Source organism: Arachis hypogaea, chromosome 14, assembly GCF_003086295.3.
Source record: "Arachis hypogaea cultivar Tifrunner chromosome 14, arahy.Tifrunner.gnm2.J5K5, whole genome shotgun sequence".
Classification (NCBI taxonomy): domain Eukaryota; kingdom Viridiplantae; phylum Streptophyta; class Magnoliopsida; order Fabales; family Fabaceae; genus Arachis; species Arachis hypogaea.
In genome coordinates this window covers 140,013,570-140,085,658 of record NC_092049.1, presented here as the reverse complement: position 1 = coordinate 140,085,658, position 72,089 = coordinate 140,013,570, and the positions used below count along the sequence as shown (strand labels likewise).

The 72,089-nt window shown below is 32.0% G+C and overlaps 4 protein-coding genes and 1 pseudogene across 4 annotated transcripts; 2 read left to right on the top strand and 3 right to left on the bottom strand.

Annotated features, from left to right (window-relative positions):
* Positions 1–808: 808 nt before the first annotated feature.
* Positions 809–3,144, bottom strand: LOC112743399 (glucan endo-1,3-beta-D-glucosidase-like; annotated as a pseudogene).
* A 19,889-nt stretch (positions 3,145–23,033) lies between these two features.
* LOC112743398 (glucan endo-1,3-beta-D-glucosidase-like) lies at positions 23,034–25,321 on the top strand. Its single transcript, XM_025792609.2, has one exon. It carries the CDS (start codon positions 23,037–23,039, stop codon positions 25,179–25,181), a length of 2,145 nt encoding a protein of 714 aa, XP_025648394.1. The 5' UTR covers positions 23,034–23,036; the 3' UTR covers positions 25,182–25,321.
* Positions 25,322–31,369: 6,048 nt separating this feature from the next.
* On the top strand, positions 31,370–32,621 carry LOC112743397 (glucan endo-1,3-beta-D-glucosidase-like). Its single transcript, XM_025792608.1, has 2 exons — positions 31,370–31,399; positions 31,521–32,621. The coding sequence occupies exons 1-2, from the start codon at positions 31,370–31,372 to the stop codon at positions 32,619–32,621; spliced, it is 1,131 nt and encodes a 376-aa protein (XP_025648393.1).
* Positions 32,622–48,535: 15,914 nt separating this feature from the next.
* On the bottom strand, positions 48,536–52,321 carry LOC112744702 (protein trichome birefringence-like 19). Its single transcript, XM_025794403.2, has 2 exons — positions 51,757–52,321; positions 48,536–49,526 (listed from the first exon to the last, which is right to left on the bottom strand). Exons 1-2 carry the CDS (start codon positions 52,231–52,233, stop codon positions 48,705–48,707), a joined length of 1,299 nt encoding a protein of 432 aa, XP_025650188.1. The 5' UTR covers positions 52,234–52,321; the 3' UTR covers positions 48,536–48,704.
* A 4,375-nt stretch (positions 52,322–56,696) lies between these two features.
* LOC112744701 (protein trichome birefringence-like 19) lies at positions 56,697–63,022 on the bottom strand. Its single transcript, XM_025794402.3, has 2 exons — positions 62,309–63,022; positions 56,697–57,631 (listed from the first exon to the last, which is right to left on the bottom strand). The coding sequence occupies exons 1-2, from the start codon at positions 62,819–62,821 to the stop codon at positions 56,828–56,830; spliced, it is 1,317 nt and encodes a 438-aa protein (XP_025650187.1). The 5' UTR covers positions 62,822–63,022; the 3' UTR covers positions 56,697–56,827.
* Positions 63,023–72,089: the final 9,067 nt, after the last annotated feature.

Genomic DNA, 72,089 nt, shown 5'->3' with positions numbered 1-72,089 from the left:
TTATGTTAGTATTAACTGAAATATTAACGTTTAAGTTTTTTTTTTAATTTAAAATAATAAAAATTTATTAAAAATCAAAGTGTCATATCAAAATTTTTTAGAAACAAATTTAAGTGTTTGCTCAATTCATTACTTTTGGGTAGAAGACTACTACATCAATCTTAAAAATTCAATTAGTAATATGATATTTAAATAAGAAAAAGTTTAGGGACAACAATTTTATTAAATTTTGGTCAGTATATAACTAGTAAAATAAAAATGAGTAATCCTATATTACTGAATAAAATCTCACACTATTAAAAATATTATTAATACACTATTAAAAATATTATTAATAATTATTTAATGACTACAAATTACAAAAGTTGCTAACTCTTACACTCCTCTTTAAATAACTCAAGCAGCTACTGGTACGTAATAAAGAGTTTGACGCACGATTATCATTTACTCAGCTTGATTATTACTAAAGAATTCTTACAAGTTACAATTATAATAGTTAAGAATAACTATATCATTGAAAATTATAAAAGAATAAGATTAGTAAAGACAACATTAAGTTTTTCTATATATTTTTTTTCTATTCTCAAGATCAAACCTATGAAGACTTATTTAAAAAGGAAAAATAATATTATTTTTACCTATTGCATATTAATTATTAAATATATTACATGTAACTTTGAAGTTTAGTGAAAGATTAGAAACTTGTGTGGGGCGTCTAGGGACTTAATTATAAGCATATAAGAGTTTTCCAAATTTTACTAGCACAAATGAAAGTATTAAGGGATGCAATTCAAGAAGTAATACCATATTATAACACGGTATTCAATATTAAAACATGGTTTCCATTACAAGAATCCTGATGATGATCTTCATGGCCTCTTCTGCTGTGCAGCCACCATAACAGATTGCTCAATGAGTTCCGTTCATCATCAAAACTTGTCAACTCCCTAATCTTCTTCAATGCAGCTTCATTATCATAAATTCCTTCCATTGCATAAACCAACCACTTCCATTTTTCTTCAACACCATCCCTGTTCAAATAAGGCATAATCCACTCCACAAACTCCTTCACAAAACAAACGTTGGAAAATAAGAACTCAGTAACAGGCAGCAATGGAAGAACATGAATGCCAAGTCCATTAACTTCCGAACCCGGACAATCAATCCAAAATCCTCTTGACCTCAGATTAGACCATAGAACCTCCATTAACTTATTCTCCTTTGTAAAATCATCAAACTTTTTATCATCCCTCTTTAACTGGCGCCACATTTGAGCAGCATGAATTTCCAATGATGCAAGAGTTGAACCAATAGCAACAAGATTTGAATCATTATATGCCAAACCCATCTACGCTGCTGAATAATATGCATTCACAGCTTCACCACTATTCATTTGATATCTTCCATCACGATCCTCTAGCCCTGAATCCCATGAGTGTAACATGAAGAGATCAAAACACCTTAAACGTGTATACTTAGATTTTGAATCTTTTCCTCCCAAGTTCATGAAATCTTCCATGACTGAATATGCTTCTGACCTATACTTCTTACCCCAATTCGGATCAATCTTCGTAAGAACAGCAATTCCATATACAAAATACCCCAGTTGAACATGATGACTGTCGTAAAATTTAAACCCAGATTCTGCTCCTGAACTATCAGCACCTAGTCTAGTAATAAGACCTCCCCATTGCTTTTCATACAGAAATCCATTCCCTTTAAAAGTGCCATCTAACCATGGCTGAATGGTTTCTTTCAAGAATTTCTTAACAAGTGAAATCAAGTCAAGAAAACCAACCTCTTCAGCTATCAATGCAAACCTTGCTGCCTTTGCAATCGATTTGCCATAATAGTAAGATGAAGTATTAGCTATTTTTGACGAACAAAGAGCACCAACATCTTTACAAAGAGCTTGTTTGATTTCATCGTAGGAGTCTTGATTGACACCTCTAGTAGAGTGCCAAGTTACAGGAACATGTTCTGCTTCCAACAACCATGAATCTCCAAGAACCCCAACAAGGTCCCCATCAATGCTTCTATACTTAAAATATTTAAGAACAGTCACATTACCCCCATCTTTAGACAGAAGTTGAAGGTGGAGAGGATGAGCCAACATCAACAAACTACCAAACCCTTTCTTCTCCCATTTGTATTCAACACAATATGGCTTAGTGAAGATAGCCTCTCCAGGAAACAGGGCAGCAAAAGCTGTACCTGTCAAGAACAACCTCGCTTTTTGAACTTGAATCTGGCATAACTGCTATCCGAACCATCACAGGAGCCTCATCAGAAGAAATATTGCAGAAAGTGAGTTTCATGTCAAGGCTGAAGCTAAATATGGTTGGTGAAGAAGTATAGATAAGCCATTTCTGACCATTGTCAAGCTGAAGAGTATACTTAATTGGTGAAGCTTTTGAAGAAAAAGAAGAGATTTTATGGATGGAGGTTATAGAAAAAGATGCATGTTGGGACAAAAAACCAGTAACATAGGGGCTTCCCCTAACAAGGAAGAAAGTGAGATTAGATGAAGGAAAATCGAGAGTGACACTGAGATCACTGAAGGAAGATATAACATGGTGGGAAGGAGTACTTGTTGAGGAAGAGATAGTGAGATCAGGTGTGAAGACTTGGTGCATGGAATGAGAGGAGACAGAGAGAGAAGGGTAGCAGAGAGAAACAGAGGAATCAGAGGGTTTGATGAGGTAAGGGTGAATGTACTCTTGAATATTGCCATCGCCGAGGACAAAGTTCTGGAAGAATGAGTTTGTAGGCAATGGAGAAGCGAGAAGGTTTTTAGAGAAGAACTTTGAAGGGTCAGGAAGCACTTTGGATTTTGTTAGTGGGAAGAGAAAAGGTTGTTCGTTATCTAACTCTATTGTGTTTGCCATTATCTGCATCTGCATGCATGCAGTGATAGGAACTGGTTTTATATATAATGTGAGATACTTATGATCATTTTTTGCCTCTCCCTCTTCTTCAACACAGAAAAAGATAAACTGATTTTAGATTAATTAGTATAGTTACTCTTTAAGTGAGCCTGTTGGATTTTCTATGTACCAGTACCTAATACAGTAATAATCGCATCTGGATAATTGGACTACATTTATAAGGGTTTGGTGACATGTTAAAAGTTATCTTTTATGTAAATATAAGGAAGAATGGTAAAAAATTTAATATATTTAATTAATTTTTTTAAATGATTTTTAATTATTATCGTTACATAAAATTATAAGGTTGAAACTTGAAAGTGATTGAGTAAGTTAAATATAAATTTGACTTTACTCATTAACAATAAAATTTATTCATAAAAGTAGAACTCATAGTTGAGATATAATTAAGAGGCACTTATTCAAACGAAAATATTAAAAATATCTTTTTATAAAGAGTTTTATATTAAAAATATATTTTATTTGTTTAGTCATATTTTTTTTAAAAAGATAATATTTTTATAGTATATGGACGAAGCCATCAACGAGACCGAGTCTTTGATGGACTTTGCCCATGCTAAGGGCAAACATAAAGAGGAAAGGGGCGAAAGCCACTTGACTTACAGGAGAGGGGCAGTCACGCCAAAGGTGGGGGAGACCAAGGCAGTGACAAGGAGACGCGACAAGAACGCGTCAAGGCTCGTGAGGACGGGAATGAGTCCGATGGTAAGCAGCAAAGGCTTTTGCTATTCTAGAGGGCTCTCCCTGTTGGCTCAATGTATGCTATAGCTCCAGAAAGTGTGAGTTTGACCCCAGGATAGAGAGAAAGGTAAAAGAAAGAGGAGAGTGATGTTTCGTTTCAAGTTCGAGATCTCGTGTAGGTATACATGAGAACAGAGAAGTGTCCTACGGATTCAGAATCGGAAGGTCAGAAAAAAGTTGGAATGCTAGAAAGAAGAAAGGCCGGCTATCAGAGGAGCTATTCTTAGATTATATTAATTCTCTGAGTGGATTTTCGGAGCAAGGAGAGGAATTTGGGACAAAGAGGATAGAAAATGGAGCTGCTCTGTAGATGAATTTCCGGTGCATGTGTTCTTGTTCTCGAAAGCACTCCACCTAATAATAAAAATATATTATTACATAATGATAATTATAAAATCTTCATGATAATATCCACCTAATACTACATTAGCATATATGCTGCACTTGAATCTCAATCTTAACCATGTATGTGATGTATGAAAATTCTTAAAAAAATGTTAGTTGTATAAGTGTGAAACGTGTAAATTTATGATGTGATGTCTAAAATTAGAAGTTATTTAATTTATCTAATAAAAAAATTAATATAATTTATAATTTTATATAAATAAATGATAACGTAATATATGAGAAAAATTATTAATTATATATATTATCTATCTACTCATTATAATTTATCTCATCTATTATAATTAATTTTATATAAAAATCATCTGTGTATATAAAATTATATATTATTGCTATAAATAATTATAATAAGTAATATATAATTGAATCGGTTAACAAGTTAATGAACTATGTTTATGATAAGTAGGAAGGTATTTATCCACCTATCAGAAATTTTGAGGCAAGCATTTGAGTGTGTACACTCTCTTAACTTTGAAGAAAATGTAAAGAGTAGTTAAGACTTTTGGCCTGCTTAATAACTCTAAATATTCGTTGTTATATATGGTATTTAGTTATTAATTTTATTTTTTTATATATTTTTTAATATACGTGATACGTAACGTATATTTCGGCCAAACAACGTAGATCTCGGCTAAATAACGCATATCTCAGCACAAAATAAAATAATAATAAACTGCATAAATCAGACGAGTTATGCACAGCTTGATATCTCAACTGACAAAGCTAACGTTAACAATAGGATAACTTCGGCAAAAGCAGAGAATCCTAAAATAGGCTATAACTGAACAAGCCTAAAAACGCCTATATAAGCAGATAAGTAACCTCGGAGTAAGACAGGTCACAGAACTCACTCTAATACATTTCTCTTATTTTCTCATAACTCATATTTTTACTTGAACGTCGAAGTGTTTTTTGCAAGTGCTCCCTGACAAACCCCATTTGTAGGGTTTATCTTGTATTGATTTTTGGGGATTTTATCACCTTTTACCCATATTTATTCAAGAAATAGCATGGTTTTGTATATTCTCCTTTAATTGTGCTTGAATGTGAAAACATGCTTTTTAGGACTCAAAATAGCTAAATTTAATTCACCTTGATTCTATTAGATGCCTTGATATGTTTGTTAAGTGATTTAAGGTTTAGGAGGCAAAGATTGGATCAAGGGAATGAAGAAAGAAAGCATGAAAAGTTGGAGAACTCATGAAGAAATGAAAGAACCGGAAAGCTGTCAAGCCGACCTCTTCGCACTTAATCGGCCATAACTTGAGCTACAGAGGTCCAAATGATGCGGTTCCTATTGGGTTGGAAAGCTAACATCCGGGGCTTCGAAACGATATAAGATTTGCCATAGTTGCATCGCGCATAGGGGCGCGCACACGCACATGACGCGGACGCGCCGATGGTGGCACATGACCCACTTAATGCAAACGTGGCCAGCGATTTTAGAAGCCTTGTAGGCCCAATCCAACTCATTTCTGATGCTATTTAAGCCAAGGATTGAAGGGGAATCAAGATACTTTTACATACTTTTCATACTTTACTTTTACTTTTAATCATTAGTCATAGTTTTAGTTTTAGAAGTAGTTAGAGTTAGAGAGAGAAGCTCTCTCTTCTCTCTAGAATTAGGATTAGGAATTAGGGTTAGATTAGGATCTCATAGTTCTAGGTTTAATTCAAGTCTTCTTCTACTTCTACCTTCAATTGATGATTGCCACACTTTGGTCCTTCTCTCTATCCCTATTCTCTTGTTGTAATTTCTCTTATTTTGTTTCTAGGTTTTGTAATCATGATACTCTTGTTCTCTTTATTTTCTTTCAATAATGCAATTTGAGGTAATTCATGATAATTGTGATTTCCTTGATTGTTGTTGTTAATTCTTTACATTCAATTGTAGTTAGAATTCATTCTTGTTGTGATTGACTATACTTTTCTTTTATGCCTTCCAAGTGTTTGATTAAATGCTTGGAAGAATTTTAGACTAGAATTTTATGTTCTTGGCTTGAGAAGGTAACTTAGGATTTCTTGAGTCACTAGTGTCCAATTGATTGATAGTTGATAGCCATTAACTCTAGCCTTCATTAATCCAATTAGTGGAAAGCTAGGACTTATGGACTAGGATTGATATAACTCACTTGACTTTCCTTTGTTAATCGATTTAAGGATGACTAAGTGGGATTAAGCCTTGCAACTACCATACTTGTGGCTAGTGATAATGATGAAGACCCTTGACAACCAAACCTTGCCAAGACCATTTTGTGAATAAAGTTTTCCTACCATTTACTATTCACATTCCTCATCCAAAACCCCAAAATAAACAAGTCCATAACCAATAACAAGAACACTACCCTGCAAGTCCTTTGAGAGACGACCCGAGGTCCAATACTTCGGTTTATAAATTTTAGGGGTTTGTACTAGTGACAAACAACTTTTTGTATGAAAGGGTTATTGCTTGGTTTAGAAACTATACTTTACAACGAGAATTCATTTGTGAAATTCTAAACCATCAAAAATCCATTCGTCAAAATGGCGCCGTTGCCGGGGAATTGCAATGGTGTTATGTTATTGGTTATTGTACATATGTGAATAGTGTGAATATCTTGCTTTTTGCTTTATTTGCTAGTTGTAGAATTTTATTTCTCTTATTTTCCATTATCTTTTGATTTTTGTTTTCTCTTTCCATTATGAATTCTCATTTTAGCTATGAGTGTGATTACAACTATGTTGTAGGTGATGAGGACTATAATGGAGATGTGTATCAAGGATGGGACAATCAAAGGTGGGAAGAGCCATATGCTTATGATCAATCATCATGGCAACAACCCCCACCAATGCACTATGAGGAAGAGACAATCTTTGATGCATATCAATCAAATGGCTATGGTGAATCTCCTTGTGACTTTCAAGAACCACCACCATATGCCTATGAGTCATATCCTCAACATGAACCTCAACCACACTCACAAGCCTATTTTCAACAAACACCTCCATATGACCATGATCCTTACCTACCATACCAACCTCCTTTTGAACCATATGAGCCATACATGGAACCACAATTCCAAGATTACTACTCCCAAGAACCACCTCAATACACACCACCACCTTACCAAGAAGAACCACCTTCCTATAATGAACTCTTTCTCCAAGACAATGAACCCTCTTATCCACCCCAATTCTCAATGGATGAAACCCTTAGCCTTATACTTCAAGGGCAAGGAGAAATGCAAAGGGAGACACTAGAATTTATGGCTACCTTGACCAAGGTAGTAAGCATTTTAGCCTCCCAATGCTTGAGCACTCAAAGCACTCCCATGGTCACATGTGGAGAACCAATTAAAGAGCATAGCATGAAGGAAAGATTGGAAACTCCGGTGGAAAAGGAGGAATGCTACTTTGTGTTAGAACAATTGGAGGAGCCTATGATTATTAAAGAAAAGGAAGAAGTGGTTGAAGACTTAGGAGATGCGGAACCTCCATGGGAAGCTAAAATCAAAGAAAATCCCTCCAAGAAGAGTAAATTTGATGTTGAGGAGGAATGTGCACAACCTCCGAGGCATATTCTATATGAAGACTTGGAGAGAATGAAGCAAGAATTGAGTTCCCTTGGTGATGAAGATCATGCACCCAATCTTCTTGGTGAAGAATCCTTTGAATTTAAAGAACCTTCTCCCAATGAATTTAAAAGTGATGTGGAGGTAGATTTTTCTCAACCTCCCATTTATGACTTGAGTGATGTTGAAGAGTTAGAGGAAGTTGATGAACAAAGGATTGAAAATGAAGAAGTTTATGAAGAGGTGGAGATTGACAAGGAAGCAAACAAGGGAGTAGAGCTTGCAAGCACATTGGAGATACCTCTCCCCAAGCCACCACCATCCATTCTCTCATTCAAGTGGGTAAATTCCTTATACTTAAGCTTTGTTATTCCCCTTGAATATGGTTTGCTAGAGACGGATGGTCAAATTAGACATATTTGTGGCTTTAAAAGCAAAAAGGAAATGGCTAGTGGTTGGAAACATTATTCTAGGCTCATTATGGTTGCATGTTCAAAGCTTAATTGCACGGTTTGGTATAGAGCTAGATTGTTTGGGTCTAGGAGAATGTTTGGTCACTTTATTGAGAATTCTAAGGTCATGCCACCCAAATGGAATAATGATAATCAACTTGAAGATGGGTGTGGAAATAAGATATGGGATCCGGGAATATATGAGGATCAATTTTGGGAGCCCATGGTTTGTGAAGAACTCCATCAAGGCTTGAAGATATTAAAATTGAAGAATGAAGCTTATTGGAGATTCAAGCATTGGTGGATGTTCAAGGATAGCTTCAAGCACAAGCCACCTTGAGAGGAGCTCCCCATAAGTCCAACTTAAGGACAATAAACAAAAGTGCTAGGTGGGAGACAACCCACCATGGTAAAATCCTTTCATTTTCTCTTTTGTATATATTGGTAGAATTAGCTTAATTTCATGTTTTGTTTAGTTAGTTGAGTATGTTTGGTAGTTTAAGTATGTTAAATAAGGTTTTATGGTGTTTTGGTAGCTGTTTGGAGGTTTGCAATGCTTGGATTGGTGCAAAAACATAGAAAAAATTTTTGAAAAACAGAGCACCATCCACGCGTACGCGCACTGTGTGCGTACGCGCGCATCTATGTTTTGGACCATCCACGCGCGCGCGCCGTGTGTGTGTACGCGTGGATTGAGAAGTTCTACATTCCATACATTTTCCAGAGAGTTATGCCCACGCCGCGCCAACGTTGTGCCTTTGGCACAAACCTATTTGCGCGCTCGCGCACATGACGCGTACGCGTCACTCTCGAAATAAGCCATCCGCGCGCGCGCGGCATGCGCGCGTACGCGCGGATTTCCTTCCTTCACCACATTTCTTTTCTTCTCCTCTTTCTATTTCTTTCCTTCTCCTCTCTCCTACCCCTCATCCAACACTTCCAAACACCATTGATAACCATTTATTTTAGTTAGTTAATTAGTTAGTTGGTTAGTTGATTAGCTAGTTTTAGTTTAGTTTTCATTTTATTTTCTCTCTTTTCATTATAAGTGTTGGAGTATTGACTTTGTTTACTATACATTGCTATATCCCTTATTGCCTAAATGCTATTTTAGCATGAATGTTTTTAGATAATCTTTGTTGGATTCTATGATTGAGGTTATATTTTGTTACTTGGTTTTGAGTTCTTCATGCTTACCTTTTGAAAAATACCAAGTGATGAGAATTATCTTCGAGCTTATAACTCTTTTGAATTGCATGTTGTAGCTAGCCATCATGTGATTTGAATCTTTTTCCTCGATTAGGCTACCTCTTGATGGATAATGTTGAGCATTTACCTTAATGCATCGTATTTCATGATTATATCCATCCATATGTTTGACTTGAATGCTTTCATGCTTCTCTAATGCTTGTCTTACCTTACAAGCTTACTTAAAGCATCTCAAGCACACTAGGATAAGTGAAGTGCATGCTTCTTTTGTGACATAGCTTTTATGCTAATGTGTATTCTAAACCGCGCAATTTAGAATTCACACACCTAATATTTCTTAATGTCACACTAATTCACTCACCTCATTCTAGTGATTTACCTCATTCCAACAATGTATGCTTCCTTGCTTTTATATCTTCTCATCTTATGGTGTTATATTTTTGTTTTTCATAATGAATGCACCACAAGCAACCATGGAAGCGGAAGAAAGAACACATAGCAATCCGGAGAGTCGCCGTACCCCCTTGCTCATCTTTGAGTGCACCGAGGACGGTGCAAACTTTTAAGTGTGGGGAGGTCGTCCGACCGGTCGGCGATTTTGGGTGACAAATTTCTAATCCCAACACTTTTGCATTTCATTTTAGGTTTTTTGGATTTTTGTTGCATTTTCTTATTTTTGCATATATATACACAATAAGCTTAGTCAAAATAATGAGAATTTTTCAAGATTTCGATCTATAGGGCATGTCAATTGATTTGAGTGAAAACTTTTCATAGAACTTGCTTGAATTATATATATATATATTGTGGAACATGATTTTTGAGCTAAGAACACAAGCAAGTGAGATTTGAGCCTAATGGTGTGGTTACATCTTATAACCACTTATTCTTCCTTCTTGTGTGCATTATTCTCTTTCTATGATTGTAATCTTTGATTTGTTTGATTCTTTATGTCCATTATTTTGTGTATTCATGCATTTATGTGATTGAGGCCATTATTTCATTAGCTCACTTACCCAAATAGCCTACCTTTTATCTTCCATTGTTAGCCAAATTTGAGCCTACGATTAACCCACTTGTTCTTAATTTAGCACATTACAAGCCTTAAAGCGGAAAACAATAAAAGTCCTTATTTGGATCTTTGATTAGCTTAGGCTAGTGAGTGTGAGTATCATTCAAGTGTGGGAACCTTGGACATTGGGTGAATAAAAGGGTAGTTTTGTATTTTTGTTGTAAATATTGGAAATTGGGTACATGCTCATGTATTGATTAAATGTATAGACCTTATGCATTGGTACTCTTGTATATAGTTTGAAAGAAAAAAAATGAGAAAAACAAAAAAAAATATATGAAAAGTATAGAAAAAATGGAAAAAGAAAGAAAAAGAAAAAGAAAGAAATAATAAGGGGACAAAATGCCCCAAAGTGAAGCTCAATAAGATCAATGCATATGAGTTGTGAAATGAAAAGAAAATGCATGAGTATGTGAAAAAGTGAAAAATGGGAAGCTAGATTAGAACTTAATTGTATAGGATGTCATAGGTTAGGTGGGAAGTTTAAGCTTATCAAAGATTCAAATTTCAAGCTCACTTGACCAAATATGCATCCTACCTTGACCCTAGCCCCATTACAACCAATGAGAAGACCTCATGATACTTGTATGCACTATGTTTATGATAAGTAGGAAGGTATTTATCCACCTATCAGAAATTTTGAGGCAAGCATTTGAGTGTGTACACTCTCTTAACTTTGAAGAGAATGTAAAGAGTAGTTAAGACTTTTGGCCTGCTTAATAACTCTAAATATTCGTTGTTATATATGGTATTTAGTTATTAATTTTATTTTTTTATATATTTTTTAATATACGTGATACGTAACGTATATTTCGGCCAAACAACGTAGATCTCGGCTAAATAACGCATATCTCAGCACAAAATAAAATAATAATAAACTGCATAAATCAGACGAGTTATGCACAGCTTGATATCTCAACTGACAAAGCTAACGTTAACAATAGGATAACTTCGGCAAAAGCAGAGAATCCTAAAATAGGCTATAACTGAACAAGCCTAAAAATGCCTATATAAGCAGATAAGTAACCTCGGAGTAAGACAGGTCACAGAACTCACTCTAATACATTTCTCTTATTTTCTCATAACTCATATTTTTACTTGAACGTCGAAGTGTTTTTTGCAAGTGCTCCCTGACAAACCCCATTTGTAGGGTTTATCTTGTATTGATTTTTGGGGATTTTATCACCTTTTACCCATATTTATTCAAGAAATAGCATGGTTTTGTATATTCTCCTTTAATTGTGCTTGAATGTGAAAACATGCTTTTTAGGACTCAAAATAGCTAAATTTAATTCACCTTGATTCTATTAGATGCCTTGATATGTTTGTTAAGTGATTTAAGGTTTAGGAGGCAAAGATTGGATCAAGGGAATGAAGAAAGAAAGCATGAAAAGTTGGAGAACTCATGAAGAAATGAAAGAACCGGAAAGCTGTCAAGCCGACCTCTTCGCACTTAATCGGCCATAACTTGAGCTACAGAGGTCCAAATGATGCGATTCTAGTTGGGTTGGAAAGCTAACATCCGGGGCTTCGAAACGATATAAGATTTGCCATATTTGCATCGCGCATAGGGGCGCGCACGCGCACATGACGCGGACGCGCCGATGGTGGCACATGACCCACTTAATGCAAACGTGGCCAGCGATTTTAGAAGCCTTGTAGGCCCAATCCAACTCATTTCTGATGTTATTTAAGCCAAGGATTGAAGGGGAATCAAGATACTTTTACATACTTTTCATACTTTACTTTTACTTTTAATCATTAGTCATAGTTTTAGTTTTAGAAGTAGTTAGAGTTAGAGAGAGAAGCTCTCTCTTCTCTCTAGAATTAGGATTAGGAATTAGGGTTAGATTAGGATCTCATAGTTCTAGGTTTAATTCAAGTCTTCTTCTACTTCTACCTTCAATTGATGATTGCCACACTTTGGTCCTTCTCTCTATCCCTATTCTCTTGTTGTAATTTCTCTTATTTTGTTTCTAGGTTTTGTAATCATGATACTCTTGTTCTCTTTATTTTCTTTCAATAATGCAATTTGAGGTAATTCATGATAATTGTGATTTCCTTGATTGTTGTTGTTAATTCTTTACATTCAATTGTAGTTAGAATTCATTCTTGTTGTGATTGACTATACTTTTCTTTTATGCCTTCCAAGTGTTTGATTAAATGCTTGGAAGAATTTTAGACTAGAATTTTATGTTCTTGGCTTGAGAAGGTAACTTAGGATTTCTTGAGTCACTAGTGTCCAATTGATTGATAGTTGATAGCCATTAACTCTAGCCTTCATTAATCCAATTAGTGGAAAGCTAGGACTTATGGACTAGGATTGATATAACTCACTTGACTTTCCTTTGTTAATCGATTTAAGGATGACTAAGTGGGATTAAGCCTTGCAACTACCATACTTGTGGCTAGTGATAATGATGAAGACCCTTGACAACCAAACCTTGCCAAGACCATTTTGTGAATAAAGTTTTCCTACCATTTACTATTCACATTCCTCATCCAAAACCCCAAAATAAACAAGTCCATAACCAATAACAAGAACACTACCCTGCAAGTCCTTTGAGAGACGACCCGAGGTCCAATACTTCGGTTTATAAATTTTAGGGGTTTGTACTAGTGACAAACAACTTTTTGTATGAAAGGGTTATTGCTTGGTTTAGAAACTATACTTTACAACGAGAATTCATTTGTGAAATTCTAAACCATCAAAAATCCATTCGTCACTCCCGCCGAGGTGTTCCAACTCAGCCGACGTATAACTCTTCCACCTGAACACGGTCACTGACGGAAGGAGTCGCTATACCTCGACTCCATACGCATGGAACATTTGGCGCCCACCGTGGGTCCTGAGTTAATCTAACCCCACTATTTCTCCTACATTGCTCTTTGCTATTTTCTTTTGTGTAGGGTTTTCGACCTTCCAGCATGGCCGATAATGGAGTTTATCAGCTCACTCAAGCCAAGCTTCTGGCCCAGATGGTAGAACTCCAGGCAGAAGTTCGAAGGCTTTCCGAGGTTTCCAACCAGAAGAACGACGGAAAGCACGAAGATAGAAACTCTAAAAGCTCGACCTTGGGCAACACAAACCCTCTAAGCATCACCCTATCAAAGGAGAAGCTGACGTTAGATAATCCCTTTCTGAAGAGATCACCAATTTTCAAATGCCGAAGAACTTTGTGCTGCCTACCTCCTTGGAGCCATATAAGGGGATTGGTGACCCCCGAGCTCACATAAAAAAATTCCAATCTACGATATTTTTTAATGGCGCTAACAATGAACCCATACTTTGCCGAGATTTTCCCACTTATCTTGATGGTGCTGCTTTGCTCTGGTTCTCTAAATTGTCTGCAGGTACAATCTCTTATTTTGAAGAACTGGCGAGGTCTTTTATCGACTATTTCGCCGCATCAAGGATACACGTGCACGGATCAAACTACCTCGACACAATCAAACAAGGACAACACGAAAGCCTAAAAGACTACTTAACTCGATTTGTCGAGGCCATTATGGAGATTTCATACTTAGACCCCAAAGTCCACTTACATGCACTCAAGACCGGCCTCCGACCTGGCAAATTCTGAGAAACAATCACAATTACCAAACCCAAGTCATTGGAGGAGTTCCGAGAAAGGGCCGCAGGCGAGATGGAGATCGAGGAGCTCCGAGAAGCCTAAAAAGTGGACAAGCAACCGACTAGAAGAGAGGAGGAAAAGACCTTCAAATCGCCGAGCAATAAAGAGCAAAAGAAACCCTTCAAGCTCACACCAAAGTTCGATACCTACACCAGATTCAACACTAAAAGGGAGAATATAATCAAGGAGATCCTCAACGCCAAAAATAGTGAAACCTCCTGCTCGGGCAGGAAGCTATCAAGATCAGCGATTCGTAGATAGAAGTAAATGTTGTGCTTTCCATCAGAAGTACGGACACACAATGGACGAATGCGTAATAGCCAAGGACGTGCTAGAAAGGTTAGCTCGGCAAGGACTCCTAGACAAGTACATCGAAGGTCGAAAAAGCAGAGAAACCAAAAAGGAGCAGGACGAACGATCGATAGAAAAAGGGAAATGGACAACCCCAGACCCTCCAAGAGGAATCATAAACTGCATATCGGGAGGATATGCGGGAGGAGGCAAATCAAGCTCGGCGCGAAAACTAAGTTACCAAGCAATGTTAGCAATAGAAGGAACAACACTTACAACAAAATATAACACGGCAGAGCTGGAGATAACCTTCAATCAATACGATCTTGCTCCAATAGGCCCAAACCTCGATGACCCAGTAGTAATCTCCATCCAAACAGGGGAATTATTGGTAAGAAAGGTCCTTTTTGACCCAGGTAGTAGTGCTGATGTATTATTTTATTCAACTTTCCTAAAAATGCAATTATCTGAGAAAGCTATGCAACCCTCATCAGGAGAACTGGTTGGGTTCTCTGGAGAAAGGGTCCCGATAAAAGGGCACATATGGCTAAAAACAACAATGGGCAACACCCCATTATCAAAAACTATTGATGTCCAATATCTCATAGTCAATTGTCCCAGTCCTTATAATATTATTCTAGGAAGGCCTGCCCTAAACAACTTTAGAGCGGTGGTATCCACTTTACACTTGTGTGTTAAGTTTCAGGTATAAAATAACAAAATCGCAACGGTACATTCGGATCGTCAACAAGCTCGGCAATGTTACAACGCTAGCCTAAAGAAAACCAGCATAACACAGAGGACTAACCAAGAGACGAAAGCAATTCATACCACATCTGAGGTATTATCTCTTGCGGAGCTAGACGCTAGGGAGGACTTTCAAGAAAGACCTCAGCCAACAGACGAACTCCAAAAGATTCCCCTGACAACAAAGGTCGAACAATTCACTTATATCGGCCGAGCACTAGAGGGAGAGGAGAGATCAAAGTTAATAAGGGTGCTCCAAGACAACACTGACCTATTCGCCTGGACACCAGCAGATATGCGGGAATAGATCCAAATGTAATCTGTCACAAGCTCGCCATAGACAAAACAAGTAGACCAATCGCCCAGAAGAAAAGAAACCTCGGAACTGAAAAAATGAAAGCAGCTCTCGAAGAGACAAAGAAGCTCATCAATGCCAGCTTCATCAAATAAATCCGCTTTACCACATAGCTCTCAAATGTGGTAATAGTAAGGAAAAACTCAGGTAAATGACGCATGTGCGTCGACTTTACAAATCTAAATAAGGCTTGTCCAAAAGATGTCTATCCTTTACCTTGCATTGATAAATTAGTAGACAATGCTTCTGGGTTTAAAAGCCTAAGCTTCATGGATGCATACTCTGGTTATAACCAGATCCTCATGCACCCAGAAGACCAAAGCAAAACGGCTTTTATAACAGAACATGGAAATTTTTGTTACAAAGTAATGCCGTTTGGCCTAAAGAATGCAGGAGCAACATATCAATGGTTGATGGACAAAGTCTTCCACTAACAAATAGGTCGGAACATGGAAATCTACGTAGATGATATGGTGGCGAAAACCTCAGCACAAGGCTCACATTGTGACGACCTACAAGACATCTTCAAACAAATCCGAACATCTAACATGAGGCTCAACCCAGAAAAGTGTGCATTTGGAGTTCAAGGAGGAAAATTTCTCGGATTTATGCTAACCTCACGGGGAATCGTAGCAAATCCAGAAAAATGTGAGGCTATCCTCAAAATGAACAGCCCGAAGACGATAAAGGAGGTACAATAACTGGCAGGAAGGGTTAGCCGCACTGTCACGATTCCTACCTACAGTAACAAACCGATCATATCACTTTTTCCAGACAATCTCCAAAAACAAAAAATTCAACTGGACAGATGATTGTGAGCGATCCTTCACCGAACTCAAACAAATCTTGCCATCTCCACCAATCCTCCAGAAGCCAGAACTCAGAAAACCATTATTCTTATATCTATCAATTTCTAACTATGCTATAAGCTCGGTATTAGTCTCTGAAACAGGGAAAATACAAAGACCGGTGTACTTTGTCAACAGAATACTGCAACCGGCAGAAACCAGATACCCGAAGATAGAACAGCTCGCGCTAGCACTAGTCACCACAGCAAGAAGGCTGAGGCAATACTTCAAAAGCCACACGATAGTGGTAAAAATAGATTAACCGCTGAGACAGATCCTAACGAAACCTGAGCTGGCTGGACGCTTAATAAAATGGTCTGTTGAGCTCTCGGAATACGACATACAATATCAACCAAGAAAAACACCAAGATTGCAAATACTAGCCGACTTCATCGCTGAGTTAACTACCACAGACAACCAAACAGAAAAAAGCTGGAAACTATATGTAGATAGCGCATCAAACAAAGAAGGAAGTGGAGCAGGAGTAACACTAAAAGAAGGAGAACAAGTCATAGCCGAGCAATCACTACAGTTCTCCTTTACAGCTAGCAACAACCAGGCAGAATATGAAGCTCTCTTGGCCGGACTAAAGCTCGCCCAGGACCTACAAATATCTAAACTCACTGTATACTGCGATTCATTGCTCGTCGTACAACAAATCAAGGGTGATTTCCAGGTAAAAGATCCTTTGTTAGAGAGATATTGGCTCATAACAAAGGATCTTATTTCAAAATTTCATAAATTTGAAATAGTACACATAAATAGAGAACAAAACATAAGAGCTGATGTATTATCTAAGCTAGCTACAACAAGACCCACATTACACACACCAACACTTTCACAATTAACACTCGAAAAGCCGAGCTTTGAACTAAATAATATATTGAGCATTACACAGGTAATAGACTGGAGGACACCTTTCCTCGAGTACATCAAAACAGGAGTTATTCCAAAGGAAGAACAAAGTCCACAACTCTTCCGAAGGAGAGCAAGCTTCTACACAATAATCGGAGACAATTTATACAGGCGAGGATTCTCGCAACCTCTCCTAAAGTGCATCAACAAAGACGATGCCGAGATACTAATGGCAGAGACACATGAAGGAGTGTGCGGAAATCACATCGGAGGCCGAGCATTGTCTGCCAAAATACTACGAACAGGGTATTTTTGGCCAACAATGAAGAGAGATTGCATAGCCAAAGTAAAAGCATGCGACAATTGCCAAAAGCATGCCACTATCTCAACAACACCCGCTGAGAAATCGCACACCCTGGAGGTAAGCTGGCCTTTCGATAGATGGGGATTAGATATCCTCGGCCCCTTCCCGAAAGCGCCAAGACAGGTAAAGTTTCTTTTAGTATCAATAGACTACTTTTCAAAATAGATTGAAGCACAACCACTAGTACGAATAGCCGAAAAGGTGAGGTCTTTCCTTTAGAAGAACATCATATGTCGTTATGGCATACCAAGAGAAATAATCTCTGACAATGAAAGATAATTCATAGATCATAACCTCGCCACCTTCTTACAAAACTTCAATATAAAACATCATTTTAGTTCGGTCAAACATCCACAAACGAATGGCCAGGTGGAATAAGCTAACCGAGTTATTTTGGAGGCCTTAAAAAAGAAGTTAGACGAAGTAAAAGGAGAGTGGGCCAAACTTATACCAGAAGTCCTATGGGTCTACAACATATCAATTCAGTCAGCAACAGGAGAGACCCTTTTCAAACTAGTATATGGAGCAGAAGCTCTTATACTCGTCGAAATCAGAACGCCAACCCTGAGAGCCGAGTTATATGATCAAAACAGAAACAACGAGACAAGATCGACAAACTTAGATCTCGTCGATGAGGAAAGAGAGATAGCAACAATAAAACAACAAGCGATGAAACAACTCTTGCAAAAGCGACACAACAAAAGAGTGATTCCTAGAACATTCGAAAGTGGAGAACTTGTCCTCAGGAAAACAGAGGAAGAAGGAAAGCCCCAAAGTCATGGAAATTTAGCAGCAAATTGGGAGGGCCATTCCGAATTAACAAGGTTCTTGGAAAAGGAGCATACCAGCTAGAGACACTATCAGGGGACCTAGTACCAGAAAACTGGAATGTATCCTCTTTGAGAAAATACCAATCATAATGTATGTCAAAGCGGATGAAGGTACTCTTTTTCCCATTTGAGATTTTATCCCAATAAAAACAGGGTTTTACTCAAAGGGTTTTAATGAGGCCGGACGCCATATCTTATTCTTTCAATAACACAACTACCTTAGCCAATCCTTTGCAACAAACATGTTCCATGAGGACTATAATGTCATTTATATAGAGGAAATCTAGTCAAAATGCATATATGTCAAAATGCATATATATATATATATATATATATATATATATATATATATATATATATATATATATATATATATATATATATATATTCAAAAAAAAAACTAAACCGAGCTTCATACTCGGAAAGAGTCATAACAACCAAACTACACAGTCGGCAATACCAGAATCTAACAAAGGCCAAAAAATTGGCAATATTAAAAAAAGAGCACCAACAAACCAAAATTATAAAAACAAAATAAAAAACTAATAGTCTTCATTCTATCTTATCCCCAATACTTGAGCTGTCACTTTGCTTGTCAGCTTCATCATCAATCAGCTCCCCATTAACAATGATCTTCGTCGCATCAAGCTTACTCACATCCACCTCGGGAAATAGAACTCGAACCTGAGAAGAAGCTCGCTCGAAACCTTGAGCAAAGGCCTCGTAAACTTCATTTTCTAACTCCTTCACTCGGGCCGCCAGTTGATCATTATCAGACTTCAAAACCTTATAGTCCTCGGCAACCGACGAGTGAAGCCACTTTTCCTTAGCAAGCTCAACTTCTTTTCCTTTTAGAGATGACGAGAGCTCAACAATCACCTTTTCCTTCTCTTGAATAGCAGAAGACAGCTCGGCAACATCCAAAGAGTCCTTCACCTCAGACTCAACAGCAAGTTCCTGTGCCCTCCCGATATCAACAATCTGAGCTCCAATAACCTGCAACAGAAAGCATCAGTCAACATGACCAAGAAAAATAAGGGCAAACATACATCAAAGAATAAAAATACCTAAAGAAAACGACTGATCCCAGCCCGGCCAACCTCCTCAATCATCTTGGAGTCATCAGGGAATCGACACAGCTCATCCGCAAGGGTTGCAAAAGGGAAAAACCTCGACCATAGAGACCTCATATTGTCGTCCTCACGATATGCGTGAAGCCTCTTCTAAGACTCGTACGCAGCTTCCACAATCGGCAGGGCAGGAGAGTTTTCTTCCTTACTCTCAACCGGCTCGGCACGAGCTTTCACCCTTTTCCTTTTTGGGCGAGGATTAACCTCGGGCTGTGCAGCAGCACCACCAACGCCCTTGCCCACATTCGTCATCGACCCTTCTTTCTTATTTTTCTTCCTCTGACTGAAAAATTATTTCAGCCCAGTAGTGGTAATTGTGGGAGCTTTTTCAGCTGCAAACAAAATTACTGAAAAAGCGATTATCAGTAACGAACATACCACCAAACCAAAAAACATTATCAAGGCCAATTACCTAAATAATTCAAAACCGCCTCCTTATCCGAATCCCATTTCAACAACTCCGCAACAGACAATAACCCTCCCGACTCCAACTTCTCTAACAAAAACTCCAAGACAACATTATCATCAGCTACCCTATCATCAACATCAAGCACCTGGACAAGCTCAGAGAACCAAGAAACAGGGAATCTTTACTCTAAAAACTCATTCAAATAAAATGGAAATTCATCCTCAACACTCCTCACTTTGACAAAAAAATTCTTAAAATCTTTATATGAAGATTTATATAGAGAGAAAACTGAAAGACGAGGATGGCTACTAAAATTCACCCACAAACCACGCCTAACCCCTTTGGTCTGAAACAAAGAAAAAAAAAACCCTAAGGGATGGAGGTTGTTCCGGAATGTTCATCAGGATCTCAAAAGCACGGACAAAACCCCACGAGTTAGGGTGTAACTAAAAAGGAGGACAAATTCAACCAGAACAGAATGCCACACTCAAAATCTGTAAACAGAAATCGGACACCTAAGTCAGTCAACAGACAAGAATAAATATAGAAGTAGCTCCAACCCTCAATCCTCTTACACACTCGATCATTCTCCTCACAAGGTAAAAACTCTATCCTGATGTTATGCCCTTCCCTAACCCATACATTTAGAACCCAAAACCTTCACAGACTTAAAATCATTGAACCTAGAAACACAACACTTAACCTGAGCACTAACCCAGCTACAAGGATCACCCTCAGCAATAGTAACCTTACCCTTTTCCATACCTTTAGTACAAGCAAAACAAAAAGGAAAAAGACAAGAGGAGGGGGAAACTAGAATCCTTCAAAACAAACATTTACTACTCATTTTCTTTTTCTCTAACAGAAGATGAAAAAATGAAAAATCAACAAATGTAACCAGGAAAAGTTACCCAAGATAAACCCAAGTAATAAAAAACATGGGGAAGAGAAACGGTTATAGCTCCTTAAAAGAAACCATCTCAATCCTAGCCATTCAAATATCAGCTCAAAAAATCAACGCCCAAGATATCACCAAAAAATGAACCGTGACTTCACATCAATCATTTCACTCAGCACGGGAAACGAAGTGGCCATTTAATGCGACACTTTCTCTTTCCCAAGAAAACCAAGACAAGCTCGGGGGGAGATAGCATCCCCGACAACATAACCACAGCCGAGGTACACGGGGAAGTTTAAAAGCTTGCCTCTGTTTTCTTACAAACACAAGGCAAACTTGGGGGCTATGATACGTAACATATACCTCGGCCAAACAACGTAGATCTCGGCCAAACAACGCATATCTCGGCACAAAATAAAATAATAACAAACCGCATAAATCGGACGAGCTATGCACAGCTTAATATCTCAAACTTACAAAGCTAACGTTAACAATAGGATAACCTCAGCAAAAGTGGAGAATTCCGAAATAGGCTATAACCGAATAAGCCTAAAAACGCCTATATAAGCAGATAAGTAATCTCGGAGTAAGACAGGTCACAGAACTCACTCTAATTCATTTTTCTTATTTTCTCATAACTCACATTCTTACTTGAGTGTCGGAGTACTTTTTGTAAGTGCTCCCGCCACGGTGTTCCAACTCAGCCGACGTATAATTCTTCCACCTGAACACGATCACTGACAGAAGGAGTCGCTATACCTCGACTCCATACGCACGGAACAATACGTATTCTGTTTTTTACTCAATTTATTCTCTCCAAAATCTCTTATTAAGATTCAATGTATTCACCTATTTTTGCATGTTTATGGAGAACCTAAATTTGCATTGTTTTTGAATCTTTACAAAGAAAAAACGAGCTCTTTTCATTTTTTGAAATTTTTTTAAAAATAGAAAACTAAAAAAAATTCATTAGATATGTATTACTTATATACTTGCTACAATTAATTACAACTATATATCAAATGACTAATAAGTTAAACTAATTTTTATTATAATTAATATATACTAAAATGACTAACTAATTAAAATTGAACTCACCAAAATTGTTAATAAAAAATAATTTAAATAACAAAAACAATCTCATCTCCAACCCCAATTTTGCAAAATATCACTTTGAACTCTCTCACACCCACCTATAGATGCGTTACCGATTAACGATTCATTTACCTCGATAAACCATCTCATCTGGCTGTACAAAAAAAAAAAAAATACAGATTATGAATTTTAAACTCAATTTAAATCAAATCATTTAAAAAAAATCAATTTTAAATAAAAAAATTAAACTAAATTACATCAATTTTATAGTTTAATTTTTTAATCCAAATATTTAACCAATTTAAATATTAAAACTGGATTTATATATAAAATTAAATTTAAATATTAAAATCGATTTGAAACTAGTTTTTCTTTTTTCAAATTAATTTTGAATTGTTTTTTTTTAATCTAATTCTAGTTTGATTTTATAAACCACAAACTTATCTCACAAGCTCATGAGTTCGGTATATTAAGGTGTTAACAAGTCAAATTTAAACTAATTGAACTTGATTTTTTTCAACTTACATATAGATAACTAATAGTTATCATTTAAGAATATCTTAAAAAAATTTATATTATTATACTACTAAAATATGTTTTTAAAATATAAAATAATTAAATTTTTAGTGAAATTTAAAGTACTTATGATGCCATGAATATTTTTTTGGTTAAAAATAAAATAAACATATGAAATTTTATAAGAATATTTTTTAATTTTAGTTTTTACTACTAAATTAAATTGAATATGCATCTATATTATACTATGTCAGAATTTATTATTTTTTATTATTAATTAGTTATTAATATTTAAAAATATAAAATAAAATATATTATTAAATTATTAGACTAAAAAATTTAAATTAAAAGAATTGAATTAATAACTAAGTAACGATAAAAATAACAAATTCTGATAGCGGCTAACATTTTTTATTATTAATTTTTGAGACATTCAAAAATAATTATAAAAAATTTAACTAATCAAACTCGAGGAGTCTAATAAAAAAAGCAAAAGTAGAGTTTAGAATTTGGAGTTATCTCAACAAACTCTTAATTTTTCTTTCAAAACTCAACTAAAACTTGAGATACACTCCACCATTTATAGTATTCCAATAGAATAGTATCTCTTAACTTCCATTATCAAAGAAACTATAAAACCATTTCAAATGGCATTACCATTGTCACAGCATCATAAGCGGCAACAATGTCTCTGCAACACCCACATAATGCATCTTCCTTCCTCTTCCCTCAAACTCATTCCACAGTCCTCCCTGATCCTTCCACCTTCTTCTCCTCAAACCTTACCTCTTCTCCATTGCCTACAAACTCTTTCTTCCAAAACTTTGCTCTCAAAAATGGCGACCAACCTGAATACATCCACCCTTACCTCATCAAATCATCATCCTCTTCTCTTTCTATCTCCTTCCCATCTCGCTTCTTCACCTCAGCTTTCATATACCAAGTCTTCATTGCTGATCTCACCATATCTACCTCTGAACATCACAATAATAACAACAATAACAAGCATGTTATCTCTTCCTACAGTGATCTCAGTGTAACTTTGGATATTCCTTCTAACAATCTTAGATTCTTTCTTGTTAGGGGAAGCCCTTATGTCACTGTTTCTGTAACTCATCATAAACTGCTTTCCATAAAAACCATCCATGCCATACTTTCGTTTTCTTCCAATGATTCTCTTACCAAGTATACCATTAAGCTTAACAATGGCCAAACTTGGCTTATATATGCATCTTCACCAATCAAATTTAGTCACACCCTCTCTGAGATTATTTCTGATGAGTTTTCTGGTGTAATTCGGATAGCAGTGTTGCCTGATGATTCAAGTTCTAATAAGTATGAGGAAATTCTTGACAGGTTCAGTTCTTGTTATCCGGTGTCTGGTGATGTTGCACTTAACACAAATTCATCTAGTGTTGAATATAATTGGGAGAAGAAAGGTGATGGTGATTTGTTAATGTTAGCACACCCTCTTCATCTTCTACTTTTGTCTAAGAGTGATGATGATTCTCACAATAATGTTACCATTCTTGATGATTTCAAGTATAGAAGCATTGATGGGGACCTTGTTGGTGTTATTGGAGATTCATGGTTATTGGAAACTGATCCTGTTTCTGTGAATTGGCATTCAAACAGAGGTGTCAAAGAAGAATCCTATGATGAAATCGAATCAGCTCTTTCTAAAGATGTTGAGGATCTAGATTCTTCTGCAATAGCAACAACTTCATCTTACTTTTATGGGAAATTGATAGCAAGGGCAGCAAGGTTGGCTTTGATAGCTGAAGAAGTTGATTTTCTTGATGTGATTCCTGTGGTTAAGAAGTTCTTGAATGAAACCATTACTCCATGGCTAGATGGAACTTTCAATGGGAATGGATTTCTATATGATGAGAAATGGGGTGGAATTATTACCAAACAAGGTTCTACTGATTCAGGTGCTGATTTTGGCTTTGGAGTTTACAATGATCACCATTATCATTTGGGATACTTTCTCTATGGAATTGCAGTGCTTGCAAAGATTGATCCAAAATGGGGTAAGAAGTACAAGCCTCAAGCCTATTCAATTATATCAGATTTTATGAACTTAGGAGGAGGAAAATCAGAACATTATCATTCAACTTTGAATCATCATTATCATTACACACGTCTAAGGTGTTTTGATCTTTATAAATTGCATTCTTGGGCCGGAGGACTAACTGAATTCGCGGACGGAAGGAATCAAGAGAGCACAAGTGAAGCTATAAACGCATACTATTCAGCAGCATTGTTGGGTTTGGCATATAATGATACAGAACTTGTTTCATTAGGATCAACTCTTACAGCATTGGAAATTCATGCAGCTAAAATGTGGTGGCATGTGAATGGAGAAGGAGATAGTAATATGTATGAAGAAGATTTTGTAAAAGAGAATAAGTTAATTGGGGTTCTATGGTCTAATAAGAGGGACAGTGGATTATGGTTTGCACCTCCTGCTTGGAAAGAGTGTAGGCTTGGGATTCAGCTTTTACCATTGATACCTGTTTCTGAATTCTTATTTTCTAATAAGAGTTTTGTGAAGGAGGTTGTGGAGTGGACAATGCCTGCTTTGGATAGAGATGGTGTTGGAGAAGGGTGGAAGGGGTTTGTGTATGCATTGGAAGGAGTTTATGATAATGAAAGTGCTTTGAAGAAGATTAGAAGCTTGAAGGGTTTTGATGATGGGAATTCATTTACTAATCTGCTATGGTGGATTCATAGCAGAGATAGTTATGATGATGATGATGATGACAGAATAATAGAGGAATTTTGTGATGAAAAACAGGTCTTATCATTTGGTCATTACAGCCATTAATTAATTAAGCTAAGTATTCTTAATAATGATTTCAATATCTTATTATCATAAAGTGATGAGACTATAAGTTTAATATATTGTAGCTCCTTTAATTTATACCATTGTTATATGAATAAGAACAAGTTATTATATTATGAAAATTTTGATGATTACAATTAGGACAACATTCTAGGAAGGAAACTGATATATCAGAACTTTTTGTTGTCACTTTGATTATCAAACACTCTACGGCTGATTAATTTTGACATGTATATATGTTTAATAAATCAAGGCGCACTTACGGCATGAATAGAAAAAGTAGTTAATTGAATCCAATTGAATATGCATGGTTCCATGAAACGTGATCAAGTGTCTGATCTTACATTTTCTAAATATTTCCGGCAATAATATAAGGTGAAATTTGACCACTAAGGAATATTAAAAATGTAAATAAAAACAAATGTACACAGGAAAATGGAATAATAAAATGATCATACATGCATGCAATAGAAAATAATATATATATAGTAACATATTCTCATATATAATTTTGACCAAGGAAATATTATTTATTTATACCTAGACATTTTTATTTCCTTCAAAGTCCCAAAAGCTGAATACTTTTACTTCATTCGTCCATAACAAGTGATTTTACGAGAGTCGCCGCCGACAGCGAAAGCCATAAGAACATAGTAACAACAATAACAATGGTGATAGAGGTGATCAACAAGCCTGTGGTTACAAACAAGAGAGCCATGGCAGTTGGAACCCATATAGGGCTGAATACAATTATGAGAGGCGAAAAAATGATGATAAGCATGATGGCTACGCCTATAAGAAAGAGAAGCACGCTGATTGCAAGCATGATTAAGGGACGAAGGAAGCTCAATAAGGGAGTGATTTTATTTATGAGTTCATTGATGAACTTTGCTGGGTTTGCAAGAATGTTTTGAAGATCTTGGAGAACGGATGCTGCAACTGATAGTAGAGTGGTTAGAGGGAGGAGAAGAGAGGGATCCAATAATAAGGAGCTTGAAACACCATCTACGGTGGTGGAAACGGTGCCTGTGACGGCTGTAAGAGTATCTGTGATGATGTTCTTGTTGCTCGAACCAGAAGAGTTGTTGATGGGGGCAGTTACAGTTTCTGTTACTGCCGTGGTGATACCATCTGTGATGTTGTTGACGGGCGCAGTTACAGTTTCTGTAACTTCCAAGGTGATACCATCTGTGATGTTGTTGACGGGGTTGACGGGGGCAGTTACAGTTTCTGTTACTGCCGTGGTGATACCAGCTGTGATGTTGTTGACGGGGAAAGTTACAGTTTCTGTAACTACCGAGGTGATACCATCTGTGATGTTGTTGACGGGGGCAGTTACAGTTTCTGTTACTGCCGCGGCGATACCATCTGTGATGTTGTTGACGGGGTTGACGGGGGCAGTTACAGTTTCTGTAACTGCCGTGGTGATACCATCTGTAATGTTGTTGATGGGGGCAGTTACAGAACTTACTGCTGTGGTGATACCTTTTGTGATGTTGTGTAACATTTTGTTTCTTTGATAAGATTTCAGGATTAGTTAATATATAGATATCAATCATATAGATAAGTTAAGGTTGGTCACTTGGTCCCATAATAATAATAATAATAATAATAATAATAATAATAAGGAGAATGTTAAGTAAACAATGACTATTTTAAACAATATAAATAACTACCAATCAAATAAAAATATACTATACCTTAATTTAATATTATTAATTAAATTTAATCTTTTAGCTCTCTTAATTCATATTATTCACACATTATTCAAAAAAATTGTTAACTACATATACTTTTCCTACTAATAATGGAGGCTTACAGTACCTAGTAGATCATATTATTGGAAAGCTTTCAACTGCTAATTTGGTTAAAAAAAAAATTTGTACATATAATTTTTTTAATCAGTGAAAACTCAGGTGAAATCGACTTCAGTAAAGTTGATATCTGAGAATCGTTAGATAAAAATTTAGTCAAATCAGTTAAATTATCTAACAGTTATCAGGTATCAATTTTACATGAAATCGACTGCACATGAGTTTTCACCTTCTTAATTTTTATTATTGTGAGATTCCAACAAGAATTATCTGATTATCTCATAAATCAGATATAGATTGATCTATGGGCTCATCCTTAAACGCTCCTTGTTAAGTATGGAGTGCTGCACACCTTGTGAATTCGTAAATCTGAACTCTCCATTTATTATATTTTATTTGAATGGTCTAAATTTAAAAAGGTAACCTGTTAATCAGGTTAATCATTTTTTGATAAGTTTTAGATTTTTTTTGTAAATCTCAGGTATTGGGCTGAAGTTCAAAATAAAAAAAATAGTATATAAATATTAAAAACAACATGTCTGAAAAAAAAATTATTGGACTTTAGAATTAAAATAAATAATATATAAAAAATAAGTTGAAAATTCATGTACTAAATCTAGAAAAAAAGATATATTAGAATCTTAAAAAAATTAATATTAAATATATATTATGTATATAATATTAAAATTTAAATAAATTTTGTTTTGTGTGAAATAAAATTATAATATTAAATATAAATACAATGCTAAAAAATTTTGTGTTATATATATATATAAAATATTAAAATTTAAATAAATTTTGTTTTATGTGAAATAAAATTATAATATTAAATATAAACACAATGATAAAAAATTTTGTGTTATATATATATAATTTTATTTTGTAAGAAACAAAATTAAAACATTAAATATGAACAGAATGATAAAAGATTTTGTATTATACTAATTTAATTAAAAAAACATATATACAACGTAAAAAGCAAACAAACATATAATAATTTTATTTTGTGCGAAACAAAAATTCATATAAGTTTTTATTAACAATTTTTTTATTGAAATATGTCATTTTACTATATTTATAATATATTATTTGGGATAATTATATTATTTTAGTTAATATATATTATTTAAAAAAATATTTAAAATTTATTATTTTGTATTAAGAATATTATTAAAAATATATTATTAGTTTTTCTTAAAATAATACTTTTTTTTCTTTGGTTCAAATACTATGACAATAAATTTTTTTTACGTAACTGCGTCTACTCAATAAATATTATATTCATTTACTTCTATATTGTATGTAAAATAAATAATTAATGTTTAAAAAAGTTAATAAAAAAAGTATTTTTTTTTTACCAACTCTTAGGTAAATATAGAGACTATGTCATTTGAACTATAACTCGTTGGCAAAGAAAGAAATACTCTTAATTATATATTAAATAAAATAATTATTTATTAGGCTCATTCTTATCTAAATAAAAATTTTTCTTAGTTTTATATATGTAATATTTTATACCAATTAGCTTCAAAATTTAATTATTTTTTGAATAAATTAATAAAAATAATAAAAATAATTATTTAAATATAATTGTATTTTAATTTTTCATTCTATTACGTACAGGATAATTTGAAATAAAAGATAATGGACTTGTTGTAACTGTCATGTATTTTGTGCTTTGATTGCATTGTCATCTGAAAATCATGGCGCCTTCATGGAGACCGGGTTCTTCTACAGAATCAGTTTTACGTTTGGAGTTAGCCAATCAGCAGCAGTGACGATAGACAGCGTCTTTCTTTTCTATGGCAGCAATTTTTCGGGCTTTGAAAGTCCATTTATGGTAGATGTGGAATGGGGTGGGTTCAAGAGCGTCAAAATCTGTGGCTAGACAGAACAATAATGGAAGCACCTGCTAGCAAACAAAACAGTGAAAATGCTTGAAGACATCACATCAACAATAACAGAATAACGGAGGAAGTCGATCAAATTTTTCTAAGTAATTTTCTGGTGTAAAGATAGTCCTGTGTTAAACGAGCGAACTAATTTTTTTTGTTAGTGCCGGTTTGTTTGTTCAGCCCATGACAAAAAAAATAACAATAATAAATAAATTTAATTTACCTAATTACTTTTGATAGCAGGTTAACTTTTAAAGAGTGCTGCACTCCCTACTTTGCCTAGAGTGCACTAGCTTTCGCCTTGATCTATGTGTCACTTTAATAAAACTCTTAAATATACATACTAAATGATTAAGTTTAGAAAACTATTTATAAAATAAATTAATCCATTTTAAAATAATGAAATAAATAATTTGTCTAACGAGAATAATTTTAAAAAGAATAATATTAGGAAACCAACACTATAACAGTTAAATTCAACCAATATTATAGCAGGTTATAAAATAAGTCTAATATAAAATTCACTACAGTACGTAGATGAATTTTTAATTGTTTTTAACTTTTTATTGGGTTTATATTTCTAATATTTTTTTAATTAAATTTTAGAAATTTTTTTAAAGAATTTCATTTTTTTCTTTATACTAGTATTAACTGAAATATTAACTTTTAAGTTTTTTTTAATTTAAAATAATAAAAATTTATTAAAAATCAAAGTCTCATATCTAAATTTTTTAGAAACAAATTTAAGTGTTTACTCAATTCATTACTTTTGGGTAGAAGACTTACTACATCAATCTTAAAAATTCAATTAGTAATATGATATTTAAATAACTCAAGCAGCTACTAGTAAGTAAGAAAGAGTTTGACGCACGATTATCATTTACTCAGCTTGATTATTACTAAAGAATTATTACAATTATAATAGTTAAGAATAACTAGATCTTGAAAATTATAAAAGAATAAGATTAGTAAAGACAACATTAAGTTTTTCTATATATATTTTTTCTATTCTCAAGATCAAACCTATAAAGACTTATTTAAAAAGGAAAAAATAATATTTTTACCTATTGCATATTAATTATTAAATATATTACGTGTAACTTTGAAGTTTAGTGGCAGATTAGAAACTTGTGTGGGGCGTGTAGGGATTTAGGGTTGGTTTGAAAAGCTGTAATTTTTTTTAATATTTAATTTATAAAAAGTAGTAGTATTAATATCAGGTACAATTTTTAAAATCAAATTGCAGCTTCTTAAGAAATTATTTAGAAGTTTATAGAGAAGTTAAAAAAATAATTTTTTTCATAATATTACTACTTTTTATTATATTTTTATAAAATAAGCATTTTTAGAACTAAAAATTCAAATACAAAATAATTTATTTATAAACTACTTTTAATATAATTATTTATTATTTAAACTATTTTTTTAAAAAAAAATTTAATTAAACTATTTATCCAAATTGAATCTTAATTATACTGGTGGTTGGTTACCTGATTTGGAATTGAGCACATGAAACTACAAAGATAATAATACATTAATTAAGATTAGGCAAGTGATATATTTTTTTGATCTGAGTAGATATTCTTTAAATTTATTCCTTAAATAATTTTATATTAAATTAATTTAAAAAAATAAAATAAATACATCTAAATAAATTTAATATTTTTTTAATTTAAAATACAAATTCACAAACAGTTTAAGTAAAACTAAAATTTAATAATTTAATTTTAAACTTTTTAAATCCTAGCTTTTTTTTTTTTACCAAAGATATGAGACTCGAACTTGCAACCTCTTAATTGAGTATGGGGAGACTATGCCATTTGAGCTATTACTTATGGGCAAAATTTAGAAAGATAGGAGATTCGAACCCGTAACATCTTAATTAAGTATGAGAAGTCTATGTCATTTGAGCTATTACTCATTGGCTTTTTAAATCCTAGCTAACATATTCCAAAACATCCCTTAATATCTCAAAATACAAGTTTCACTCCATTAAATCTTTCATCCCTTCTAAAATTTAGATCCGTAGTGCCTTACACTCCCCTTCCGTTGCCACGCTCCTCCCTTACGCTGCACTCCTTCCCCACCATGCGCTCCTCACCCGCCCCACTCTCTTTTCTCACCGCGCTTCTCCCTCAAGCCGTGCTAATCCGTCGGGTGCGCCGTGATCTTTCCTTGTCCCATGCACCTCTCATCTTTGGTGTGTTATAGTAACTGCTATCTTTATATCTATTTATTTATGATTTTTTATTATTTTATATGTGTTTATAAAATATTTGGTCTGTTATTTGTTATTTTAAAAGTGTTTACTTAATTTTACTAAAAAAATTTATATTATATGTATTCATACCCTAACCTAACAAATAAACGCCAGACCCAATAACACAAAAAAATTCATCAATAAAGGTGAATTTCATGATAAACCCGATCGACTTCTTTAAAGAGATCGGACACAGACTCAATGGGGCTAAGCTCTACCCAGCCAAAGCAGGTAACTACCACCATAAATCTCTCCTACTATCTCTACCTCATCTAGAAGGTAAATCCCAATAAACTCCCAAAATAAAAGGAACGCTTATTCATCAGATAAAGTGGAACTACTCCAACAAAAGTGGTTAGCAACTCTCACTACAAGGGCAGCAAGGTTGGCTTTGATAGCTGAAGAAGTTGATTTTCTTGATGTGATTCCTGTGGTTAAGAAGTTCTTGAATGAAACCATTACTCCATGGCTAGATGGAACTTTCAATGGGAATGGATTTCTATATGATGAGAAATGGGGTGGAATTGTTACCAAACAAGGATCTACTGATTCAGGTGCTGATTTTGGCTTTGGAGTTTACAATGATCACCATTATCATTTGGGATACTTTCTCTATGGAATTGCAGTGCTTGCAAAGATTGATCCAAAATGGGGTAAGAAGTACAAGCCTCAAGCCTATTCAATTATGTCAAATTTTATGAACTTAGGAGGAGGAAAATCAGAACATTATCATTCAACTTTGAATCATCATTATCATTACACACGTCTAAGGTGTTTTGATCTTTACAAATTGCACTCTTGGGCCGGAGGACTAACCGAATTCGCGGATGGAAGGAATCAAGAGAGCACAAGTGAAGCTATAAATGCATACTATTCAGCAGCATTGTTGGGTTTGGCATATAATGATACAGAACTTGTTTCATTAGGATCAACTCTTACAGCATTGGAAATTCATGCAGCTAAAATGTGGTGGCATGTGAATGGAGAAGGAGATAGAAATATGTATGAAGAAGATTTTGCAAAAGAGAATAAGTTAATTGGGGTTCTATGGTCTAATAAGAGAGACAGTGGATTATGGTTTGCACCTCCTGTGTGGAAAGAGTGTAGGCTTGGGATTCAGCTTTTACCATTGATACCTGTTTCTGAATTCTTATTTTCTAATAAGAGTTTTGTGAAGGAGGTTGTGGAGTGGACAATGCCTGCTTTGGATAGAGATGGTGTTGGAGAAGGGTGGAAGGGGTTTGTGTATGCATTGGAAGGAGTTTATGATAATGAAAGTGCTTTGAAGAAGATTAGAAGCTTGAAGGGTTTTGATGATGGGAATTCATTTACTAATCTGCTATGGTGGATTCATAGCAGAGATAGTTATGATGATGATGATGATGACAGAATAATAGAGGAATTTTGTGATGAAAAACAGGTCTTATCATTTGGTCATCATTACAGCCATTAATTAAGCTAAGTATTCTTAATAATGATTTCAATATCTTATTATCATAAAGTGATGAGACTATAAGTTTAATATATGAATAAATGACCATTTATACTCATGAGAGATGAAAATGCTGACATTTGTACCCATGAAAGCTTGAAACTAATCTTGTACCTATGATAGATGCTGTCCGTGTGACAAAAATGCCCTGACTTGAATCTGAGCTTGGTTCGTGGATTTCCGAACCTACATGGCACTCCCAACCCTCCCCCAAATCTGAGCCAACCATTCACCATCATCATCTTCATCTTCTTCACCATCACCATCACCATAACCTCCATAATCTCCATCACCATCACCTCAGCACCGCCACAGCCACCTCCCTTCACCACAACCTCCGGCGACAACCCACACCGCCGTGCCCCTTTCTCTTCTTCTTCCCCTCTTCTCACTTCCGCTGAGCCCAGAAACCACAGCGTCAGCTCCTCCTCTCCACCAAACAGCCGCGACACCCAACCTTTTCCGCAGCGTCCTTACGGCGTTCCAACCCGTCACCACTCCCCTGTCTGAACCTACCTCCCCCAAAGCTCCCAGCAGCATCAGACAAGCCAAAATTTTCAAATAGCAGCATGAATCAAACAGCAAAATTTTCAAACACAAGCATGAATCAAAACAAACCTAAATCCACTAACATGCATTTTTAACTAACCAAATTAAGCAAAATGAACTAAAAGCAATACAATGAAAGAAACAAAATTCAACAAAAGAAAATGGGAACCTGGAAAGCAGAGAATGAACAGGTGAAGGGAAGTTGATGGCTGAATTGGCCGGGACAGAAGCGGCGGCCTGGTAGTGGCACTGCTTCAATTGCAGCAGCGGAGAGTGAACGCTGCCATGAAATAGGGGAAAACGGGGGGGGGGGGGGAGGGAGATGGAAGACACAGGGGCTGCACCCTGTTCTGGTCGTTCGATAGGAGAACGGAAAACGGGGCTGGAATCGCGACGGTGCTAGGCTGGTTCGCGATGGTGAGACGGGATGACAGAGAAGGAAGAAGAAAGGGGGAAAGGGGCTCATCGTCGGTGTCGTTGTGGCTCGTCGACGGCGCGGCGGTTTGGCCAATGAGAAAGAGGGAGGAGAAGGTGGCCAGTTCGTTGGTGTGGCTGAGGAAGACAGAGAACACGCAAAGGGGAGAAAATGGAAGAGGGTTGCGGTGGCTTGTAGAGGCCGACGGTGATGGTTGGCGGAGCTAGGGTTCGGACAGGGGAGTGGTGACGGGTTGGAACGCCGTAAGGACGCTGCGGAGAAGGTTGGGTGTCGCGGCTGTTTGGTGGCAGATGAGAGGAGACCCAGGAATGGAGAAGGTGGCCGCTGTGGCTCTGGTGGAGAGGAGGAGCTGGCGCTGTAGTTTCTGGGCTCAGCGGAGGTGAAAAGAGGGGAAGAAGAAGAGAAAGGGGCGCGACAGTGTGGGTTGTCGCCGGAGGTTGTGGTGAAGGGAGGTGGCTGTGGCGGTGCTGAGGTGATGGTGATGGAGGTTATGGTGATGGTGATGGTGAAGAAGATGAAGATGATGATGGTGAATGGTTGGCTCAGATTTGGGGGAGGGTTGGGAGTGCCACGTAGGTTCAGAAACCCACGAACCAATCTCAGATCCAAGCCAGGGCACTTTTGTCACACGAACAGCATCTATCATGGGTACAAGATTAGTTTCGAACTTTCATGGGTACAAATGTCAGCGTTCTCATCTCTCATGGGTACAAATAGTCATTTATTCTTTAATATATTGTAACTCCTTTAATTTATACCATTGTTATATGAATAAGAAGAAGTTATTATATTATGAAAATTTTGATGATTACAATTAGGACAACATTCTAGGAAGGAAACTGATATATCAGAACTTTTTGTTGTCACTTTGATTATCAAACACTCTACGGCTTATTAATTTTGACATGTATGTTTATGTTCAATAAATCAAGGCGCACTTATGGCATGAATAGAAAAAGTAGTTAATTGAATCCAATTGAATATGCATGGTTCCATGAAACGTGATCAAGTGTCTGATCTTACATTTTCTAAATATTTGCGGCAATAATATAAGGTGAAATTTGACCACTAAGGAATATTAAAAATGTAAATAAAAACAAATGTACACAGGAAAATGGAATAAAATGATCATACATGCATGCAATAGAAAATAATATATATATAGTAACATATTCTCTTATATAATTTTGACCAAGGAAATATTATTTATACCTAGACATTTTTATTTCCTTCAAAGTCCCAAAAGCTGAATACTTTTACTTCATTCGTCCATAACAAGTGATTTTACGAGAGTCGCCGCTGACAGCGAAAGCCATAAGAACATAGTAACAACAATAACAATGGTGATAGAGGTGATCAACAAGCCTATGGTTACAAACAAGAGAGCCATGGCAGTTGGAACCCATATAGGGCTGAATACAATTATGAGAGGCGAAAAAATGATGATAAGCATGATGGCTACGCCTATAAGAAAGAGAAGCACGCTGATTGCAAGCATGATTAAGGGACGAAGGAAGCTCAATAAGGGAGTGATTTTATTTATGAGTTCATTGATGAACTTTGCTGGGTTTGCAAGAATGTTTTGAAGATCTTGGAGAACGGATGCTGCAACTGATAGTAGGGTGGTTAGAGGGAGGAGAAGAGAGGGATCCAACAATAAGGAGCTTGAAACACCATCTAAGAGGGTGGAAGTGGTGCCTGTGAGAGTATCTGTGATGATGTTGTTGGGGGAAGTGGAAGAGTTGCTGATGGGGGCAGTTACAGATTCTGTAACTGCCGTGGTGATACCTTTTGTGATGTTGTGTAACATTTTGTTTCTTTAGTTAGATTTCAGGATTAGTTAGCTATAATGGAGGAACACATAGGATTTAATATATAGATATCAATCATATCATCAAGTTAAGTTGGTCCCATAATAATAATGGGGGCTTACAGTACCTGGTAGATCATATTATAAGAAGAGGAATGTTAGGGCCAGTAATTTTTGTGATTTGTAGCCATTAAATAGCTATCAATGATGATTTTAATAATGTGAGATTGGTGTGAGATTTCATCTAATGGTTCACTTTTTTTTATTGGTTATATGTTGGCCAAAATTTAATAAAGTTGTTGGCCCCTAGACTTTTCCTTATAAAAAACATTTCAAATATACTATTACATTAGTATTTCAATAAATTTTAATTGTTAATTTTAATTATATATTTTATATATTTTTTTATAATTAAAATTAATGATTAAAAATTATTAAAACACCACTAGTATTCTTAAAAGTTAAGGAACCAACATTATAGCAATTAAATTCAACAAAGACTATAGCAGGATATAAAATAAGTCTAATATAAAATTCACTAAAGATGAATTTTTTTTTTTTATTTTTATTGGGTTTATATTTCTAATATTTCTTTTAATGAAGTTTTAGAAATTTTTTTTAAAGAATTTCAATTTTTTTATATTAATATTAACTGAAATATTAATTTTTAAGGTTTTTTTTAATTTAAAATAATAAAAATTTATTTTTAATTTAAAATAATAAAAATTTATTAAAAATCAAAGAGTTATATCTAAATTTTTTAGAAACAAATTTAAGTGTTTACTCAATTCATTACTTTTAGATAGAAGACTTACTACATCAATCTTAAAAATTCAATTAGTAATATGATATTTAAATAACCAATAATGTTCCACATCCATATAAAATATTTATCCAAGTCATTCAAATAGTTTTTTGTTAACATGCTTCTTCCGTTCTTAAGGGTGGCAATATGTATCTTACCCGCGGATATCTAACCCGACTCCACCAATTATTTCACGATGATAACGTGTTCGGTTCATTATGCAGAAAGCTGTTTAAATTTGATTTTATATAATGAATAATGTTCCATTCATTTAATACCATACATTTGTTTCACCACAATGACGTGTTCGATTCATTATGCAGAAAGCTGTTTATTGTAAATATATATCTTTTCTCCCAAGTCTCCATTCCAAATGATCCACTAGTTTATTGCAAATAATCTCTGTTATATGCACACAAGGAGCAAGCACGTCAAAGTAATTAGTTTCTATGAGTTGTGCCACATTATTTTCATTGAATTTTGTTGTGTTGCTATTCTTTTTCAAACTTCCCAAAGAGTAAAATTCTTTAACATCTCCAGATGAAATATTAACGGCCCAGTCTTTTGTATTAGATTCATAAATTTATTTCTCTCAAAGTCCATCCAAGCACTGTTTTAGATTATTTTTTGAATTGAATTGAATGGAATGCAATTGTTAAATTGAATTGAATGTACGCAGGTGTTCTGAATTGAATTGATAATATCTAAATTGTAGACACATGTGTTTTGAATTTGATTTTATATAATGGATAATGTTCTATTCATTTAGTACTGTACAGTTGATTCAACTTAATAACGTGTTCGATTCATTATACAGAAAGATGTTTTAAATTTGATTTTATATAATGGATAATGTTCCGTTCACTTAGTACTATACAGTTGATTCATCTTAATAATGTGTTCGATTCATTATGCAGAAAGCTGTTTTGAAACTGAATACTGATAGAAACATTTTTTTAATAGTGATATATGCACTCTTTCGGTCCATCCAATGTATTAATTTCGGTTCATTAGGTTTTTAGGGCTATTAATGTTTGATAAATACCCTGATTTCCATTCACGATGAACCTGAAACAAAACAGCAGTCAGACAATTCCAACAGATATATACATTAACATCTCAGACCGACAAGACAAGGATTAATCCATCTTAAATCAGATATATACATTAACATTAGATTTCCAATAACATTTACATTAATATTCACATATATACATTCAAAGAAGTAGTGTTTGCTTTTTTAAACAAGTTAAACAAAATAGTATTAATTACAACCAGTCAAACAAAGTATATCCTATTTACTATCTAAATCTCCATATGTGAATTTACAATAAGGGCTAGAGAGGGTAGCAGATGGCTTCAAGAGTCTTATTACTTCAGATGCCCGAATCACTTGGTCTCTTATTTTGTGCATATGCTTACGTTATAGCGTGGCTTCTCCTTTTTTGTCACCATTGTCTTCTTCATTTTTGCTGTAAGGACAAAAAAATTTAGTCAATAATTTACTCAATACACTGACAAGCACAAGCATGCACATTTTAATCAAGTGAATCAAAATGAGCAACTCCACTGAAACGAACAACATTCATGTACTGAATAAAACGTGATAAACATTCATTCATTAAGAAAAATATTTCTGCATGCACAAGGGCTCAACTGAACACACAACAATAAAGTGAATCAAAATGAGCAACTCCACTGAACCGAACAACATTCATGTGCTGAATAAAACGTGACAAACATTCAATTATCAAGAAAAATATTTCTACATGCACAAGGGCTCAACTAAATACACTAACAATCAAGTGAATTAAAATGAGCAACTCTACTGAACCGATCAACATTCACGTGCTGAATAAAACATGATAAACATTCAATCATCAAGAAAAATATTTCTACATGCACAAGAACTCAAATGAATACACTAACAAGCAAGTGAATCAAAATGAGCAACTCCACTGAACCGAACAATATTCATGTGCTGAATAAAACGTGATAAACATTTAATCATCAAGAAAAATATTTCTGCATGCACAATGACTCAACTGAACACACTAACAATCAAGTGAATCAAAATGACTAACACCAATGAACCGATCAATATATCACAAAAAGAAAATAACAACACATTTTCTATTCATATATCCTAGTTACGCAATAAAAATGGATTTAGAATAAGCCGATTTACCAAACGAAGCAACTCAATCCACTAAACCTTAAATCGAACTAGGAGAAACGCAAATTTTGAATTAAATGAACATAATAACGACAGTTTTTCTCATACTTTGTAGAGTCTCTGTTCTTGTTTTTATTTGTTTTTTTTCTTTCGAAAGTTTGATGCGATTATGGAGTATGAGCAGTTTTTACAGAAAACACGATGGAGGTTTAAGAGATTTTGAGGAAATTTGAACTTCTCCAATGACGATTTTAAAATTGAAGAAGGAACGTTATTTTATAGTAAAAGCATGAATGAATATTAAAAGTTTTGGTGGTTTGAACGCATAAATATATACTTATTAAATTTTTTTAGTGTTAAACTAATTTAAATAGACTTGAATAAAAAATTATATAAATGTATAACATGACTGCTAAATAACTCAATCAGCTACTAGTAAGTAAGAAAGAGTTTGGCGAACGATTATCATTTACTCAGCTTGATTGTTACTAAAGAATTCTTACAAGTTGCAATTATAATAGTTAAGAATAACTAGATCTTTGAAAATTATAAAAGGATAAGATTAATAAAGACAACATCAAGTTTTTCTATATATTTTTTTCTATTCGCAAGATCAAACCTATAGACTACTTATTTAAAAATGTAAAATAATATTAATTTTACCTATCGCATATTAATTATTAAATATATTACGTGATACTTTGAAGTTTAGTGAAAGATTAGAAACTTGTGTGGGGCGTCTAGGGGCTTAATTATACTGGTGGTTGGTTACCTGATTTGGAATTGAGCACATGAAAACTACAAAAATAATAATGAAAAAGTATAGGTAAATAATAAAAATATTAAATAATATGAACAATAAATATATCGGATGTTCAATTTATTAGGTGTGTGGATATTTTAATATTAAGATTTAGATAGGTAATTTATGAATGTAGTGTGTTTTTATTTTATTGGACCCATTTTAAAATTTATTGTTTACATTGTTCACAAAAGTTATTGTTTATCTAGCAGAATCCAATAATAATACATCAATTAAAATTAGGCAGGTGATATTATTTTTCAATACAATTAGGTATCTTTTAAATTTATTCTTTAAATAATTTTTTATCTTATTAATTTAAATAAATTAAAACAAACACATTGAAATATATTTAATATTTTTTTATTTAAAATATAAATTCAAAAAAAATATTTTAAATAAAATTAAAATTCAACAATTTAATTTTAAATTTTTTAAACTCTAATACATTCCAAAACACTCTTTAAATATCTCAATACACAGATTTCACTTCATTAAACTTTTTACCCACTCCTAAAATTTAGATCCACAGCGACTCACACTCCTCTTCTGTTATTGCGCTCCTCTCCTGCTCCGCGCTCCTTCCCCGTCCTGCACTTCTCACCCGCCCCACACTCTTCTCTCGCTGTGCTCCTCTATCGCACCGCGCTCTTTCCCGTCTTGTGCTCCTCACATTTTTGCCGCGCTCCGATTTTTGGCCGGAATTTAGAAGTATAAGGTGCTCTTCGTCTTCCCCACCTCCTCTAGTAAAAGATTCTATCTTTTTAATATATGTTTTTGTTTGTATTTGAGGGAGAAAACATCGTTCTTATAAGAATAGCTCTGAAGTTATCATAGCTAAATAATCATAGTACTACTACCTTCACATCCATCTTTTTATGATTTTTTATCATTTTAGATGTGTTTACAAAATATTTGGTTTGTTATTTGTTATTTTAGATGTTTGTTATTTGTTATTTTGGATGTGTTTACAAATTATACTATATGTATTTTCAGATGTGTTTTAAAAATACTTTATTTATTTATTATTTTAGATGTGTAGTGTATATTTAACAATATTTAACAGAAAAAATAAATAAATAAAAAGAGAATTCATAAAGCCAAGTGCATATAAGAAGATAATGATTTGTGTTTAATTGATTTGGAGTATTGTTTTTCTAACAAAATGTGTTTTTAACGTTTCAAGATAAAATAACTAACAAGAGTTTAATAATGTAAAAAGTACAAAAATGAGAGAGAATTAAAGGATATAAAAGTTAAATTAAATCTCAATAGATACACTTTTCTAAAAAATAAAAAAAATTAGTAATTAAAAAAATATTATAATTAAATGATTAAATCTAAAAATTATTTAAAAAATAATATTTTAAAAAATAAATAACATTTCTCTTTATTTTTTGGATATACAGTACTATTTGTCTACTAAAAAATATATTTTGTTAGAATTAAATGTATATATTTTTAATGTAATTCTATTTGAACATTTTGTAATACAGATATGTATACAATATTCCACAAAAAAATCTTCTGAAAAAATTTCACCAAAATTATACATCAATAAACATAAATTTAATTTTGATACATTGATAATGTAAAATATTTTACACAATTATTTAGTCACATACATTCTTTTAAATAATCATTTACGCGATTAATATTAAAAGTAATTTTTTTATAATATGACATTATATAATTGAGTATATATATATATATATATATATACATATTGTATCAAAATTAATTTCTAAACTCAATAATATTGAATAGCTCTTACTTATATAAATTTTAAATAAGTATTAAATTACTTTAAAAAGTACAAATATATTATAATTGTTACTATGTATCATTATACATAAGTGGAAGTAAAATATAATAGAAAGCAAAAGAGAACAAGACTCCTTGGAGCAAAATAAATAGAGCAAAAATTCCATGTTAAGCTCAATACATTTTCATGAAAATTAATAGCTACGCTTCTTCCACCTAATTTTTGCCCCCTCCTTGTTGCAATCAAAGCTGAGCCTACATGTTGAATAATATAATTGGCAGACTAAACAATTAAAGTAATAAATAAGATGAGTTGGTCTAGTAATTAACTCACTAATTCGTTTAAACAAGTGTTGGAAATTCGAATTCTGCCTTATGTATGTAACAACTCAATGGCCAATAATAAATTTTTAAATGAAGTTCAGTACTACGGCAGATTAGTTATTGATCTGACAGAAAGATACTATGGAAAACTAAACTATTAAAGTGATTGGTTTATTAAAATGATTTTATAATATACTCGTGCATTGCATGGGATATTGCTTGTGCTCTTGTTTTTTCCTCTCTTCATTATCGGTGTTTATGTTATAAGATCATATGTCAATATCAAAACCATTGTATTTTACTTTTGTGGTATTCGCCTAATCATTTCCCATAATATTTTGGTGCACGTGAAACATGCTTATATTAATATTTGATTTTCTGGGCTGGCCCACGAAAATAAAGACGTGACCGATTAACCGGCATTGTCTGAAATTGGCCCGGCCCAGGATCATTATCAAACCCAATCATTGTTAATATGATAGATACTATACTCACTTTGAGGTTTTGGCCCTGTTACATATAAAATAAAACATTACTCATTTTGTAAAAAAAAAAATATTTATTGATGAATAAACCAAAAACAAAAATCTTGAGAAGAGAAAATAAAAGCGGCAAGACCTAACAGGCTAATACCAAAAAAAAAAAAAAAAAAAAAAGCAGCATGACCTTAGTCTAATATAGTGATGATTTCTATGTTATAATTAGTAAAACTTTTACTTTTTCAAAAAATAATTTTTTAAAAGTGATAATATATGTGTTTGGTAAATTAAATTAAAAATAATTTTTAATAAAAATAAGTAACAACAAGTGCGTTGATAAAATAGCTTTTAAAATTTAAAAATACTATAATAGATATTAATATAAGAATTAAATTTGAATATTAATTAACATATAAAATTATATTAGACTTTTTTATTTTGATAAGTACAAGCCAATTTCAAAAAGTACATTCTTAGATGCTTTCAAAAGTACCCATAACTTTTAAAAGCTGCAAGAACAAACACATAAATTTTTTTTATTTACCAAATGCAAAATGAGATGCTTGTACTTTTGAAAACACAAACACCTATTTCAAAAATTTTACCAAAGCAAGCCTAAGCACATTTGAATTTAAAACTTAGGCGAGGTCAATAATAAATAAAATGTGCTTTTGTTTTATGTTTTTATTTTTTTATTATTTTTATTATTTTTCAGTATTTACATTTTACTTTTTATTTTCTTTTTTCATTATACAATTATAAAAACATTAAAAATAAATAAATAAAAAGAAAACAAAAACAGAACACATCCTAAGTTTTATTCTCTTTACTTTTGTCAAGCCGGATTGAGTTAGTTAAATTTATAATGAAAGGTACTTTTAAACAAACAAATTTCTAATTTTTTTGGTGACTGAAATAAATTAAACAAAGAAAAACAAAAAAAATAAAACAAGGAACTGCTTAAATAGAGGGACAGTCCCGTTTAAGACTACTCTTAAACTCCTCCCAAGGTGAAAGAAGCTCCACATGCGAAAGTTGTAACTTTATCGCCATCTTTGCCATAGTATCTGCCACCGTGTTTGCATCTCTCATAATCAAACGAAAGTCAACACGCCAATTCCAATGCATGATATCTCTTATTTTGAGCACCAGTGGATCAATAAACCCAAAACCATATTGAGTAACAAGATTAAATGCTTCCACACAATCTGTCTCACAAATAACATCTCGTTGACCCACATCCCAAGCTAAGAGATATCCTCTCCAAATAGCAAACAATTCTCCTTGAAGAATACTATTACTCTCAATCATTCCCAAACACCCCCTTTGCCAGCTCCCATTACAATCTCTAATAACACAAGCAAAACCAACACTATCACCCGAACCAAAATAACTAGCATCACAATTAATCTTAAAAGTACCAATGGATGGGGGATTCCAAAAACCATTTAGAGTAGAGGGAAGGGACATACGTTGTAATTCAAAAATATTTCTAAGCTCCTTTTCTGAAGTTAATGCCAGACAAATGACTTTTTCCGGAGGCCAAGTTTCATGGGGATTAAAGATGTCGTTATTCCTTGCTCGCCATATCCACCAAAGTCCCGAAAAGAACTTGAACGGGTGCTCTCTGCTATGATACAAGAACCAGTTCTTCAAATCCAAAGGATGACAAGGAATATCCAACCTTTGCCAGACAAGCTGAGCTTTTGGACAATCCCGAATACAATGTATAACCGATTCCTGGCTAGAAAGACATCTTGGACACATATCCGATGACGACATCCCTCTTCTAAAGCGAAAACTTGCAGTAGGAAGAGCCTCCTTAAGACACAACCAAGCCAAAAATTTATGCTTTTCCGGAACAAGCTGACGCCAAAGCCAAAGCCAATTCTCCCTCTCCTCCCAACCAAACAGCTGCTTACACAACCACAAGTAACCATTGCGTGAGTCATAGACTTTGGCAGCAGACCCACTCCAATACCAACCCACTTCCGGACCTGCTTGTTCATCTGGATTGTAAGAGAGAATATTATCTTTCAGATTTTGAGATAAAGGAGAATAAAGAGTATCCAAATGCCACCTACCAACCGACCAAATATCCTGTATCCGGAGATTCGAATCAGAAATGTGGACATAATCCATCTCATTAGATAACCGTCCTTCTCTCCTCCAGCTAGAAAACCAAAAATTCTGGTTCAAATCTCCAATACACCAAGCAAACCCATCCTTCAACACTTTCCAAGCCTTGCAAAGACACCTCCAAATGGGAGAGTCCTTGTTCTTAGGATAACTAAAACAGTCATATAGAGATGATCGGTATTTGGCATCCAATAATTGGACCCATAGCTTGTTTGGCTGCTGGAAAAAAGTCCAAACTAGCTTCCCAAGAAGAGCAATATTTACACAATAAGGATCTCTAATCCCCAAACCTCCATATTTTTTTGGAGTAACCAGTACCTTCCAACTAACAAGATTCAATCCTCTTCCATCAACTTGTCCTTTCCAAAGAAAATTCCTCATCATAGACTCCAATTTACTAATGATTCCTTTGGGAAAAATAGAGACCTGCATCTGGTACGTGGGAATAGCAGCGGCAACAGAATTAACCAAGCAGAGTCTACCAGCCCGATTGAGTAAACTCCCTTTCCAGCTTGCTAGCCTACTCCGAATCTTATCCAGGACACCATTGAAAGCTGAACGAGTCACCCTAGAATGGCTAAGGGTAACTCCAAGATACTTGCCCAAATCCTGGACAAATCTGATAGAGGATACCCCAGTGAAAACCTCTTTCCTTCTTGCAGAGACATTCTTGGAGCAAAGCGCTTTAGACTTCTCCACATTAATCTTCATCCCAGATGCTTTGCAAAAACTCTCTAAAACCAACATCACATTTTGCACTTGTCTCTTTGTAGCTTTACAGAATAGAAGCAAGTCATCCGCAAACATTAAATGGGATATTCTTGGTCCCCCTCTAGAAATAGCAACCGGCTCCCACAAGCCCAAATCAACCTGATGACTAATAAAGCATGCCAGTCGCTCCATACACAACACAAAAAGATAGGGTGACATAGGGTCTCCTTGTCTAAGACCTCGGCTAGGAGTAAAGCCATTCAGACGACTCCCATTCCAAAGAATAGATAAGGAAGAAGCAGTGACACAATTCATAATCAAATTAAGTGTAGGAATAGGAAAACCAAAGCTCTTAAGGGTATGAGCTAAAAACCTCCAGTCAACTCTATCATAAGCTTTCTCCAGATCAATCTTAAAGGCCAGTGTGCCTTTCTTTGATTTAGTCTTCTTCATAAAGTGGAGGACTTCTTGAGCAATAATGATGTTGTCAGGAGTTCCTCGTCCCGGAATAAATCCTCCTTGAAGCGGGCCAACAATCTCCGCAAGATGAGGACGAAGCCTATTAACAAGGACCTTCGTGATGATCTTGTAAACTACATTGCAGAGACTAATCGGCCTGAAATCTTTCATAGATACCGGTGATTCAACCTTTGGAATGAGAACCAGTAAAGTCTCCAACATTCTCGGATCAAGAGTAACACCGGAGAATGCCTGCTTAACCATCTTCCAAACATCAAAACCAATGATCTCCCAATATTCTTTGAAGAAGAAAGCTTGAAACCCATCCGGACCTGGAGCTTTAAAAGAGTTCATGTGAAAAACAGCTGTTTTAACTTCCTCCATAGTAACTGGTGCCGTAAGATTATTACAAGCTTCCTCATTCAGAGAAGGAAGAGGCACATCACCAAGGCAACCCAAATCAACATAATCCAAATGACAGAATAAGCTTTTATAGAAAGACTCTGCTTCTTGACTCAGAACCTCTGGATCAGTTTCCCACACTCCATCCTTGAGAAAAAGGCCATGAATCTTATTATGCTTCCTTCGCGCAAGAGTTTGAATATGAAAGAATCTTGTATTCCTATCCCCGAACCTTACCCACTGCTCTCTGGACTTTTGGAACCATAGGAGCTCTTCTTGCACTAGAGTATTATTATAATCATCAAGCAACTGTTGCTCTTTCTGACGCAAATAAATACTATCCACCACTTCCAAACGCTTTTGTAAATAATTAATCTGCTGCTCTAATTCACATTTCTTAACAAAAATGTTACCAAATACTTTCGAGTTAAACTCTAGTGAATTCTTCTGTACTTCTGAAAGCTTGCCATGAATTCCTCTATTACCAGACCACCATGACTGGTTCACAATATCTTTATACCCAGGATGAGTAGCCCAAGCAGCAACAAATCGGAAAGGTCGATTCCCTTTAGGCTGAGGACGACCTTTACAACGCACCAGAATAGGGCAATGATCAGACTGAAGCCTATTTAAAACTTCTGCATAAGCCTCTGGAAAGATAGATAACCAACTACTATTTATACATACTCGATCAAGCTTTTTTGCCACGTCAACATAATTTTTCACCCTCCTGTACCAAGAAAACTGCCTCCCGATAGTCTTCAGATCAAACAAACCACTATCCCCTAATGAAGTAGCAAACATGTCTGCTCTTTGATGAGAAAATTGACAGCCCTTAGATTCATGAGAAAATTTGACTTCATTAAAATCACCAAGAACAATCCAAGGTCCTTGAAAAACCATGGATTGTGCAACAAGATAATCCCAAAGGAGAACCCTTTTATTAAATTGAGGACTGCCATAAATACCACTACACCTCCAAATTAAATTATCAAAGTGAACCTCAACAGTAACACCCTGATCAAAAGCATCAATGAACTTACAACAAACACCCTTCATAGAGGATAGAAACCAAATACCTCCCTTATGCCCCTCTGCCTCTGCTATACCAACAGAGTGATACCCCAACCTTTCCCAAAATAATTTTAAATGCTGAAAAGGGGAGTGAGTTTCAACCACAATAAAGAAAACAGGTCTAAATTTCCTAACAAGTTCCTTACAATGCACCCGGGCTAACTTATTAGAAGCACCCCTAATATTCCAAACAATCATATTTAAACTATCCATAAATAATAGGGACAGAATAAATAAGAACATAAACTCTAAACAGAATCACCAACCTCAATAGGTGGTTTGTCCTGCGGTACTGGCACACTCTGATCCTCAATAATTGCCACCTTTGGACCCCCTGACACTGCATTTGCCATGCTTCCATCTACTAAGGTTTCCTCCGTTGTGCCACCATTTTTATCAACTGGCGAGTTCTGCAAGGAGGAAGGCCGAGGACGCTTCCGTAGAGAAATTCCACGACGTGCAGGAGTTCTGCGCGATGGAGATGGCGCAATTTCATGTTTTTCTTGCTTCCCCATCCTAATGCCAGTTGATTTGCCTCCATCACCATGCAAATTGGGCCTTGGAACCCTTCTCGAACCAAACTTGTGCTGCTTTCCATCTTGGTCCTTCAAACCTGATGACTGGCCCATTGTAAATTTTTTCTTACGCAGCACTTGTTGCCAGCCCTCTCCATCATCCATGCATGCCTCATTAACAAGACCATCAGGCACGTGAGGAGCCAATGATTCCGTAACCACATCCTTCCCTTTAACAACTCCTAATTTCTCACCCAAATCACGAGCTTCTGATTCAGCCTCTTTTTGAATCTCATGATTGTTGTGTGGCACTAGTGTTGGGGCTTCATTATTTTTTCCATCACCAAAGGAATTTATGTTTCCTTCCAAGGACTCCTTCTCCATGCACAACGATTTATCATGCCCATACCGTGCACAAGTAGCACAAATCAACTGTAAACTCTCGTACTCCACTTCATAAGTCACACCCTCCACTATAATATGTTTAATTACAGGCAACTCAAGATTAATTTGAACACAAGCTCGGGCATATTTTCCTCTTTCTGCAAGCTTAGTAGCCAAATCTACTTTCACCGGAATCCCAATTGCAGAAGCAATTCGCAGCATTGCTTGTTCCTGGTAGCACCAAATTGGAAGTCCCGAGACTCGAATCCATACCAGCGTTGATCCAAAGGATTTTTCGCATGGCCTAAAATCCACATCCCATGGCTTTACTGCAACATAGTGACCGTCTATCAACCACGGGCCACCAAGAATGACTTTCTCACGATCCCCAGCAATATCAAATTTAACCAAAAAATATCCAAATCCCACATCCAACAAATCAAACCCTCCTTTGATGCGCCATACTATCCGGAGCTTATGCATGAGAGCCGTGTAGCCATAATACTTATCCAGCACCTTGATCACGATGGCTTCCTTATAAGGTTCAGCTAGACAGCTCTTTGCCTCCTTGGTAAAACTGACACTTGGTGGACGAGAATCACCCTGCTTACCTGTCACCGTCGCGATACCATCCCCAGATAAAGACCCTACTAATGCAAAGGCCTTAGACTTTTCTGCACCAATAACTTTATCTCTAAAAGAGACCTTGGTTGGCTTTCCTAACCCCTCTCGAGAAGAACCCTCCTTAACACCGGATGCACACCCACCCACGCTCTCCCCCTTATCTCTTCCGATGGCATGGCCATCTTCCTCACCGTGTTTCACCCTCAACCGCTCGTCCCCGCTTTCTCCTTCTCTCATTCTCTTTGAGTACGGAGTACGTACTCTTTCTCTGCTAGGGTTTTTTTCCAACTCTTCAACAAATTTCTAATAAAAGGACATAAATGATCAAATGTCAATTGGTTTATTATTACAATAAAAAAAATGTGAATACCACAAAGGCCAAAGGGACACACCTAGCTAGTCCAAATTTGGAAATAGAAAAAGAAAAAGAAAAGATAATCCTTCAAATTAGATATGTACCCACAAATTGACTTACATTTTTCACACTAGAGTCAGTTAATTATTGATAAATTGTAAACAAATACATTTATTTATCTAATTGCCCCAATAAAAATATTGTTTCTTGCATCCTAAAACAAATATGATGTAATTCTACACAAATCTCTCCAAGTTTGAATTGAAAGAAAATTGACTTCCCATTTTCAACAAATAAAGCAAAAACTCATTCCACGTGTCAATAGGGCCAGGCAAGCACCAATGAACACAATCATTGTGAATGACATTTTTACCCTTTGATGCATAATGTCCATAGACATAGTTGTTAGGGTGTCCATCAGGCCTCCTAAGCATAATTTCAGTTGTATTCACCATCAAAAGTTGCAAACCTCTTTCCTTAGCTTCTCTTTGAGCTTCTATAAACTCCTCAACTTGAGTCATATATGTCCATAAGATATAACCATCTAACTTAATCTCTTCTTTGCTATAAGGCTTTGTCCTCTCACAACTTCCACCTTTGTTCCAATCAGCATTCTCAAAGTGTGCCGGAGAGAATGTCCTCAAAAATGTTACACCCTTATACCCTTTGAGATTAATTAACGACCTTAATGCTGTTCTCATTGCCATTTTGTAACCATAGTAATGTGAAAGGTCTTTAATGCCCTTTAGTTCACACTTGTGGCAACCAACAATTGTGTCATTTTCATAGAATATTAGTGGCCTAAAGAACCATTGTCCAGCAGAGACAACGACAAAATCAAAGCTTTCAATCTCTCTAACCCATGCTTCATCTGCCTTATCTAAATGTAGGTTCATGAGGCTGTTAGAAGAATGACCATTAGGGTCAACATCACTTGTTTTCACTAAATATGGGGACCAAAGTGTTACAAGGGTAAAATTGTAATCGGCATAGAACCACCTTCTGAAATATATGGCATCTGTTTTATATCTCTGGGAAATATCCTCAGGCTGTGCTACCTACAAGAAGAGAGTGGAATAAATAACATGTGATAATTAGCCATGTCTGAGTGTTTTTTTTTTATTCTTTTTATCCATCACTTTTAACTAAATTCACAATTATTTAAAAAGAAAAGGTAATCTATTAGAGGATGGATTTTCATATAAAGTAGAACAAAAACGTTACATGTATACATAAAATAAATAGTCATGTATTTGTTTATAAAATTATATATATATATATATATATATATATATATATATATATATATATATAATTTTTTGGAGTCAGTAATTTTTAGTATTTTTTGTTATTATTTTTAACCATCATAAATATTAAGTTGTCTTTAACAAATAAATTTTATTAATTTTTGTGTATAAATTTTAAAAAATATGTGTATAAATTATATTGATTCATATATACAAATTTTGATAAATATAAATATAAATTATATGCTTCTTATATGTGAAATTTTTCTAAATAGAAATACAAATTCTTATTGAGCAAGTGCTAGTAAAAAATAATAATATTTGGTGGTTATGTAGTATTATTCTATGTACATCATTATAATTATATATATATATATATATATATATATATATATATATTAATTTATATTTCATAGTTATTTAATATGTATTTTATATATATAACTGATTTGGTGATTGATTTTTTTAATAGATGGTATGGTTGAAAGTAGAATAATATTGTTTCATGTAAAGTATTATGATTTGATTAATGAATTTTTTTTTTTAAATTGACTAATTCAAAAATAGCACTCTACATATATCACTTTTTCTCTTGATTTATGATCATTCTTCATTATGAAATATAAAAATATTACTTCCATGGCAATAAACATCAATCTAAATATAATACAACTAAACAATTTTATTAATTAAAAGTCTAATTGATAATTAAATAATAAATTTTGCATAGAATTAAACGAAAGTAGTAGATATTGCAAAACATATAAAATAAGCCAAAGCAATAGATAAAAAAAGACCAAATAAAACAATTATCTTTTTATTGATATTCACCCAAGGTGTTTCTCTAAATTAAACATGAAACTTATTAACAAATTAATTAAAATGAAATACAATAATAAACCATCAAGATTAAGCTCATAAAAATAGTAAATCGAGAAATAAACTGGCAACTTATATATATTTGGTAATGATAAGATATAGAATTGTGTTTGTGGTATAGCAATGTTAATATATTAGCTTCCATTATCTATTGATCTGAAAACCAACCACAGTTTTTTTCCAAAAAGAAAAAATGTTGGAGGGCAAAAATTTTGTCACAATCATAATTTAATGCTGCTAGAATGATAATATGTTGCACAAACAGAGAACGAGTATGAAGTACAACAATGGTAGAAATTCATGTGAAGTTGATAGCTGAAAGTAGTTAATTAAATGATAATTTAGTTAAATCTGTCAAATAATTTAACGACTTTTAGCTATCAAATTCATTCGAAGTTAACTGCACTTAAATTTTTACCTAAAACAATATATGATTGTATTAAGATGCAGAGCGAAAATGTATACAACTTTTGAAATATATGCTAATGCTAAAAATATTACAAGCAGAAAATTTTAATAAAAAATGTAACTTTTTCAAATATTTTATATATGTTCTCTTATCCAAAGTTCTTAAAACACTTTTTATCTAAATAATAATAAATAATAGTATATATACACATATTATTTCATCAAATATCTCAATGGTAGCACAATAATTAAGCATATTGTGGTTCACTTACTCATTTATTGTTATGAACTTCAATTAATATTAGTAGGAAAAGTAAATGAAAAAAAAAGCTAAAAATAACCTATCTATATACTATATATAACAAGAATATTAAAAAAATTGATGTCTAATTTTTTTTTCCAAAAATATTTTTCATTGTGTATAATTTATAAAAAAAAAAATTGTTATTTTCATGGTTTGAATCTAAAATCTTTTAGTTAAACTATAATTCACTTCTCATCTTATCTAATTTAATTTTTATTATTTTATATATTTAATAAATAAAAGTAAATTAATGACACTAACATGTCTATTAATACAATAGTAATATATAATTAAGTAGAAATATTTGAAAGGATCCACATATATACACAATATATATAATATAATATACTCATTCCTCTGTTATAAAGTACCTGTGGCTTTGACTTTTTTTTTTTTTTATACATTATGATTGTAGTATGTTATATATGCATGCATGGGTAATTAACTTACATGACTTAGGAGGCACAATAATGAATTCATCTGATTTCTTCCCACTGAGTCTCCAACAAAAGCCATGGATTTTCCTTTGACAATCTCCAAGAATTGAGTTGCATTGAAGAGTGGTAACTCACATTCATAGGGTTTCCATCTCCATTTAAGGAACTCCATGTCAGGTCTTCCAAATTTGATGCAATTTTGTTGATCTATTATCAAATTGCATGTCTCATTATTGTAGTAAGGCCCTTCACTATAAGGAACCCAATCTCCATTGAATATGTTGCATCTTTTTGTGTCACTACTACTTCTATTATTCAAATTCAAATTGTTGGTACCTACTTCAGAAATCTTGGGAAATGATTGGTATGGATATACTAAGAAGATGAGAAGAAGAAGAATCAATGGAAGCAAGATAACACTCTTTGTAGTGTTTCTTGATGGAGTGTATTTTCCATGGAGATTTTCTAAGGACTTAATTCTCAACATCATGGCTTAAATGAAGTTTCAATCAAACGTTTTGCAATAAAAGCTTATTTATATATACATGTACATTTTTGTGATATATTATACCATATATAAAACAGTAGAAACTCAAGTACAATTAACTTCATGTAAAATTGATAGTTGAGAGTTATTATATAAATTGATAAATTTAATTAAATTATATTATTTAACAGTTTTTAACTATCAACTTCACATAAAATTAGCCGTACCTAAATTTTCACTGTATAAAACATAGACTATTACTAAACTCTAATCTATTAGATAGAGAGATATTTTTGGTGTTAGGGATAAGGGGAAAAATGCTTAACAATAATGTTTCATTCATTTAAATTAGGAAAAAGTTGTACTGATTTTTCTTAAGTTAAATAAATTATACATGACACTTTTTTTTTCCTTCTTTTTTAGTTAACAATGTCATGCCACGAGGGTTCGACTATATTTTTATGTTGGTTGTCAAAGACCTAACACAACCTTCCTCCTTTATTAGGGTTTGGGACCGACTATGTACGGCAAGTGTAACATACGCGGAGTTTTTTTAGTTAACAATGTAAATGTTATAAAATCAATATCAAATTTTATAAAACACATATTTCTAACTCATAATAAAACACATATATAGACGTGTACATATTGAAAAATGTTTCTAAAATGAGCATAATTCACTTTGTTCCTTTTCCTAGAATAATTAGTCGTTTAGTTTGATCAATTATATATAATGATCTACTAAATAATCAATATAATAACTAAAAATGTTTGATGGATAAATAAAATGAAAGTGGATATGTCAAATTAAAAGCATGATGAGTGAACCCCTTAATTCCAAGTGTATGTTGCTTTATCTGCCTCTTATTCCGTCCTTTATTTGAAAGCTGGAAGAAAAGGATGGATCAGAATAAAAAAATTGATAATAAGAAATAATGAAATTAGCAACCACCATCTTGATGAGGAGATTAATTTGTCGCACTTGATCGGAGGTGCATGCCTATGAAAAGGAGAGGCTTAGAAACTGCTCAACTTGTGGATTGAAGGATTGAGGACCAAATTTTTTTTTGAAGATTTTTATGTATATCTCTTTAAATAAATATTTTTAGAATTAGTATAGGGAATAATAAATTTTTAATCAGTCATTAATATTTATTTTTTTAATTATAAAATTAGATTTTTTTTTCGTTTTTTTTTTTGAAAAATTTAGAATTAGAATTTAGAGTTTAAAATTTAAAATTTATGATTTATAATTTAGAATAAAAGTTAATTTTAAAAAATTGACTAATATTGACAAAAAAAATTAATTTTCTAGTTGCATTAAACTTATATTTTTAAATATATAGCACATATTTTTTTTTCAAAATATAATTAGTTACTTTGATGAGAATATTCTTAACACAAAAAAATAATATGTAAATAATAAAATAGAATAAAATACATTGTTGCATGTGATTTTCATCATCTAATTAAAAAGTCCTTATTATTAGAAGTTTCTTTTTAAGAATAGAAAAAAATGCATGCCAGCAGGCAGCAACAACTAGAAGTAAGGGAATAATGTTTGAATCAAAGACAAAGTCCAAAAACCAACAATGCATAAAAGCTGCAAAAATCTTTAAAGTGGCCCTCTTCTCTGATAATAATGTTTGCATAAGAACAAGGAAATTATTATTAATTTTATGAATTTATAATTCATATTTATGGTTCTGAAAGAACAACCAAAAAAGAAAACTCTACAACATCCATTGGATTTTAAATTCTTAAGGCAATTATTATTAGATAACTTTATATGTTTATCAAAATGCCTTACACAATTTGTAATATATAAATACTTTTCATTTGTACATAAATAAAAAATATTTATTAAAAGATTATTATGTTTAGTAATTAATTTATAATGATAAATATTTAATAAATATTTTATATATATTAAAATCTGAAAATGTGTGAATTATATTAATTAAGAAAGAAAAATGATCTATAAAGTGACACAAATTAATCTGTCACTGATTTTATTTTATTTTATGGGAGCCACTTAGATAAAGATGTCAAAAATATTTTTTTTAAAGATATTTTTTAAAAATTAAAATTTAACACATATAATCAATTAAATTATATTATTTTTATTAAAATTAGACTGGACAAATTAATTTAGTAAAAAAAATTAATAAATTAAATTTTAAATCGGTATAAATTAATATTTTTTATAAAAAATTACTACAATATTTCTATTATAAAACACAACTAAAATATTCTTATTATATATATATATATATATATATATATATATATATATATATATATTTTAAAAACTTTAAATTCTAACGCTATAACGATAGAAAAGAAAATGGTTAGAATTTAGAATTTTCAAAATTAATATATATATAATAAGAGTATTTTAGTCATTTTATATAATAGGGATATTATAGTTATTTTTTATAAAAATAATATTAATTTAGACAAATTCAAATTTTGATTCACTATTTTTCAGTCAAATTAATTTGTTTAACCTAATTTAAGTGATTATATATATTAAATTTTAATTATTAAAAAATATCTTTAAAAAAAAAAAATTTTTTGCGTCTTTACGGTAGCATCCTCCTTATTTTATTTTGTTTTGTGGTATGGCATTCGTTAATTATTATAGTTGTTAACTTGTTATAGCAATATCTCTCTTATGGTTGGAAGGGCGCTTTCAGAATACTAGTATTTCCATCAAATTATTATGATGATCTATCTCTTTCTGTAAACAGCACTACCGAAATGTCATGATGGATTATTCTACTTGACACTGATAATAATAGTATACAGAGAATTCATTGCTATAATCATTGATCCCCACAACAAATTATGAGCCAGAAGTGATTATAAATTCATAATAATGCAATAATGATCAATATTCTATTTTTTTTTAATTCATTGTTGACATTGTTTATAATTAACATTCTTTTTTTATACTTTTTCTTACTAGATTACTTAACTTTGATATTTTATTTTATTTTTTCGAACTCTATGACCTAGAGATAAGGAATATGTTCACTAGCATTATTAAGGGATTTCAGTGTGACATTGACATAAAAAACAGTGATTAAAATGCAGCTTAATTAGCTTGTTTGTTAAGGGATCATTTTCTATTGTTATCACTTATCAAGATGGCATGTTACTTGTTAGCTACCAAATTTTTTATTTTGGTTGTATATATTAGCAGCCACCAATAATAGTGGATTATTAATTAATATCATAATCAGATAAGACCAAGCAAGAAAAGTTTGTGCCTTCCACATCCAGATGGATGTATGGTCTGTGTTTTTTAATAATTGGATTTTATTTATATAAAATGCATTATTTTAATTAATAAAAATGTAAATCTCTAATTTATATAAATAATTGATTTCCTTTAGTTATAACTTTATTTTAGTTGCTATAGTGAAGTAAGAGCTTTAGTTTTTGGGAAAAAGATAAACTAAATAGTAAATACACAGTTCCATCACTAGTAGCCTTTTATTGTTAATGGGTGATTTTTTTTAAAAGAAAGAAATTTCACATTATTCCACGTTATATATTGCTTTGAAGTAAATTATATACTGTCAACATTAATTTTTTTAAAAATTTAAATTGATAAAAAGAGATATATATATAAATTATTATATTTTTATTATGGTTCTTTATATAAATAAAAATTTTATATTAGATTTACTTAAATTTTTATATATTTTTCTTATTTGTATTATGCTAGTTTTTTTTTTTTTTTTTTTTGAGAATAATAAGAATCAAATTATAGACTTTTTAGTCATAGAAATTGATACTATGTCATTATATTATTTTTTTTCTATAAATTTAAACTGATAAAAAAAAAACACATGAATAATTATATCTCTAACATATATACTATATATTGGTTCATATATAGATCTCTTGATCGAACGAATAGCTTATATTATGGTAAATAGTTTTTTTTTTAACGAAGAATGGAGGTCTTTTTAATAATAAAGAGTTTTAGAAAATAAAAACATGATGTAAAATTTATATTCTCCTAAAATCCCCATATTTACTTTTCATTAGAGAAATTTCCGAACGCATATAGTAGCGCTAGAGAAGGCTTTCTGTTATACATTTTCAAGCTGATGATTACAAAGCTAACGAAGTTCTATGATAAAATTTTAACAATTTAAACAAATATATCGAATACATCAAATAATGTAACGAAATTTCTACTATCATCTTTACGTGATCTTTAGAAATCATGGTGCTCTGAATTCCGAAAATGTTTGTTCCAAGATAATTAAGGTCCCATCATTATTGTAGAAGAATGCAACTGAATAATTAAGTGTTACTTTATTTGAAACTTTATCATTTATAATTTGTGACCCATTTTTTATAATGCTATATATATTAATCTTCATTTTTTTTATTATTTTAAAAATAAAACCCACCATAAGGCATAAATTAAATAATCAGATTTGAAGTTCATGAAAAGAAAAATTTACAAAGCACATATAAGGCCGGGTAAGGTAGTTGATGCAATTACAAATACAATTACAAATATGTATAAAATTGATGAATAATTTGCATCATGCATGAAATAATGTATATTGATTTAATTTGTTCTGAAATGAAGCTTCTCTTGAGCTGATCTCACACCCTCCATCTTCAACATTTCAAGCAGGAAATCACTCCACGTGTCAATAGGACCAGGCAAGCACCAATGAACACAATCATTGTACAATGTCACATTCTCATTGGGCCAATGACCAAACCTACTTGGATGCCCATCTGGTCTCAACAATGTTGCTTGTGTTGTGTCAAGCAACCTTAATCTCAATCCCTTCTTTCTAGCTTCCTTTTCAGCAACCTTAAACTCTTCTAATTGGATCATATAAAACTCCAAATTAAGACCCTCTAATTGTGTCTCATTGCTCCTAAATGGCTTAGTCCTAACACAATCCCCACCTTGATTCCACAACCCATTCTCAAAATGTGAGGGTGAAAATGTCCTAAGATATGTGATGCCCTTAAAATTCTCTAGGTTATTGATTGCCCTAAAAGCAGTCCTAAATGCCTTTCTATAACCATAGTACATGGTTAGGTCAGGGACATTTTCTAAGAGGCAATAATGGCAGCCAACAAGTTTTTGATTCTCATAGAAGACCATTGACCTTGTGAACCAATGGCCTCCATTGAGAATGATGTAGTCAAAGTCTTGAATTTGGGTTATCCATTTCTCATCAGGCTCATCAAGGTAAAGGCTGTAAAGGCCTGTTTGGCTTGGTCCTTTTGCACCTTCATGGGATCTTACCAAATGGGGTGTCCAAAAAGATGCCATGGTGAAATTGTAGCTTGGATATTTCCACCTCATGAAATAGTCATCTCTTGTTAATGACACATCTATGGGCCATTCTGCCTGAAAATAATTTACATATTCACATCAAGGCCCAAAATATATATTAGGTACATTATCAATGTGAAATAGAGTAAATTATCAATTTAGTTTGAGGTGGAAATTAAAAATATAATTAATACAAAAATATTATTCATACACGATAAATATATATGTAATTTAATTTATTATTAATGTGTATTTGTATTTTAATATGTATTTCATATTTGTAGCAGACTTTGATAGCTGATTTTAGTGTAAGTATCATAGTCGTATTCAATATTATTGTTAACAATATATATGAAGGGAATTCTAGTGTTAAGGGATAGTTTTTATTAGATAATTTATTTGCTACTCTCAATATTAAGAGATACTATTTTAAATATTGACATTATTAATTGGATGGTAACAATATTTTTTTTTTCATTCAAAAGTAGGTAATATATTTGTTCTTTTATATTTTAAAAGACAATTTTACCCTCTATGTTTTTAGTTTGGGGGCATTGATGAGAGGTTGCTCAATAAAATTAAAGTAAAACAGCATTAAATAAAAAAGAAAGTGTTAGAATGGATTTTACATTAATAACATACTACTGCGAAAAAAACATTAATCTTTAACAAAGGAAAAGCCAAAATTCAACTATAGGACAAGAAACTAAATGGAAGCAAGGTAAAACACCACATGCATACTTAAAAATAAAATAAAATAAAATAGTTAATTAATATATTCAAGCTAAGCTTCATTCAATTCATTCTTTAATTTCTGTGAATGTATATTTGTGACATATTAACTTATCTAAAATGAATCCCTTTATTTAAGGAGTCTACCTAATATGTACCTTACAAGTAGAAGTTTTTAAATTTTATTTTCAAAAAAAAAAAAAAAAAAAACATAACAAGAAGCTTAAATTTTATATTTTTTTTTTTTACGTAAATTTTCTCATAGTCCCTTAGTTTAATTAACCAACAATAATATACTATTTCTCATTGACTTAATTATTATCTTGCGTAACTCGTGTAAACTCATTGACCCTATTAAATAATCATTCAATTGAATACCTGTTTTCGACGACAAATCTTATGTAATTAAATTAATTAATTAATTAATCGTACAAGTACAACTAGCCACTCCTATTACTATACTACGTTATTATAGTCAAATTCAAAAATTTAAACCATTAATTTCCCTATGTGCGTGGACTCTTAGCTAGTACCATACATGTACCACTTTAAATGTCCTAAACTTATGACACAAAAAAAAAAAAAAAAGTCCTAAACTTAAAGCTTTTCTAATTGTTCTAGAAGTAGCATTATTATTCCCTTTAGATTTATTATATTATTATTGATTTTATATTTAATCTTTTAAGTTTCATGATTTCTTAGCTTGTTGCTATAATGCTATTGAAGAGAAACCCGGCATGTGTCAATAGCAAGGATCCAGCTAAAGCTATATTGTTTACATGTGAACGTTTGCGGAAAAGACACACAATTATTATTATCCAAAAAAAAAAGTATAATTAATCTACAGATAATGCATAACACTAAAGTCATAATAACATTATTACATGCATTCACTTTTGTGCCATAGATTATAAGATATTTTATTGGCTTTGATAATATCTATCTTCATCTTATATTTTAAGAGTACTATAAAAGAATTATTTAATTAAAACATTTTAATTTTTTTTATTTTTAGTTTATCAAATATAACAAAAATTAAAAAGTAGGATAAAATATATTTTTTATTTTTAAGATTTATAATTTTTTTTAAAAATATTTATAACACTTAATTTTATTTAGTTTTGTTCCTAATGCTTTCAATTCATTCAATTTTATTCTTAATATTTTTTATTTGTTTTAAAATTATTCCTAAACATTTTTAATTTTGTCTTCAATATTTTAGATAGAGTTAACATCTAAAAATAATTTTGATATAAATCGAAAACATTAAAGACAAAATTAAATACAATTAAACGTTAAGAACAAAAAATACTTTATTATAAAAAAATATTATTATATTTTTAGAAGAATTGATGAGTGGTCCCTATGACATATCACAGGGTTTTTTTCATCATCTTGGATTCCCATGAAACACGATATAGTTGTTAAGACTATTTTGGATTTTCTTTCTCTACTTTTCCAAGCTAACAAGGATTTTTGCATGGCTAGCTTCAATTTGGCATCCATTACACAAAGAAACAATGGCTTAATACAAAACAAGCAGTAGTCATGTGTCAACAAGACTAATTGACAAAATATAGAGTGATCAGTGTTACCCTTTACTTTTTCCACCTTTGGGAATGTGACTTCTCAACCATTTTTTTTTCTAATAATTGTGGGCGTAGTTAGAGCTTCAACAATTATTGAAACTCTACTCAACGCCTTATTAAATTATTCTTTATTTAATTATTGTTTTGTTTGATGGGAATTTGATACCTAAACCTATAATAGCCAATCCTTATCACATTATTATTGTTGATTTATTAGTTCTTTTTTATTGGGAATTGATGTTTTTAAGAAGAGAAAAAGTATAAGGAGTCCACTTCTAATTAGTTAATATTAGCTAATTTTAATATTTTAGATTTATAATTTAGGATTTAGAAATAAAGATATATAATTTAAGGTCTAGAATTTAAAATAAATTAATTAATTTAAAAAAATTAAATTGATATATATTTAATTTAACTTATTAGTACCAAAAATTATATCAAAGGATATATGAGAATTGTCAAAAAAAAAAAAAAAAAATTTCACCTGCTCCCAATCATTCTAGAGTAGTTAAAGGGCATGCTCAGGGAATATAGTAAATGGAAGTAGAGACACTATATAAAGATAAAATAAATAATTAAAGAGATAAAATTATAAATTTCACCTATCAAATTAAAATTATTTATTTATTTATTTATTTTGTGCTTCTTTGTGTATATATGGTAGCCACCAAACTTTCAATTTTAATGCAAGACTAGCATTTTCTGCTGCCAATTATAATGAACAATTATTAGTCACCTTTGTGGATGGAATGTATGAGAACTATTACTGACTGAGGCACAAGTTCCCACTAAGACTTTAGGTTTTGGCATGTCTCCAAAAAATGACTAATAATTATGTGAACTAATTTTATATATTATTAGACATTAGTGTTCTGATTTTGTTTCATGTGGCTAGTGTTGGACGTGGAGGACAAGATTCATTGAATTCAATGTGTTTGTCACAGTTGCCAGAGAAAAGATTCCTATATAATATATGCATTAATATTCCTCGGCATGCATGCTTACTTACATGTTGCTATGCATGTTACTCTTCTTTCAATTTCATTATTTTCACCTAATCTATATATTATTATAATCCTTGAAATTCAAATGGGCTTAGGTGAACTAACCTCTCATTAATTTCTCTTGGTGAAATTAAAGGACAAATAATAATTAAAGTAGGTAAAATACAAATAGGAGCAGCTAAGACACTTACACATGCATGCATGGACTAATTTACTAATTTCTAAAGAGAAAAATAAAATAATAATAATGGAGACAAAAAATTACTATTATTATTGGAATATTGTGCTTAATAACGACATATAGATTAGATAGAGACTTGTTGGCCATATCAATGACGATATATAATCTTCACGAGTCTACCCAATTTATAGCAAATTAAATATTAAAAAATAAAATAATGATGATATCTTTTCACCAAGGTGAAATCATAAAATTCATAAAATTTTCCCTACCCCTAAGGTAAAAGTAATTTAAAATTCCCTCTCAAGGACTAAATGAAAAGGTTTTCAAAGAAAGGAAAAGATTACTATATATTTTAAGTAAGCTATGTTTGGCTCTATAATAGCTTAGGTGATAAGGATGCAAGCATTTTGCATATGTAATCAGATATATATAGCATATTATGTACCATGGAAGAACATTTTTGAGACACAATAAAGGACATCTATATTGGGGTTTAATTAGTCCCAAAACAATTCACTAAGCAAATTTTCTAGTTTTTTCCACTCCAAAGAACAAAAAATTTACCGGGTTATTTTTAGTGTATATTGTTCATATATATAATTGACACGGAAATTAGAAAAATAAAATAATTGTTGTAAAACCATAGTCATTACTTTAATAAAAATATTTGATAAAAAATTAATCAAAATAAATCAGAACTCATTTTATTTAATATTTTTTTTTGGTCTATTTAACATCACTATAACTTTAAATTGTAGTCTACAACGGCAATATTGTATAGTAACGGCATTGATTTTGCTGCATGCAGTTATTGCAACAACAATCATGTATTATAACAAGAGTTTTATCTAATTTAGATTTATGTATTTTCATGACTTTTAGATAATAACTTTAAAAATTTAGTTTTCAATAAGATAATGCATAATTAATTATATATATATAATTATTTTACATTAACAATCCGTATATATATAAAAATTAAATTTTTACAATGCGATTTTTACTATACAATAACTTAATAAATTTGCAACCTTTTAATTTTAATGTATTGTCAGGCTAAAGTAATTTTACATACGTATTCACAATTTTATATTAATAAAAATAACTATATTTCATATTAACTATTAAATAGTCATTTAAAAGAACAGATATAATTGTACGATATAATTGTAGGAGTAAATGTATTAAAATTAAACGCTTTAAAATAATAATTAAAGAAAGAAGAAGATGAGAAGAGACTTACCCTTGAAAGAAGGCAAATCATGGATTGCATCTGATTTCTTCCAACAGAATCTCCAACAAAAGCCAAAGATTTGCCTCTAACAAGTTCAAGGAACTGAAAAGGGTTGAATACTGGTAAGTCACAACCATTAGGCTTCCACCTCCATTTCATGAACTCAGAATCAGGTCTACCATACTTCATGCAATTCTGGTGTTCATGAATTGCCCAACATGTTTTGTTTGTGTAATATGGTGCCTTTGGATTTGGGACCCACTCACCACTGAAGATGTCACATTTCTTCACTGAAGTTGAAGGCAAGCTTTGTGAGAATTGGTTCAAATCATCAAATGCTGATGATGCTTTATCACTATTCTTCTTTAGGTATGATGAAGAAGAAGAGTATCTGAATAAAGGGTAGGATAATGGTGTGACTGTGAATACAAGAATGGCAAACACTGCAAGAAGTGTTACTTTTGGAATCATTTGTTTTGGTGTGTTCTTTCCAAATAGAAGCTCCATTACTTGGAACTTCATTTTTGGAAAATAAAGGAAGCTAGAAATAAAGAGAGAGAGATATTTTTATATATAAAAAGAAACACACTATGAGTGAAGGAAATGGAGAGGAAGTATGAATTTTGCTCATATTATATACATGGGGTAATTTTTATTTTATTTTTTTTTTCTTACTAACCAAATGTTTTGGTTGGTTTGGTATTTGATTTTAGTTAAAGGGTCTTTCAATAAGTTAATATGAATATTATTAATAAAAGGGTAATATTAATTTTTTAAATTAATTATTATTTTTATTTAATAAAAATATAAAAATTTCTAATTTTTTTAAAATTTTTAAATTAATATTTTTATATAGATAACAATCTGATAGGAAATTAATTTGTCTAATAACAAAAATTGATTTGATGATTAAAATTTGTTAACGATTAAAATTTTCGACTAAAATTTGTTTTAATGACTAATTTGGCTATTACTATTACTAAGAAATGTAAATTAATATGTATTTTTAAACTTTATTGTAAATGAAGTATTTAAAAACACCAAACATTTTATTTTCACTCTATTTTGAGCATGCCGACATTAAGCCATTCTTTAATTAATGTGATACGTTTTAAGAATTTAGCTAGTGTATGTGTCATATTATTTGTGTAGGTGTAATAAATATTCAAACTTGAAAGGAAATTCTCTTTTGATTTCTTAATTATTGAGTAGTTGAGTATTGCTTTCGTTAATATAATCTTCTCATACATGGGGTTCTCCGCTTTAATTAATTGAAAGGACTTTTTCAATTGGAAGTATTAGTATAATAACACACCAAAACTATTTTATATGATAAGATTTTGATTATTTACATTATCCGGCATGTGAGTGCTTTATACTTCTGATTTTGTCTTTTACCCTCCTTAATAACATGGGTTAATCTTTTCGATCTTATATTAGTGTACGTAGAAGTATTATAAATAATTTAAATGTTTGGTATTTTAAATTTTTATCATATATATCTACCAATTTTGAATATTAAGATAGTATTAATTAATTTCTCTTGCAATAATATATGGGCACTCATAATTCTTTTTTTTATTGACTAACTACTAGCAAAATAAGTTTCGGTGCAAAGCAAAGATAATTTTGTGAGAAAATTTAGAGGCTAGCATTTTTATTAAAATTTGATCAATATTTAACTAATAAAAGAAATAAAAATTATAAAATTTATTGATCTCCTAGTATTTCTCTAATTTTGTTCACTTAATTTATTTAATTATGTCCTTTAATTAAGATAATTATTTATTTGTTTTAAATTTTAATTATGTATAATGAATACAGTACAACTTACTAACTTATGTTATATAGCATGCTAATAATTATTATGTCCTTTAATTAAGATAATTATTTATTTGTTTTAAATTTTAATTATGTATAATGAATACAATATAACTTATTAACTTATATTATATAGTATGCTAATAATAATTATTAGAGATTGCTTCTTTCAACAAGAGATCGATAGTATTGGTACTATTTCATTTTATTTTATGTTATCTTTTTAGGGTAGTAGTTGATGGTGTCGCACATGTTTTAATGTTTACTAAGAAATTAATTAAGTTGAAGATACAATAAAACTTCTGAAATTTATTTGTGTTTTAATATGCAAATTGAAAGTAAATTGATTAAGACTGATCTCTACACGGATCTGTAGCAGCCAAGATTATTATATATTATTAGATCTATGTGGTCATTATTCAAAGCTACATTTTTATATCTAACAAGCTTAGGAGAAAAATAAAATACTAGATGAGATATTTGGTTTCTCTAGGTTCAAGTGCGTGTACTCTGTGCATCGATATAGTTGAGCAATATTATTAAACTCTTTGTTTTAATTAATTAATTAAGACCTTCACATACCCTAATATATATTAAGGAATAAAACCAGCGTTTGCATGTGACAATTTTTGAATCCGGATCGGAACTCTGTTTTATCTAATTGATATTCAGTTGCATTATCTTGGTGTCTATGTATAATTATTATAGGATTTCTTTTTTAAAATGTTCATAAACATGAACAACTCATAGTCATAGAGGCAATTTTCAAGTTGGCAATTAGAATCCATGTAAGAGAGTTTCTTTAGTAAAATGTATTTTTATATGAAAAATGAAAATTTTTATTAAATTTGTACATTTTACACATATTATTTTTTATTTTTTCTATTATAAAAGAATTTTTTTTACTGTTCAGTGAAATTAAAGTTACAAAACACCATGATATTACCTTTTTGTCTATGTTAATTATAATTTTTTCTGTTTCCCTTTTTTTTGGTAGTAAAAGTTTGAATTCATTTTATATTTTTGGTCTTTGTCACTCATGATTTTCACGGCAGTAATAACTAGGAGTGTACATGAGACGGGTCACACCGAGTTTAACTTAACCCAGATCTGACCCGAAATATAGACCGGGTCTAATTTTTAGACCATAACCCGATTCTAGACCTCATGAAACCTACGCACCTTCGGGTCGAGTGAAAATCGGATAAAAACCGGGTGAAAATTGGGTCCGCATGTAAAAATCACCTAATCTCCAACCATTATTTCACAATTCACATAGTAAAATCCACTTCAAAAAATATAACAAGAACTAACAATTCTCTAAAATTAAAGCATAACCATAATCAATACTAATATTGTCTAATAACACCAAATATTTAAATCAATACAAATAACACAATATTATACATTAGTCTAAAGTCTTATGCATTTTAAACATAAAATATTAACTTATAATCTTATAATGACTAATAACACAAAATATTAGGGTTTATAATATTTAAATTCCACATAAGAATAGCCATCATCCATCACTAATAACACAAAATATTAATTATGTATGATGACCGGGCCACCGGGCCGAGTTCAGGTGACCCGAGCTATGGCCAAGACTCGACCCGAAATAATGACCGGATCTATTTTTAAGACTCTTACCCGACCCTAGACCCAATGAAATCGCACTAAATTAGCCCCTAAAGTGTTCGGAGTCGGACCGAATCTTCGAGCCGGGTCTTCGGGCCATGTACACCCCTAGTAATAACTCATTCTCATATTCGAGTTCCAATAGAGACAGTATATTAAAATTTTTGTAGAGAATATGTGTGTTGAGTTCACTAAGTTGTATGCAAAAAAAAAAGCTTTTTTTTTGTTCCAAAATGCTAAAATTCTGAACTTCATTTTTGGACCCTAGTTTATATCTTGAATATTTTTGGGACTAAAGTCATATCTTGAATTTTGTTTTCGGCGATGATCATATCATGACATATTTTTTGGTCATGATATCTTGAAATTTGATATCCATTTCATTTTTACATAATGGGCCTCTTTTGCCTCCACAAAGTTGTCGAGGTCCATTACATATCCACCTTGTCACTGAGCCCAAAAATGTTTGATCGTCATTTTTTCAAAAAAAGAAGAAGATATTTTAGTGTAAAAAACATTACTAGTTTTTGTTAAAAGAACACATGTGATGGAGGTGGTTAAATTTCACCTTCATCAAAAAGAGAGAAAGTTAATTATTGCCAAAAGCTTATGTCATTTGTATTTATTTGTTAGGAGTTAGTTAGATATATACATATTAATTAGTAATTTGTTACAAGTTAGCTATAGTTAGTTTTACTTAACTTTCAATCTTCATTATCTCCTACTAATACGTGTATATCAATCTTTGATATTATATTAGAAATGAGCAAGTTTAACTCAACCTAAAAGATTAGCTTAAAGGGGGTTATAATTGTTAAATAGTAAGTATATGATCCATCATAGTAATTAATATTAATTAAAAATAATTAATTTTCTAATTGAAAATTTTTAATCTATTAATTTCACAATCTAATTTAATCAACTCCGTATTAACCAGAAATTGAAAACTTTGAAATTGTAAGAAATGGAGTGGTTTACCTTATTGGTGGTGTTAAGGGCCAAACTTTTATACGATGAAGTATTTATAATTGGAAAAGTATAGGAACCAAGTGTGTAACCAGCAAAAAAATTGAACAATTCAATTAATTATAATTATTAATAATTATAAACAAATTAAGTAAATCTAATTAAAAATTATAAAAATCTTCTCCATCTCTTCCATATTAATCTATACATCCCAATAACAACACATAAATTCTCTCTCTCACCGTCAGACCCTCTCCACCTCTGCCCTCACGCAAGACGACCTTAAGAAGTTCGCCGCCGACAAAGCCGTCGAGTACGTCAAATCCGGCATGGTTCTCAGTCTCAGCAACGGCTTCACCGCCGCTTCGTCGTTGCCAAGCTCCGTCATCTCCTCTCCACTGGTTAACTCTCCAACATCATCGGCATCCCTACCTTCAAGCGCACCAAGAAACATGCACGTTATTTCAGAATCCAGTTCTCTATCCTCGACGATAATTCCCGCCTCGATCTCGTCATCGACGGCGCCGATAAGGTGGACCCGACCTCAACCTTGTAAAAGACCGCGGCGGCGCTCTTCCCTACTGGTGGCCACCTTCAACAAGTTCATTGTGGTGGTCGATGAAACAAAATTCGTGTCAGGACTCGAAGGAGCGACCTTGCGATGCCGATAGAGGTGGTGCAGTTTTGCGGAAATACAATATAGTTTAGCTTCAAGAGTTGTTCAAAGAAGAAGGAATTGTGGAGCACGGGCTATTTTTAAAACAATTGCAAAAATATATTAAAACAAACATCCATTTAATATAATAAAAAAAAATCCTAATACCTAACAAAAAAATATCCCGCTATAGAATTTAAAAAAAATCTTATAATTCTTAAAAAAATAAAAATATCCACATCTGTAATATAAAAAATTTAAAAAATACATTAAAAATATCTATTTAGTTTGAAAAAGAAATATTATAATACTGAACAAAAATTGATATTTATATATATCAACTCACATTTATTAAGATGAATTTCAATATCCAATTCATTAAAAAATTGACAGAAATTAATTGGATCCTAGTTGATTCTCTAGCGGTATTCTTTATAATTTCATATATTGATAACATGCTTGACGGGAATATACTGAAATGTGTCACGTTGCATATATGTGAATAGGAAGAAAAAAAAAATTATTCCCATATAAGAAATCCATATATATATGTGAATATGTGATGATATTTATGCATGTTATGCAAGGTGGTTATGTCACGGTATGCCACATTGTAAATGTGTTATTCTAAATGCATCTTATTGATAGATTTATTTTGGAAGCAAGTTTGGTATTTTGGTTTGTTGTGACACTTGGACTATGTAGTAGTACGATATATATAGCGACCTATATATATAATAATCGCTAGCTCCATATATTTTAAAAAAGAAATTCTTGGTAGCATTTGACATATTACTGTTTTAAATAGTTAAAATCTTCTAATAATTTTACTAATAAGAATAATGCTATAATCTATGATTATAGTAACTACGATTATTTTTTATCGATAATTAATTAGCAATCATTTATATTTATATTTATAAAAATTTTATATAAAAAATATATAAATTATAATCATATTTATTAAAAATAATTTAATATTTATGTTAGTCAAATAATAATAAAAAATACGTTTTTAATATGGAAAGTTCTATAGTGGCACTGGTTTTGGTGGCTAAGAATGACATAAATTTGACCAATAAATAAAATATTGACACATGACAAAAAAAATTAAATTTAAAATTAAAATAATTCTCTCTTTCTTATAATTTTTTATAATTACTTTTATCAAAATAATTTTTTATAATTTTTTTTGTAATTATAAAAATAATTTAAAAAATATTAAAATAATTTTTTAATTATATTTTTAATTATTATTTTATTATAATTTTTATTTCTAAAAAATAATTTTTTATAATTATTTTTATAATTATTTTACTAAAATAATTTTTTTAATAATTATTTTTATTATTATTATTTTTAATAATTTCTAAAAATAATACCAAAATTATTTTTTAAGTATTTTTATTATTTTTTTATCAAAATAAATTTTTTATAATTATTTTTTGTTTTTGTAATTTTGGAAAACTAAAACTAAAATAATATTCTTTCTCTTATAATTTTTTATGATTATTTTTAAACTAACACCTAGAGGGAGAATATTATTTTGGTGTTAGTTTTTCGAAATTATAAAAAAAATAACTATAAAAAATTATTTTTTAGAAATAAAAATAATAATAAAAATAATTAAAAAATAATTTTGGTGTTATTTTTAGAAATTACTAAAAATAATCATAATAAAAATAATTAAAAAATAAAAATAATTATAAAAAATTATTTTAGTAAAAATAATTATAAAAATTAATGTTCAAAAATAAATAAAATAATAATAAAATAATAATTAAAAAAATAATTATAAAAAAACATTTTGATAAAAATAATTATAAAAAATTACAAGAGAGAGAATTATTTTTATTTTAAATTTACTTTTCTTGCCATATGTCAATGTTTTATTTGTTGGTCAAATTTATGCTACACTTAGCCAGTAACCACCAAAACCAATACCACCATAGAACTTCCCTTTTTATATATGCTAAAGAGTAAAGATAATCTTGAATTTTTTTTTTCTTTTATTTAAAAAACGTCATCTCAATTATTGGCTGATGGTAACGCGTGAGAAAACTAATAAGAAGGTGTTATCTCTTTTCGAATTAAATTTTCTCTCTCATTTATATCAGTTAGTTGAATATTCCAACAAATTTATTTATTTTTGTGAATTTATCAAATTTTTTCTATAATTATCAAACAAATTAAAATCCCCTTGACTTTATGTAACTGGTTACTGTCATTTAGATATGAATTTATTGGACTTGATGAGTAGTTATGTCATTCATCCACGTTTGATTTCATGGTTTTCATGCATTTAATTAATAATGTTGAATAAATTTTGTTCAAATATATATATATATATATTTGACGGTTGTTCAAAAATAGATATATAATCTTCAATATTATTATTTTAGCGTAGACATGCTTGGCTGAATAAGGTTAGTCTTTTGTGCTTTATTATTCAAATTCTTCGAGCACTCATTTCTGAATTATTTACAAAACATATATTCAACGTAAAGATACAAAAAAAAAAAAAAGAAACTAGAGAGCTAAATTTTTTTTAATTAATATTAAGCAAATTTTATTAATTTTAAATTTTAAATTTTAAATTTAAATTTAAACTCTAATTCTTCTAAAAAAAATTTAAAAAAATAATTTTATAACAAAAAAATTAACTAATATCAATTAAATTAATTTTTTTTATATTTATTCTTACCAAAAATAACTTATTTAAGGATATAACAAAAAAAAGGTTCAAGTCAACTAAAATTGTTGAGATAAGAATGGGACGTGGATGCCCATTCCCATGCAGTACTCACATTCTCAAAGAAGGAATAATAATTAATGAATGTTGAAATTGATCCCCCTCGTACATGTATAAATAGAGGCCTTTGCCTCCGAGAGAAACACAAGCAAATAATAAAATCAAATACTTTCTCTTTATGTTACAATCAAATACTCTTCTCTTTATATTACTATTACAGTTCTTTCTCTTCTTTTATTTTATAAGTATTTTAAATTCTATTTTCTATTACTCTTTACATATAATATTAATAGCAATATTAATCATCTTTATTATATTGAGATTGTAACAATAAACAAATGCGATTCTCTCTCTCTTTATTTTTAATACTCCTTTCTATCTTTGTATATATATACACATTACAACATATTATATTATTATATATATATAAATTATTATTGGGCTAATTATTTTAATACTAGAGTCTTCTATTTATACATCTCTATTATATATATCTTTTATTTCACAACACGTTATCAGCACGAGACTCTGATCAAATTTTGAGGAAGACTCAGGTAACAAATTTTCATTATGTCGAAGCTCTCTCATCTTGAATTCAATGCTCTTGATATATCTGGAAACAATTATTTATCATGGATATTAGATGCTGAAATCCATCTTGATTCAATGGATCTTGGAGATACCATTAAGGCTGAAAATAATGCATCCCAGAAGGATAAAGCTAAAGCCATGATTTTTCTCCGTCGTCATCTTGACGAAGGATTGAAAAATGAATATCTTACATTAAAAGATCCTGCAGATCTTTGGAAAGACCTTGAAGAAAGGTATAATCATCAGAAAACGGTGATACTTCCTCAGGCCCGATATGAATGGACGCATTTGCGTTTACAAGATTTTAAATCTATAAATGAATATAATTCTGCAATGTTTCGGATCACCTCACGAATGAAATTGTGTGGGAAAAAATAACTGATCATGATATGTTGGAGAAAACTTTCTCAACCTTCCATGCCTCGAATGTGCTCCTGCAGCAGCAGTATCGAGAGAAAGGGTTTAAAAAATATTCTGAGTTAATTTCTTGCCTTCTTGTTGCCGAACGCAACAATGAGTTGTTATTGAAAAATCATGAAGCGCGCCCAGCTGGCGCCGCCCCATTTCCTGAAGTAAATGCGGCAAATCATTACCCCAGAAGAGGTAAATGGCAAGCTTTTAATAACAAGAAAAATTATGGAAGGAAAAAGAATTATGTTCAAAAGAGAGGATCTCACCAGAAGTGGGACAAAGAAAAGAATATCGGGCAGAATAAATCAACCGAGGAGAAGTGTTTCCGCTGTGGTGGAAAGGGCCATTGGTCACGTACCTGTCGTACCCCAAGGCACCTAGTCGATCTTTACCAGACATCTTTGAAAAAGAACGACAAAGGAAAGGAAACAAATTTTGTTTCAAATGATGCTGAGAACTCCACCACTCATTATGATGTATCTGATTTCTTTGAGGACCCTGAAGGAAATATTGGTCATTTGATCAATGATGGAATAGTTTAATATGTGGGATTGTGAATTATATATGTAAATAAATAATGTAAAGAACTTATTGTTAAGTTTTATTTTCTATGTATTTAAGTTTCAAATGTGATGTACATAAATAATGAAATATTAATATGAATTTTGAAATTATTAAATGTGTCAAATTTTAAAAATAAAATTTTAGTATATGACATTATTTTATGTACAGTATTTCTTAGAAAAATAATTCTGATCAAGTATTCAATTTATCTGTGCATACTACTCATTTTATTATTATTTGTTTTTGAAGAGAATGGCAAGGATATGTAATGAAGATGTATGCCTTGCGGATAGTGCAAGTTCGCACACTATTCTCAAAAGTGATATATATTTTACCCATCTTGTGCCAAAAGAGGAATATGTTAACACTATTATTGGCTCAGGCAATGT

What these genes read in the sequence shown, in the direction of transcription:
- LOC112744701 (XM_025794402.3), bottom strand. Translation starts at nt 62,821, where the DNA reads ATGAAGTTCCAAGTAATGGAGCTTCTATTTGGAAAGAACACACCAAAA. An exon ending in TGATTTGCCTTCTTTCAAGG is followed by an intron (nt 57,632 to 62,308) that starts GTAAGTCTCTTC and finishes AATTATTTTCAG; the next exon opens with GCAGAATGGCCCATAGATGT.
- LOC112744702 (XM_025794403.2), bottom strand. Translation starts at nt 52,233, where the DNA reads ATGATGTTGAGAATTAAGTCCTTAGAAAATCTCCATGGAAAATACACT. An exon ending in TATTGTGCCTCCTAAGTCAT is followed by an intron (nt 49,527 to 51,756) that starts GTAAGTTAATTA and finishes CTCTTCTTGTAG; the next exon opens with GTAGCACAGCCTGAGGATAT.
- LOC112743398 (XM_025792609.2), top strand. Translation starts at nt 23,037, where the DNA reads ATGTCTCTGCAACACCCACATAATGCATCTTCCTTCCTCTTCCCTCAA.
- LOC112743397 (XM_025792608.1), top strand. Translation starts at nt 31,370, where the DNA reads ATGGGGCTAAGCTCTACCCAGCCAAAGCAG. An exon ending in GCTCTACCCAGCCAAAGCAG is followed by an intron (nt 31,400 to 31,520) that starts GTAACTACCACC and finishes CTCCAACAAAAG; the next exon opens with TGGTTAGCAACTCTCACTAC.